The 68,575-nt window shown below is 33.2% G+C and overlaps 7 protein-coding genes across 7 annotated transcripts; 5 read left to right on the top strand and 2 right to left on the bottom strand.

Moving 5' to 3' along the window:
- The first annotated feature begins 354 nt into the window (after nt 1-354).
- On the top strand, nt 355-5,054 carry LOC25493628 (uncharacterized). Its single transcript, XM_013602194.3, has 2 exons — nt 355-507; nt 4,244-5,054. The coding sequence occupies exon 2, from the start codon at nt 4,274-4,276 to the stop codon at nt 4,778-4,780; it is 507 nt and encodes a 168-aa protein (XP_013457648.1). The 5' UTR covers nt 355-507; nt 4,244-4,273; the 3' UTR covers nt 4,781-5,054.
- Nucleotides 5,055-10,161: 5,107 nt separating this feature from the next.
- Nucleotides 10,162-12,243, top strand: LOC25493627 (flavonoid 3'-monooxygenase CYP75B137). Its single transcript, XM_013602193.3, has 2 exons — nt 10,162-11,088; nt 11,252-12,243. The coding sequence occupies exons 1-2, from the start codon at nt 10,177-10,179 to the stop codon at nt 11,870-11,872; spliced, it is 1,533 nt and encodes a 510-aa protein (XP_013457647.3). The 5' UTR covers nt 10,162-10,176; the 3' UTR covers nt 11,873-12,243.
- A 13,740-nt stretch (nt 12,244-25,983) lies between these two features.
- Nucleotides 25,984-28,902, top strand: LOC25493625 (flavonoid 3'-monooxygenase CYP75B137). The gene is made up of 2 exons (XM_013602191.3): nt 25,984-27,004; nt 27,802-28,902. The coding sequence occupies exons 1-2, from the start codon at nt 26,075-26,077 to the stop codon at nt 28,420-28,422; spliced, it is 1,551 nt and encodes a 516-aa protein (XP_013457645.1). The 5' UTR covers nt 25,984-26,074; the 3' UTR covers nt 28,423-28,902.
- Nucleotides 28,903-30,804: 1,902 nt separating this feature from the next.
- Nucleotides 30,805-32,563, top strand: LOC25493624 (UDP-glucuronate 4-epimerase 5). The gene has a single exon (XM_013602190.3). The coding sequence runs from the start codon at nt 30,947-30,949 to the stop codon at nt 32,255-32,257; it is 1,311 nt and encodes a 436-aa protein (XP_013457644.1). The 5' UTR covers nt 30,805-30,946; the 3' UTR covers nt 32,258-32,563.
- A 4,937-nt stretch (nt 32,564-37,500) lies between these two features.
- LOC25493623 (maspardin) lies at nt 37,501-43,945 on the top strand. The gene is made up of 8 exons (XM_013602189.3): nt 37,501-37,794; nt 37,986-38,111; nt 39,323-39,421; nt 41,564-41,706; nt 42,244-42,352; nt 42,586-42,693; nt 43,125-43,265; nt 43,353-43,945. The coding sequence occupies exons 1-8, from the start codon at nt 37,723-37,725 to the stop codon at nt 43,791-43,793; spliced, it is 1,239 nt and encodes a 412-aa protein (XP_013457643.1). The 5' UTR covers nt 37,501-37,722; the 3' UTR covers nt 43,794-43,945.
- Nucleotides 43,946-51,643: 7,698 nt separating this feature from the next.
- On the bottom strand, nt 51,644-53,921 carry LOC11409996 (40S ribosomal protein S13). The gene is made up of 5 exons (XM_003608759.4): nt 53,762-53,921; nt 53,602-53,674; nt 53,353-53,491; nt 52,636-52,822; nt 51,644-51,977 (listed from the first exon to the last, which is right to left on the bottom strand). The coding sequence occupies exons 1-5, from the start codon at nt 53,782-53,784 to the stop codon at nt 51,944-51,946; spliced, it is 456 nt and encodes a 151-aa protein (XP_003608807.1). The 5' UTR covers nt 53,785-53,921; the 3' UTR covers nt 51,644-51,943.
- Nucleotides 53,922-58,928: 5,007 nt separating this feature from the next.
- Nucleotides 58,929-67,544, bottom strand: LOC11408695 (uncharacterized). Its single transcript, XM_024780748.2, has 8 exons — nt 67,293-67,544; nt 65,795-66,042; nt 65,582-65,686; nt 65,386-65,469; nt 64,722-65,050; nt 64,366-64,494; nt 59,127-59,369; nt 58,929-58,985 (listed from the first exon to the last, which is right to left on the bottom strand). Exons 1-8 carry the CDS (start codon nt 67,301-67,303, stop codon nt 58,929-58,931), a joined length of 1,206 nt encoding a protein of 401 aa, XP_024636516.2. The 5' UTR covers nt 67,304-67,544.
- Nucleotides 67,545-68,575: the final 1,031 nt, after the last annotated feature.

Below are 68,575 nucleotides of genomic sequence, written 5' to 3'. Positions count from 1 at the left end.
ATCGATACAAAAGTATAATTATCATAACAATTAAATAGGCACAACAAAAAAAATATCTAATGATCCTATTCACGTTTGAATTAGGGAAATATATTATATTAATACCTTTTTAGTGATTAGAGCGTGCTGATAACGTGTTATGAATATAAGTAAATAGAGACAGTAATAGAGAGAAGGAGAAGAAGAGAGAAATATTCTTATTCACTAGTGTGTATCAATGTTACAAATGAGCTCTATTTATAGGGAAATAGAGTAGCTTATGAACTAAGCCCAAAACCTAGTAGTATGGCCCACTAACACATTTGCTATTTGGACATCCAATATTAATATTTATAACAAAATTAAAATTGAAAACCCTAAAATAACAACAAATCTCAGAAATCAAAAGAACAAAATGCTGTCGCTTTGCTCTTGTATGAGATAGAAGTTGTAGTCGCAGTGATCTGAACGCAGGCGGAGTTGGGCGCCGTAGGAAACAAGGCCGCCGTGAGAAAGCTATCCATCCAGGTTTTCCTTTCTTCTTCTTTTTTCCTTCCTTTCTCCATGTACGATCCTGTAGCGCGCGCGAGAATACGATTCCACCGCGTTTAATTCATATCTACTTTTACAGTATGTGCTTTTGAGAATGTATCGTATTGTTCAATGCTAGATTTTTCATATTCGTAACTGCTAACATGCATTGCACAACATTTCTCATGTCTGATTGGTTGATTAGGTTCAGCAACTATAGGGGTTAACATTATTCGTGAGGGTTAAGTGTGAATTACATTATGTTCTGGCAATTTCAAGATTTAGGGCTTGTTTGGATGAATAGCTTATTTGCACCTTATAGCACAAGCACTTATGTATAAGTTTGCATACGCTCTTTTTATAGCAAAAGATAAAATAATGTTAAATTGTTTTTGTACATGCTGTAAGCTGTTTTTATAAGCCATATTTGAGTGCTTATGAAAATTGTCATAAGCTGTTTTCAGAAATTCTCCCAAATAGCACACAAAACTTATGTCAGTTGATAAGCTCAAATAAGTCAATCCAAACAGGCCCTTAATCATATGATTATCCTATGTGTAAGCAAACTAAACTAGCATAAGGGATTTCAAACAAACCTGGCTTATTTAAGCTTATCTACTGGCATAAGTTCAAGGGATAAGTTAATATCTTATGATTCAGGGAAACAAATGTTAAAAACTATGTTTAGGGGATTTCAATCCAAACAGTCACACAAAACTTAGTTGAGCTTGTTACAGTTTAGTTTATCACTTCAAAAGAATCTATTCAGAAGTTAGTTTTAAGCTACCAATTTTTAATTGGATCTAAAGGCTCCTTTGCTTTGCTTTGCTTCAACCACTCCAAAGAATAAACAATCAATTTAGTCTCTAATCTAGCATTTTCTTTTCCAATTTAATCCTCAAACTAAATAAATATAATAAGTATTCCCTAAAGTAAATGAAATCTGTCAATTTAGTGCTTAAATTATATGAAAAACCGTCAATTTATTCCATAACATCTTAATAACAAAGACTAAATTGATAGATTTATATACTTTAGAGACTGCTACTTGTTGCATTTATATAATTCAGCGACTAAATTGGAGAGAGAGTGATAGTTTAGGGACTAAATTGTTGGTTTATTCTTAAAAGAAATGTTATTTGTTTTCATTTCCTATTCTGTTTTCGGTGTTTCCTATACAATCCCTGAAAACAGAAAACAGATTGAAAACAAGGTGGAAGTTTCGTAATTAAATGGACAGTACAGGAAAAGGAAAATGAAAACATTTTCTCAAAGTAAACGGAAGTTTCCGAGTTTATCACATATTGTCTCATTTTACTATTATAATAATGTCAAAATTAGAACGAGAAAATTAACAGATAAAAAACAACGGTTAGTGTTTTAAGTGATCTCAAACAAAATTGTAGGCAAAGTATACACATTTTAGAGCTAGTTCAAGGGATAACCTATTGAAAAGAGGTGTTATAGGCGGTGACACGGTTAGGTGCATTGGTGGTTGCCAAGTGGTAGAATCGGCGAGACATTTGTTCTTTGAATGTCCTATTTTTTTGGAGTGTGGAGAGGACTATTATGGTGATGGACAGGGATTTGTGCCGTTATGCACTCCGTTCAACAGGAACATTTCTATCAATTTGCTGGTTTTTTGTGAGGTAGGGTGGGACAGGGCACACCAACAAAGATTTGTGTTAATGTGGTATGCGTGTGTTTGGTCGATATGGAAAGCGAGGAGTAGGAGGGTATTTTAAAATAAAAATTGTAAGGTGGAAAACTTAGTGTAAGACGCCAAGATGCTGATGTGGAATTAGCTGAACTTTAAAACAGAAAGATTCCAATGTGCCTTCTCCCAGTGGGAGCCAAATCCAAGTGCATGTGTTGGTATGGCTTGATTTATATAGATTAGTGGAGTTTGTAAGGTTATTGAATGCCAGAAGGTTAATTCCATGGAGGATGTGTGTGCTGATTACAGCTAGACAGGTTTGAAGTATAATTGATGCAGCGAGTGTAAGTATTAGGTGCAGAACTGGGTTGTTTACTGTCTGCAGAAGGTGGGTTGTTGCTGGATATGTTACTTGAAAACCTGCAATGGGTCTGCAACTCCACTTCCAAATTAAGCTCTCCAAGCACATAAGGCGCCAATTGTTTGGGTGGGGGTGGGTTGTATTAAGCTGAACTGCTTTTAGTGAATACTTGTTTATACAATTGAACGAGGCCTTGCTTTTGATCATTCAGTGTGCTGTTTCTGATGTTATAATAATTGCAGACGTAGTATGCTGCTTTTGCTTTTGTCCATAGTTGAGGCTCTTGTTGTGTTGTGTTTGTGCTGGGTTAACTGGTTTTAATGAAGTCTTGGATTCCCAAAGATAATGATTGTTGTGAAGAGTGCTATCATAAATTAGAAAAATGGGAGATGTTAATGATTATGAGGGAGTATGCTCAGGCTTGGAAAGGCTGGAGCAGAAATTATAGTGAGAAATTGTGCTCTTTCATGTGAGGGTGAGTTGTCTTGCAAGTTGGTTGGGACAAGAATTTCATAAAGCATATGTTTGCGGTGTTATATAGGATGAAATACGGGTGGACCACTTACTGAATTAGTGGTGAATTGATGGTGTGATGAAGTAAGGGAGTAAGCATCATGGGTACTGGTGCTTCTTTTAATCTGCAGGAGAGGTGGTTTTGGCTATGATTGATTTTTTATGGTTTTCCTAGTCTTGCTAAATGTCTGGTTTTCTGCAATTTTAATTGTTTTGTAATATGTTACTTGGCTCTCTTTGGTTAAATGTACTGTTGCACTTCTTGTGCCTTGTTTTATTGATTTTGCTTTTCCAGAAATACAATTTTAGAGCTAGTTCAATTTTATGTTGATTTAAGTATTATGCTTCAACTCAGCCAGTAAGACCTAGTTTCTACTTTACCAAACACCTCTTTTAAGTACTTTGTGAGGAATGAAAGAAACTTATGGACCTGAAGTGGTTGGTCGCTCTGCAAAATGGCTTCCCCTTTCCAGGTGGCTCTGTTAAAATAGTGGCAAGATTTTGTTACTTTCCATTATAGATTCTTTCAGCATGTGAAATAGAAGTTAATGGCTATCCACTTTCCATTTTCTCCTCTTTACTCGGGAACTTAATGGGGGAATTAGTTACTAATTTACAGAATGTAACATAAATATGCACCTTTTATTTAAAACAGAGTCTAGAATCCAGATAAGGTTTGAAAGAAGAAAGAATCAAACACAGCCAATGGCTTGTTCCCGTATAAAAATGAGGAAAGAGGATGATTCTCTTGATGATTCTGGTTTCAATGGTCAAGTAAAGATCTGCCACACAAAGATTTAGTTTTAGCTTTTATTTCCATTGCAAGACCTTTCAACTTACATGACCTGTAGCATACGTGTCTGAGGAATACAAAATACTAAACTAAAATTATTAACTACAACATCTTTGACACTATTCACCTGAAATCTAATTGCAAGAAAACAACTCCCAAAATGTTTTGCCCGACTTTTGCTATTAGCCCTAGTCATCAAAGAGTACTTGGGCCTTACAGGCACTTGAACACTTAATTGTCATAAATCTGACATAAAATGCTATTCATAAATAAACAAAAAGCCACCAGAATTAATTGTAATATCTTGAAAATATAAATATAACAAACCCCTATTTAAATTATAATATTTTCTACTGTCTAGTACCAATCCTTTTCCAGCATTAGTACTTATTTCTGGTAAATTGTGCAGGAGCTAGCATATTGATATCTTTCTAGCATTATGGGTGAGTTTACAATTCAAATTAGCAATGACCTTGTTAATAAGCTTGTTGATGATCCTGTGGTGAAGAAGAAACCCAGAAGGGTTAAACGTAAGGTGGCAAGAGAGATTGAAAAGCCCCAACCTAATGTAGCTGAAGAAGCTGAGATTGCACCTGCTCCAGTGTGGCCAGTGCAGCCTGCTCTGTATGTACCTGCAACATTGCCTGCACACCCTTCCCAGTCCGAGTTAGAAGGCATTCGATCTGTGCTTCAGGAAAGTGAGAAGGTTTTGGAAAGATTGCAGAAGCAAGAGAAGCAAATGTTGCAAGAAGTAACCCAAAAGGCAAAGGACCTCCATGAGAAAGAGTATAAGGTTCCAGACCCAAAGCCTGAGCGTTGCACGGCTGAGAGGCTTGCTTCGTTAACATGTTACAAGGAACATATCAAGGACCCTTTGAAGTGTGCTGGTTTTGTTAACAATTTTGCAGATTGCTTGCGTAGGCTTGGTCCTTTAGGTGGCAAATAAGTTATACTGAGAAGTCGTTTATAAGGAAATTCATATGAACGAAATGCAAATAAACCTGTAAACTACATACTGACTAACATTTTGTTGTTGCCCTTTTTTGTGTAACATTTCGTTCTTTACATTAAACTGTTTTCTAAGTTTAGTGCAAGTGACATTGTCTGTTTGGGATTTGGTGTTGTCCACCCACTTGCTAGTTATTTTCTCCATGCCATGTTATGAAGGAAATTCATTTATGTTCCTCAAATAGAGATATTACAAAATACGTTCATTTGCAGATTTTTATCTTGTTTTATCTGTTTGAGGCGACAGAAGAATGTTAGGCTGGATTTGGAGAAGATTTTAGTGCTCCGGTTCACAAATAAATTTTATTTCCCGGTTCACTGACGCTATTTTTGTCTACATGGAAGAGAGTTTCCATCCTCCTCCTAATTCCTCCATTATCATCACTTCCTTTTCTCCAGAGCTTTTGCAATATCAAAATCATGCTGCCTCATGTGGTTAGGTCTCCATGGCTTGATGTTTCGATCAATTCTCTTTTTGCTGCGTTATCACAGTTATCCAACTATCTCACAGTTGTTTTTGACACACTCAATTTTGAAAACAAATTTGCTCATGCGTACATTTCTGGAAGGAAAAAAACCATACTTGTGATCGAAAGTACGCATCACAATGACAGTAATTTTGTCATTTGTTTAACATTGAGTAATTTTGGCCTCAATTTTTTGTGTTCGTATCACCCTTGCTATCTTGAAACCTATGAAGTCCGGATACGGTTACGTGGATACGCTAAATTTTTTTAATTTAGGATACGATACGACTAAGATACGTCAACAAAATTTTTAAACTAAAACTCAAGGCGTTCTTCCCTGTCGTTTGATTGTGTGTCAGTTGATTTTGGGATACGATACGATCTGATACTTAAATTTAGGGATACAATGCGATCCGGGCTTCAGAGCTTGAAACGAACTGGTATGCATACCTATTAGCTAACAAAAGGCGTTCTTCCCGATCGTTTGATTGTGTGTTAGTTGATTTTGTTTTCTCTACTTTGAACCTTTTATTAGTCGATTATCTAAAAGGTGTTAATTTGCCTCGTACTATTTCATAATTAAATCTCATTTTTACCAAAAATAAATAACAAATCACATAATTTTCAATGCCGATTGAATAATCTGCAACTTGAAGTCGTGTCTAAGCTCTTAGAGATGTTTTACTCCTTGGCTTTTTGAAACCCATTTTGAACTATAGATTTTTTAATGTCATCAAGTTTTTTAGAGACTTGATACTGATACATGATTTTATGTATCTCCATATTAATTCTTTGTCTAATGAAATATGTTGTCATTACTACTAGAGCCTAAAGTGTTCATTTCCCATGAACGGAAGTAGTATCAAAATGGGACATCCGCCACCCATCTCATGTAGCACTAGTACCCCTTGTATATTTATACTGTATATAAAGAAAATAGTTTATTTCGGCTCTTTTTGACTGCCTTTTTCTCCTTTCAAAATTACCCTTAATTTTTAATGCAAATAACACATAACAAATAGATAAGAGTGTATTTAAATATTAAAACAAAATGTAACAAATTTTGTATGTCTGATTTTTTTCTTATAATTTAAAAAAGATAATTAAAGAGAGTGGATTCAAATATCAAAAAAATGTAACAAACACACTTTTTTTTGCCACACAAAATATATCGTGTGACAAACACGATATGAGTATATGTTCAGATTTTTTTTCTTTATCCTTAAAAAAGTGTGACAAACTAGATCAAATATATGTCACTATAAATATAATAAAAAAAAATGATCGTTATTTTTTTTTATTTTATGTACAAACAAACCAAAATATGCCGAGTTGATAAATAATTTCATTATATGCTTTGACACTAATTTGTAGATAAATCGATCTACAAATCATTTCTATTAATATTTAAAAATTTAAGAATTGTAATCAAAATTATACAAACAAACATAATAAAATATACATGCACGTTAGCACGGTAAAAAGAGCGGACAAACAAGTAAGATAGTGTCTGTTTTCCGCTAATCTATATATAATGTTGATAAGATTCTTTAAAAAAAAAGAGTAAATTACACTCCCCTCCTCTGAGAAATACTTAAATTACAGTACCTTCCCCTCTTATGTAAAATATACACTCCTCTCCCCTCTTAAGTAAAACAAGTTAGAAAAAAATACACTCCCCTCCCTCGAGAGAAGCTTGAATTACATTCCCCACTCGTCTAATGTTTATAATCTACACTTCATTCCCTTAATATTTTTTATTTTTATTTTTAATAGTATAACAATGAAAATTTAACGCACACATGACGATGAAAAAGAGTGCGGATATATTTTATTATAATAAAAAATTCGAATCATATTTTTCTCTATATTTGATATACAATGTCATTAACATATAATTTCAAAAATTATTATAAAATATGATACAATCAAAATTAATTAATTTTTAAAATTACCAAACCAATAAGTTATGGCTAATAAAAAAAATATTTTATATTCTAAATCAGTAATTTAATAATAAAATAATCAATGTTTTTTTGATTGATAATGAAATTAGAAAGAAATGAATTATTTTTCTTGAATGATGGAACAAAATTTATATTATTTTTCTTGGAGACGTCGTTTATTTGCTTGGGAGGAGGAAGGTGTGAGGGAGTGTGTCAATCTGTTAAATAACATTGTTTTGCAGGATAATATTCAGGATCAGTGGCGGTGGTTACTCGATCCTATTCATGGCTATACGGTTAAGGGGTCTTACTGTTTCTTAACTAATATGGCGGTTCAGGTAACTAGTGGCGCAGGTCTTGATGTGTGGCATAAACTTGTTCCTTCCAAGGTGTCTTTGTTTGCTTGGCGCCTTCTTCAAGATAGAGTTGCTACTCGAGCAAATTTGGTGCGACGTCAAGTGTTACAAGCTGCTGACATTTTATGTGTTGGGGGGTGCGGCTCCCCTGAGACGGTGGATCATCTTTTCATTAAGTGTACTTCCTTTGGGAGGGTTTGGTATCTTGTGTGTCATTGGCTTGGTATCCCTTGTGTTTTTCAGGGTTCGGTAAAACAACATTTTCTTCAGTTTAGTAAGTTGGCAGGTATGCCGCGTGCTTCTCACGATTATATGAAGATTATTTCGTTGGCTTGTGTTTGGGCAATTTGGAAGGAGAGAAATAACTGTGTCTTCAAAAATTTGGTTAGCGATCCTCTTAGCTTTGTTGAAAGAGTGAAGCTCTTTTCTTTCCTTTGGCTTTCGTCCAATGTTGCTAGTTTTCCGTTTGGTTTTCATGACTGGTGGCGATATCCACTATTTTGTATGGGTATCATGTAATTTCTTTTTTTACAACTTTTTGGGTTCTCTTGAATTGGCATCGTTGTTAGGTGCTTGTTGTTTGTAACAGACATTGGGTGTTTCATCACTTTAGCATACCTTGTGCGGGGTAAATCACCTTTCTTTTGAGCAATATATTCCATTTTAATTTGTTAAAAAAAAAATTGTAGCTATCATAAAAATATTTATTTATAATGTTGATAAGAGTTCACAGCCGAAAAACTATTTTTTGAAGCAACCGAAGCACTTGATAATAGTACAAAAAATAGCCACATTATGATTATGAAGACTAGTAAGGCAAAGGGGATAAATCCACTGGTTTTTACGTGGCCAAAGATAAAAAAATTCTAAAAGAGCCATTTGGGCATTGAAAGCAAACAACATAAACAAAACCCTTCTTGAGTAACTCCGTATTTGTCTTGTTGCTGACAAGTTTAATTTATATATACGGTTGATTCCATTTAAAGATGTCGTAAGTTTAATTTATATATACGGTTGATTCCGTTTAAAGTTGTCGTTTCATTCTAGTGCCAATTCTTACTTGATCACAAATATAAAAGTTTTAGGCATACACATTAGTGAAAAAAATAAAAGAAAAAGGAATTAAACAAAGTATATTTTCTAAATAAGTAAACAATATATAATTTGATGTGTGTGCCTAAATCTTATTTAGGCTTGTGCCCAAGTAAGTGCTGCTCTCATTCTAGAGGAAGTCTCATAGGTCACGGCTTTTATTTGGTTACATTATTTAGAGAAATTATATTGACAACATTTGTTATAATTTTTTTTTTCTTCATATTTCCGTTATGTTTTTATTTTTTTCTCTCTCTATTGCTTTGATTTTTGTGCAAATACCTCATTTTTTTTGTAAAACTTTAATTATCTCAAAAATTATCATATAAGTAGATGTTCAAATAACACAATTCTATTATTTAAGCGCACATATACATATTTTAAAAGATACCTTACATACACTATCAAATGGAAATAAGATTTACATTATTAATTTAAAACTTTATATACCCTAAATGTAAACAAGTTTTTTTTGTTCATAAAATAATGTAAAAAGTTTACATATATATCAAATAATATATTGCTACTACATAAATTAATAAAAAAGTTTAATTACGATACACTGATCCTATAAATTTATTTTACATATGTATTTTTTTTGTCAGGTAGTCTGGTGGCTAGAATTCACTTTATAAGGTGAATAATTAAGTGGGGTGTCCGGGGTTCGAACCCCGGCCCTGCATACCAACTGACCTATGCTCATGGGACATTAATATTTACATATGTATTAATAAAGTAGTATCACATTTTATTGAAAAACACTAATTTTTTTATAAAAAGTTATATATTTAATATAAAAGACTCAAGTTCAATATTAACTTACCAATTTAATTTTCTTAACATGTGAAAATTTGTACGATAGATAAACCCATTAATGAATATACCAATTTATGTAGTATTCTTTTTTTGGTTACATTTTTTTTTTTTGTCAAGTAGTCTAGTGGCTAAAGCTCACACAATTTAATTGTGGAGAAGTGGGGTGTCCGGAGTTCGAACCCCGGCCCCTACATATAATATGCAATATCCCTACCAACTAAGCTAAGCTCACAGGGAATTTATGTAGTATTCTAGTAGTGGTAGTATTCTTACAACAAAATCATTTAAGTATTGATTAAATTGTTGACGAACAAACCAAACCCATTTGTACCAAACAAAAACAAAAAAAACCAAACCCGTTTACCATGGTCATTAATTTTTTCTAAGGAATACTCGTTAATGGATGTTGCAACAATTGTTGTGTCTGAAATTTTCTATAAATGGCTGTTACCGTATAATATATTCCCTCACTCTCGTCCGCCCTCCATGCAAAATATTCATATGTGTGTGCACATTTGTCGTTTTTGCATTATTCTCATTCCAATATTGCTGGCCGTTCCCTTAATATATATCTTCAACACGAATTCTCAAACACATAACACAAAATAAAGCAATAACGCCATCATGATTCCACTCACATTTTCTTTGTTCAAAAACATGAAAGATTGGTACAACTGTGACACCACAACACTACTCATACCACTCTTAACCATTTCCACAATCATTTGGTATATGTATCTCTACTTCTTCAAATCAAAACCCCAAAACAACTTACCACCAGGCCCGTCGGGCCTTCCTATTATCGGTAACCTTCTATCACTCGAGCCAGAGCTTCACACTTACTTCACCGGCCTAGCCCAAGCCCACGGCCCAATTTTCAAGCTCAGGCTTGGTAGCAAACTTGGCATCGTGTTAACTTCACCTTCCATGGCTCGTGAAGTTCTAAAAGACTACGACACCATTTTCGCCAACCGTGATCCCCCTGCCGCCGGAAAAGCAGCTACATATGGTGGCTCAGATATATCATGGAGCCCGTACGGACCACAGTGGCGGATGCTGAGGAAAGTTTGTGTGGTGAAGATGCTTAGCAATAAAAGTCTTGATTCAGTCTACGAACTCCGCCGTGGTGAGGTTCGGAAAATGGTAGAGTATATTCACAACTGTGCCGGATCAACGGTGAGTGTTGGGGAGCAAGTGTTTTTGACGGTGTTGAACGTGATTACTAATATGATGTGGGGTGCGGCGATGGAGGACGGTGAGAGGGAGAGCTTAGGAGCGGAATTTAGGAAGACAGCAGCAGAGATGGTGCAGCTCATAGGGAAGCCGAACTTGTCAGATTTTTTTCCTGCGCTGGCTCGGTTTGATTTGCAGGGTATTGTGAAAGATATGAATCTTTTGGTGCCTCGTTTTGATGGAATATTTGAAAAGATGATTGGTGAACGAATGGTGAAGGATGTAGAAGGAAAGGAGAGTGAAAGTAAGGATTTTTTGCAGTTTTTGTTGAATTTGAAGGAGGAAGGTGATTCCAAGACACCATTCACAAGCACCCACGTGAAGGCTCTTCTCCTGGTATGCTACCTTTGTTACACATTTATGTTTAGCGTCTTCTCACTTTTTTTTGCGGTATATGGTTTGTTTAACTCTGATTCAAATTAAAATTTATTTGAGAATGCTAACATGTGCCCTAAGGCGTGCGTTGAAGAACTTAATACCATTGAGTTTGTATGAACAGGACATGGTACTTGGTGGATCAGACACATCCTCCAATACCGTTGAATTTGCAATGGCAGAAATGATGAACAAACCAGGAGTAATGAGGAAGGTTCAAGAGGAATTGGAAGCAGTGGTTGGGAAAGATAACTTAGTAGAAGAGTCTCATATTCACAAGCTACCCTACTTGCAAGCAGTAATGAAAGAAACCCTTCGTTTGCACCCATCACTTCCACTTCTAATGCCTCATTGCCCAAGTGAAACCACCAACGTAGGAGGCTACACAATTCCAAAGGGGTCTTGTGTGTTTGTGAACGTTTGGGCTATTCATAGAGACCCTTCCATTTGGGAGAAACCGCTAGAATTTGATCCGACAAGGTTCTTGGATGGTAAATGGGATTATAAAGGGAATGACTTCAATTATTTCCCCTTTGGTTCTGGAAGAAGGATATGTGCTGGAATAGCAATGGCTGAGAGGAATGTTTTGTACTTTATAGCCACCCTTATGCACTCGTTTGATTGGACAATACCTCAAGGAGAAAAGTTGGATGTATTAGAGAAATATGGTATCATTCTCAAAAAGAAGACACCTTTGCTTGCCATACCTACACCACGACTGTCCAATCCAGATCTTTATAAATAGATTTGGATACTATATTCACTATTCATATTACCATATAGGGTAATTGATAGGGAGGGAAAGTGTCGTGTGTATTCTATGATTGTTGATGCTTGAAAATTGTTCAAAACTTCAATGTTGTTAAGAATAGCAATTCAACGAGCTTCTACTTACGGAGAGCACCATTGATCATTGCTAGAGTTTTTAACAATTTTCAAGTATTTGTCTAACATACACCATATGAGACACTTCTCTACCCTAGAAACCACCTATCATATGAATATTGATCAAGGGAATCTAGATTCAGCGCTCAATGCTAGTATAATCTCTTGCGCTTTATGTATCAAGTATTTGTCTGAGCATATTCATTCTCTTTCAAATGTTTTCAATAAAAATATGTACTCCAGTTGTGTATAATGCTTTGAATTTGAGATAATCTAAATAGCTTAAAGTCTGCAAAAACATTATTACATCAACATATAAAATCAAAATGAATACTTGTATTTAGATGTGGGCTACTTGAAGTTTAGTCTCAATAATTTATTTAGCTACACTAAATAAAAATGGAAGAGAAATTTGTTTTCATTTGTCTGAAAAGTTTGAAGATGAGCCAATTATAACTGGTACTTTTCATGTTGACATGCTTCTTTTCGATACATACAGTGTATTCTTCTGTCTTAAAATTTAAGCACATATTTACCTTTTAAAATTCATAAATATTACTCATTTGAAATGGCCATGTGTATTGTTAGCAGTGTTGCGGGAAAGAGGTTCATACCAAGGTGTTGAGTGACGTAATGGTTATACTTCTTGTTAAGTTGTTATAACTAGGAGTGTGCATGGTTCATAAATCAAACCAAACCATATTCAATTTATGGTTTGGTTTCTTAACCTGTTTCAGAAAAAACCAATTTTTTTTACGAAATAGTTCAAGTTTGTTTTGGGTCCGGTTCAGAACTGGTTTGCATTAAAAAAAAAAGCGGTTTATTCATTTTACCAGTTTCTCAAACAGTTTTCATGGCTTCCCTTCTTAGCTTCTTGAAGTTTATCTTGCCTTGTCTAAGGTAGTTTTAAGGATGTTAGTTCTAGGTCATTTTGATGATGTTTCATTAGTAATTTGAGTAAATGATCACTTTAGTCTCTGACTCCGCACCTCACTGTCACATAGGTCTCTGACTCATGATTAAATACAAATTAGTCCCTAATAATGTGCACTTCCTTTATCAGTTTAGTCCCAGACGTTAAAAACTTCTATTAACTGATGAGGTGGCATGCAGGAGGTGTCACATGGACTAAAGTGAAAGTAGAAAATGGTCACTTTAGTCCCTGAACTAAAAATTCATATCTTCAAATTGAGTCTCAAATCCCTAAATCCTGAATTAAATCCCCAAATCCCTAAATCTCAAATCCGTAAATCTCATATGATTCACTCTTTTGTTCAAAATCAACTTCTTTTTTTGAATTCTAATGTTCATAAGAAATGACTATATTTTACTCCTCAATTTCAAAAAGTATAATTTTTCCCACATTCTATAGTGTAACTGCAGTAAAGTTGATAAGTATGTTTCTGCATGCATGTTTGACAAATGTGTTTTAGTATAAAGTAAGTTATAGTTGAAGCTATTTTCGATTATGTTTAGTTAAACCAAAATTGGAGGCATTTGACATGAGAAATACTATTAATTATAATAGTCCAAGTCATATAAACTAAATTCTTTTAATTAGTATCGCACAAGATTTTGAGTTTACTATGTTCCATACCACAAGGTGAACTCCAAAAAGAATTTTTTTTTTATTAATTGATAATGAAAATATGACAACAACAATCTATCACATCCTCCCAAAAAAATCTATCACTATTGGTCCAAACAGATATAACGACACTTTATTACTGTAAATACAAACCCTTTATTAACGATTTGCTTCTTTTTTTCATAGCTAAAAAATATGTAATTAGTACATTTTATATGCGTTATAGTTATCATGAAGCTTTATTGTTTATTAGTTAAATTTACTATTCGCTTTTTAAAAAAAAAAATCTTTATATATGACTACCTCATAAAAATAATGATAGCTTCGCCGCCGATCACATTTGTGTGTAATGATACATGATGTGTGTATCAAATGTATCGACATTTGTGGTCATCTATTTGTGGGTTCTGCTGCATCCGTGCAACTGCTGCTGGCTTCCTTTTTCTGGACCAGTTGGTTTGTTCTTTGATTGGAGGTGGTTTTTAAGGGGTTTTTGTTTGAGCCGGTGTTTTAGCGGCAACCGATTGTTCCTTTTATTTGTTTTTTTCTCCACCCGAGCTTATTAGTACGTCTTGCACGGGCTTGTTGGAAAATAAAATTTAGCCGATTCAAAAAACAAAACAAAAAAGTGGTCAAATGTATCATTTTTTTTACAATAATGTTCTGACACCGATAAATTAATAGAAAATATAAACACATGTATTTTTGTATTCATGATGTATTTTTGTGTTCTGACATCAGAATAATTGTACACATTTTCCTTCATTCTCGTCCACCCTTCATGCAAAATATCCATACTGTTTTCCTTTTGTTTATTTCCATTCCATTGTTGGCCGCTCCTTAATATCTTCAACACTGTTTCCTATCTAACTTCCTAATCACAACACAAAATAGGCAAATAACACCATCATGATTCCACTCACAATTTCTTTGTTCGAAAACACGAACATGAAAGATTGGTACAAAGGTGACACCACAACACTCCTCATCACACTCTTAACAATTTCCACAATCCTTTGGTACTTATATATCTTCTTCTTCAAATCAAAGTCCCAGAACCTACCCCAAGGGCCGCCGGGCCTTCCTATCTTCGGTAACCTCCTATCTCTCGATCCCGAACTCCACACTTACTTCGCCTGGCTAGCCCAAGCCCACGGCCCAATTTTCAAGCTCAGGCTTGGTAGCAAATACAGGGGTGGGAAAATTACAAAGCCAAATGTGATTGGGCTTAACCTCAGCCCATTTTGCATAGGCATGAGCAGCCCAATTCCCATTTCTACTAACCCAACCTATAGAGACATGCTGGAGACTTTTTATCTTATCCACACGGAATCTACCAACGTTTCCCCAGTAACCTCGAGGGAGGGCTTGCTTGTTTATACCATCTACAACTTTCTTCGCGTCGGATTCAATCAACACGTTGGTCCATCCAAACTCTTCGATCAACTCTATAGCAAGCTTTATGCCCAAAACTTCCGCCATGCAAGGGTCAGAAGATGCCTCCACCGTATTTTAAGTAGTGATATTGATACAAGTTTTTAATCTAAAAAAACATACCTACAAAAACTTCATGTTGTGTGACATTTTTTTGTTACTATGATATTGGTATGAAGTTTTCATCGCCATTTAGCGGTCCTTTGAAAAAACTATGGATTATATAAGGTAGATTCTCCTCTTTCGATCGATTTTTTTAATACGTATGAGTCGGAAATCGAACCTTTAATCACATGTATATCGAGTATTTAAGCACTCTCACACAAATACAAAAAGGTAGAAAAAAAATAACCTTTTTTTCATTTTGCTAAAATATTTAAATGGCTAATATTTTTATGTGAATATGTCTAAGTAATTTATATTTGTGGTTCTGTCCAACTAAGCATTATCCTTAATTTGCACTATTAGAAGTTTAGGAACAAAAATGGCACGATTATGATATTTAAAGGACTTTGTTGTGCAATTAAAACATTATTGGCTATAATTGTACAATCATACTCCCTCTGTCCTTAAATGCATGTCTCTTGACAAAAATAGTGAATTCGGAAAATATGTTTTTGTATTAATTTTGTAAGCTTATCTTTTAGGCGGGAGAATTAGTTAACGTGTAAATGAATAATGATATATTGGTAAGAAATAATTAATTTATTTTAAAATTTTAAATATAGATAAAGAATAAACTCAAAAGAGTTTATATGTAAGGAAAGTTAATATTCACAATTAACTTTAAGACTAAAATTGAGTAATCACAACAAAGAAAAGAAGAAATAACACATATGTTTATATTTACAATTGAACTTATTTTATAGAGTAAATAGTCAATTACTTCCCTTGAAATCGTAACATTTGTAAGAAAACTCCCCCTCAAATTTTTTAAACTTCAAAAAATCCCTTGAAATTGTCAAACGTTTCAAATATCCCCCTTCGTTAGTTTTCTCTGTTTAATATGCTGACGTGGCTGTTAACTGCTAACGTGACATTGTCAAGTGATCAGAAAAGTGATGGCACGTCATAGGGGGTAATTGACTATTTTATTTTTATTTTTTTAAATCTGATTTTTTTTCAACGGTACTAAATACCCCCTTAAATTTTCGAAACTTCAAATACCCCTCTCAAATTTATTGCTTACGTGCAAATACCCCCGCAAGTTAAAAACTTATGCATAAACATCCCCCTTAAATTAAAATTTAAAATTTATGTGCAAATTGCACCTTGAATCATATTTATGTTTATGCACGTGAGTTTGAGGAAATCAAAGCTATGGCAAGGTCATATTTAAAGCCTTTAGTATTTGGTTTTTCTTCTTTTAGATTGGACATGTTAAGGAATCAAATGCAGTGGAACGAAACATGCTTGTGATAACTACACTTGTTTTAGATTGAATCGGTATGTTTCAATGTTTTGTGTGTATCATCATATTACAAAATGTTGATAATGTGATGTTGTTGCAGATAAATAGACACTTCTTAGTTAAAGCTAGGGACATATTTCTTTAGAGAGTTAAACTTGACATTTTTGTTTATACCAATTTTATGTACCGGTTCAATGATGTCACTTCAATTAACTGCTTTTGTTCTTCATATGCATGTTTCAGTGTATTCATTGTGGTCAAAACTAACTAGGATTAAGCTTTGCATGAACATTGTTGGCTCTAGATGGAAGATATTAGTATAACTGATAAAGTATTAGAAAGTAAGCTAGGGAATATCACGCTTTAGAGAATTTAACTTTGACATTTTTGTTTTCAAATGTCCTACTAATTTTCTGCACTAGTTCAATGATATCACTTCGATTCATCGATTTGGTTCTTCCTTATGCATTTATCGTTGTTCGCATTATGTACATACAGTTTATGCTTTGGGTTTTGATATTTAGTAGTAGTCACTAGTCATTAGAAGAGGATGCCTAATATTTCGTGTTTGTGATTTTTTTCGTGATGGACAAATGGGTTGTTATTTAGTAGTAGTCTTTGTGATTTAGGGTGTAATTTGCATAAGTTTTAAAGTTGAGAGGCATATTTGCTACATAAGTTTTAAATTTGAGGGGGAATTTGCACGTAAGTGTTAAATTTGAAGGGGGTATTTGAAGTTTCGAAAATTTCAAGGAGTATTCTGTACTGTTAAAAAAAATTCAGATTTTAAAAATATATATATATAGTCAATTACCCCCTATGACGTGTCATCACTTTTCTGACCACGTGTCAGTGCCACATTGACATTTAACAACCACGTTAGCATGTTAATCAAAGGAAACTAACAGAGGGGGTATTTGACAGACGTTTGAAAATTTCAGGGGAGTTTTTAACAAACGTTGCAATTTCAGATGTGTAATTGACTATTTACTCCATGTTTATATGAACAGGACATGGTAGTGGGTGGATCAGACACATCCTCCAACACAATTGAGTTTGTAATAGCATAAATGATGGACAACCAGAAGTAATGAGGAAGGTTCAAGAGGAACTGGAAATCGTGGTTGGGAAAGATAACTTAGTAGAAGAGTCTCATATTCAAAAGCTACCCTACTTGCAAGCAGTAATGAAAGAAACCCTTCGTTTGCACCCAACACTTCCACTTTTAGTCCCTCACTGCCCAAGTGAAACCACCAACATTGGAGGCTACACAATTCCAGAGGGATCTCGTGTCTTTATCAACGTTTGATCATATAAGGTTCTTGGATGGTAAATGGGATTATAGTGGGAATGACTTCAACTATTTCCCTTTTGGCTCTGGAAGAAGGATTTGTGCCGGAATAGCAATGTCTGAGAGGACGGTTTTGTACTTTGTAGCCACCCTTGTGCACTTGTTTGATTGGACAGTTCCTCAAGGAGAAAATATGGATGTATCAGAGAAATTTGGTATCGTTCTAAAAAAGAAGACGCCTTTGCTTGCCATACCCACAACACGACTGTCTAATCCAGATCTTTATAATTGATACACTGATCAAGGGAATAACAATTCACTCAATGCTAGTATGATCTCTCTTGCAATTTATGTACCAAGTATTTCTCTAAGCATATTCACTCTTTTCAATAAAAGTATGTATTACAGTTGTGTATGCATTGAATTTGAGATAATAAAAAACATTATTACATTAGCAAATAAAATCGGAATGAAAACTTACATTAAGATGTGGTTTACTTTAGGTTTAGTCTTAAATAATTTATTTAGCTACACTGTATAAAAAATAAGAAAAATGGAAGAGAATTTTGTTTTCATTTGTCGAAAAAATTTGAAGATGAACCAAATATAACCAAGAAAGTAGTCAAGTGGGAATACATTTGTCTTCTGTATAAGCAGTACTTGTGATGCTGAAATGTTTCTTCTCGATACATATAGTATATTCTTCTGTCTAAAATTTCCAGAGACGAAAATTAGGCACATTCTTTTCGATTTACCACTTAAAATCCATAATAAATATGAGTACTCAATCTAACTTATAAAACATTATATCCCCTTCACTTGCTATGAGGAAACCGGAAACATTGATTGCTTTCAAAGGATTGTACCTTTGTTTCCTCTTTAGTAATCACCTTAATCGTGTATCTTAACTTGATCCAACATTGATTCCTAGTATTTTCAAGCCAGATCAGCTTTTTATGTCTATTGGAATGACAATCCCAATGAGATAATTGTTTTTTGAAATGGCAGAGTGTATTGTTGGTATTCTGCTGGGAAAGAGGTTCAAACCATAACTTCTTTGTCACTCTTCTTAATTCTTTTGTTTAAGTCATCCTTGTATCCTTTATCTCAAAAAGATGAGAAAGGTAAAAAACCGAGTGTACTTAAGATTTTTGGTACTATGTGTTAATTAAGACCAGGTTAATATAGCTCATGTAATTTGGGTAAGGTTATAGCACCTATAAAATAAAAAACACATATTTCACTATTGTAATTTTGGATTCTTCATATTTTAATCTTTTAGATGAGTTATTTTTGGACAACACTCAAATTAAAGGGGTTATTTGAGAAATATTTTTTCAACAAGGTAATGTTCATGCTTTACAATGATCAACCAAACGTTATATACTTATATATGTTCTCACAAATAATCATTGTAAAACATTTATGTAAAGTTGTATGTATTCGATATTCTTGATGTGAGTGTACAATTCATGCAAAAGTTTATAAAGTATTTGAAGTTGTTCTTGAATATTGTAACTTTATTGACATCTATCTCTCTTCTGGGTTTCCCTCCTATCATTTCCTTTACACTTGTGGTATTCTTTCCTTTTTCTTTAATTTTTCCCTATGCTTCTTGCTTAGTTTATCATTTCTTTCTCAACGGTGATTATTTGTGAGATAGAATTTGATGAGAGGGGGTTGGGAAACCTCCCCCGAGTGCTTTTTTATATTACAAAATGTGTTATTCTCCAATTAAGAGTTTTGATGGTACAATAAAGTCGATCATAAGGATGTCTTTGGCTTTATGAGTGTCACTAGTGGTTCGGATTATAGTGATTCATCTAGTAGGGATGAGAGTGATATTGTCATTTCCTCTCTACTCTCTCATTTCTCCCTATGAAATGTGAAAGAGAGGATGCAAAGATCGATTTTAGAGCTTGTTAATAATTGAGAGAGTGTGATCATCCATGGTCCAATCTGAGTGATTGATGAAACCTTTTATATATACGACCTTTTTTATACCGAAAGGATCTCCATAAAAAAGAGTATAAGCTTCCAAACACAAAGCTTAAGTGTTGCATGACGAAGAGGCTTGCTTCATTAATAGGGTCGTATCTTGGAAGGTGCAAATAGCTCTACCGAGGTAAGCCTTCAAAATTTTGAGGCAAAAAAAAAATTATATATAGACACACGAATGTAAAAACGGAGTGTATAATAATATTGATGTTATCATTGCCAATATGTAGTAATGGCCTAGTGGTAGAACATAGTGCTATTAGCCTTATGGTTCTAGATTCAACTCCTAGACCTAGAATTTAATTTTTACATCTTTTATTAAAAAAAATTTCTTATATTTTTAGAGCACTTGTGATTTTTGAATCATACTTGTCGTATAAAATAGCAAAGTTCTAACAGCAAACAATATACAAATTTTTTTGCTCTTTAAAATATTTATTTATTTTATTAGAAATCTATCATTACTATGAGAGTCAGACTTTCAATTTCATAGAGACGTCTTAATGTCTCAAGTTCGATTCTCCTGATACCAATTTAGATGACTAATTTAACTTCTTAAAAAAATAAAAATAAAAACATAGAGACGGCTCTGTTCATTAGCAGTTACAAGAAACATATAGGATAAATAAGTTATAATGAGAAGTGGTTTATAACTAAATTCATATAAACCAAATGCAAATAACCTTGTAAACCACAAACTGACACACATTTTGTTGCTGGCAATTTTTGTGTAACATTTAGCTGTTTTCTAGTTCAGTGTAAGTGATGTCTGTTTGAAATTTGAACATTCGGTTATTTTGTGCTGTCCACTTGCCATTTTATAAATGAAATTCAATTATGTTCCAAAAATAGAGATATTTCAGATTACAGTTAAATTGTAGATTTTTTTCTTGTTTTATCTGTTTTAAGTAGAGGTGTCAAAAATGGGCCGGCCCATATTTTTGGGTCGGTCCAGGCCTAAGAAACTAACCACAAAATGCACTCGGGCTTTTTCGATCCAAGTCCATTTGGGCCATACAAAAGTTGTGGCGGACTGGGCTGGCCCACCGGGCTTTGGGTCGGCCCATTAGTCCATATTTTATTTTATTTTTGTTAAAAAACAACATTTTTTTTTTAAAAAAATTATCAACTAATTTAAAATTTATTAACAGAAAAATATTTAAATAAATAAAATTAATAAATATGGATGAATTTAGCTTATAATTTTAAAATTTTAAAACTTATAAATTATTAATTTGATTTAATTGAAAGAATAATCTAGAGTTTAATTATTATACAATGTTAATGCAAAAATTATTTATATTTTTATGTTCATCCAATCATATTTTAGCAAAAAAATAATTGTGAGTAACTAATATATAAGAAACCAAGTCTCTATTTATAGACAAAAAAAAATCATGAATTTTGATATAAAAAAAATTTAAAAATTCATTTGTCATGAAATAATTGAGTTTAAATAATTAAGATGAGATTAATCCAGCAAGCCAATCAACAAGCGCCACATGACAGCTCTTATCCACCACCACATTCTCTCTCTGCGTTTGGAGAAAGACCAGTCGCGTCTGTCAGGCATGTGTAGTGCACTCTCCCTACAAACCACTTGTTTTGCGCCACATCATCTTCAGCTTGGCCCACCATTCTCCCATTCAACATGTTGAATGCATTGAATGTTGAATGCATTCAACATCTCTCTCCTCCACATCATCATTCAACACACCAGAGCACTTCCACTTATTGAAGGTTGCTTTCAACATAGCAATTCAACACTATTGAAGGCTGAAGGGTGAAAAAACTTTAGTGCCACCAAAAACCAAACGACGCTATTTTTGTCTATCTGGAACATAGTAGTTTCCATCCTGCTCCTAATTCCTATCCATTATCATCACTTCCTTTTCTTTAGAGCTTTTGCAATATCAAAATCATGCTGCCTCGTGTGGTTCAGTCTCCATGGCTTGATGTTTCAATCAATTCCCCTTTTGCTTTATTATCATAGTGTCATCCAACTATCTCACAGTTGTTTCCATCACACTTAATTTTGAAAACAAATTTGCTCATCCCTACATTTTTTAAAAATCTATGGAAGTAAAAGTATTCATCAGACCAACATAAAAACTGCCTTTTTTAGATGTGTACATCGAAAATTATTTTTGGGGTGATAAAAGCTCCTCGGCTCAATTTCAATTTTGAATGGGCATCCTTGTTACCACCATCTCTATGTTTTAGACCATTTCTCATTTTCTCTTGTTCTAATTTACAACAGGTAAACAAATTGTTTGAAATCAATTTGTAAGAGGGATTCAATTCGTGTACATCATTGGTGAAATTATTTTTATGTTGTCCATCAATCGTAATCGTCAAATGAATTAAAAAAAATACATTTTAAAAAAAAAAATTATTGACTTTAATCATAACAACTTCTAAAATCACACACCTAATTCTGATTGGTCGTAATTTGTTGATGTATATCAAAATTAAACTTTTGATAGCATACATGGTGTGTGTTTGGTAGGGGTGAGCACAAAATCCGGACCCACCCACCAACCGATATATTCGAGTCACCCGTGGGTCCATCGAGCGGATTAAAACGGGTCTCGGGTGAAGAAAGACTAAAAAATAGGGTTTGTGCGGGTTTAGACAGTCGGGCCCAGTTTTTACAAATCCAAAACCGTGTAAACCGAACCCGACCGACCTATAACAAAATTTACTCCACATGTAAGCATCTTTTGTTGATTTACTATGTAGATTTACTTAAACATGCAAACTTTTCTTTAAATTTAGTCATGATTTACTCATAGATCCGTATATTTGCATGTCCAAGGTGCAATATTTTAATTATGAACACGTGATATTGGAAACAAGAAAAACAATGAAAACCGATCCCTGACATTTTTCTTGTTAAATATTTTATAACGTGATATTTTAATGATTGCTACGATACTTTGATCCATGGCCTTTTTCTTGTTAATTTATTGATGAAAGTCTTGTTAAAAAAAATAGCCAGATAAATTTGAGATGAATACAAAAATATTGGAGAACTAACCGAATCAACCCACCTGATCAAACCGAGATCCGTCCAAACCGAAACCTGCACAAACCGTATTAATTTGTGGGCGGAATTGGGTCTCTAAATTGGATGCTCGGTTTCATACATATTGTCGTGTTTGGTTCTACATTGGCTAGAATTGAATTTAAGATAGTTGAATTTGACATAATTGATTTATGTTTGGATAATAAATTCATATGAAAGTGATTCTTATCAATTCATGTTGTTTGGATGGTTAAAATCAAACTTGCTTTTGAATGTTTAATTATCAAAATGGGCTCAAATGTTCATGTATCTATGTATTTTTTTTTAGGACATTCACGTATGTATTCTTCTTTATCTAATTTATTTAAATTATCTTTTACTAGCGGAAAGATGGGCCTTATCGTGTCCGTTTGTCCTCTCTTTTTACTGCGGTAACGTATGTGTATTTTATTATGTTTGTTTGTATAATTTTGATTACAATTTTTAAATTTCTTCAAAAAAAAAAAAAATATTAATGGAAATTATTTGTACATTAATTTATCTACAAATTATTGTCAAAGCATATAACAAAATTATTTATCAACTCGGCGTACTTTGGTTTGCATATAAACCACAACTTCTCTCCATAAGTTTAACTCAATTGATAGGAATAATGCATAATTTATACAAGGTTTGTGGTTCGAATCTAGGACACCATCAAAAAAATACCACCATTTCTCACATCTTTCTTTGTTTTGGCAATGGGAATTTATGACCATAATTGTTTTCTTCAAAGGACTAAATTGAGAAATCACATGGTCCTTTCATATGAATCGATTTGGGTGGACGTAAAAATTTTGATGAAAATTTTACTTTGTTTTACATCAATTTTGCATGACTAAACCTTCCATGAAATTGCAGGGATTGAGCATTTACCCCTATAAATACGTCAATAGGCACACGTAAAAAATACTCGAAATTTGAATAATGTCGTACAACTTGGTTCATTGTTGTAAACCCTCTACTAGTACTAGTTAAATCAACTTTGATCTATCCCGTGAACTTAGCTCAGTTGGTAGGGATATTGCATGTTATATGTAGGGGTCGGGGTTCGAACCTCAGACACCCCACTTCTCCACAATTAAATTGTGTGAGCTTTAGCCACTAGGCTACTTGACAAAAAAAATAAATGAATTTTGATCTCACTTTTAAAACTAACTTAAAAGAGGATGTGTCCAAACGTCTTTATACATCTAACTGATTGAGAATCTTTGCAATATAAAATTACTCCTTATGTTCCAAATTATATGTAATTCTAACAAAATTTGTTTGTTTCAAATTCTATGTCACTTTACAATATCAAAGAATCATTAACCCACTTAGGTTAGTTCAGTAGTATTGACTTGAGACTTGAGAATGTGCTCCTCTTCAAAGTCTCCGGTTCGATTTCCAATCATTAATGTTTACTTTCCTATTATGCCCCTTACTTGGTACTTTATATCTTCCATTAACAAAAGATATTTTTGTAAAACAACTCATAGTTCATCTTTTCAATACAACATTAACTACATTTCTTAATTTATGTGAAACTATTATGCCCTTTACTTGTTACTTTATATTTTCTATTAACGAAATATATTTTTGTAAAACAACTCATAATTACTCTTTTCAATACAACATTAACTATATTTTTAAATCTATGCGAAATTGCTAGAATGACATTTAATTTAAAATAGAGGGAGTACAAAACAACTTCAATATTCATCGTCACGCTAAGTGTGAGTTGTCCCATGTGTCATGGGTTGAATCAAGACTAGCATGGCTCCTCTATGTCATTCCCACTTCGTCATTCTTGATCAAACTCTAATCTCGTGTTAAATTTTATATTAGGCTTAACTCATACTTACAAAATCGACGACTCCCTCCACTTACATGTGCATTATAAAATGTGGAGCTCTTAACTTATAAGATAAAACTACTTGTCACTTTGGCTTTTAAAAAAAAAAAAGAAAAAGAAGGATAAAACTACTTGTCTACCTCCACTTCCTCGTACCACTATTTATTAGCATGTGAATGTATCTAATCTAAGGAAAAAGATAGACATGCCACTCTTTTTTGTACACCCCTCTATACACCCCCCACGTGGCTTTTATTTAAAAAAAAAAAAAAAAACATGTCTTTCTCTTTCTCACTTCAGTGCTCTCTCTCTCTCAAAGACCTCACTCTTTCTTCTCCGATAACCGCCACCGCCCTTCTACCTCGTCGCCGTCGGCTGCCTCTCTCTAAGAGCTCTCTCTTTCTTCTCCGTTAAACCGCTGCCCCCTTCTGCCTCGTCGCTACCGGAGTTTTCCCCTCTTTCTACCCTTTCTTCTGTGACGAGGATGACAGTGGTCGTGTTTTGGCGTTGGGGGGTAGTAACGCAGATCTAAGTGTTAGGTGTCGGTGATAGGGTGGTTGTACAGATCTGAGCGTTTTGATGTCGGAGTTGGGGCGGCGGTGTAGATCTGATCGTTTTGACGCTAGAAACAGTGAGGAAAATGTTGGGATGGGTGGTCATCAGAACTCGTCGGAAGTGTGCCGGTGTGGTGGTCGGTGGCCAATGGCGTAGAGAGCAGTGATACAGATAACAGAGAGAAGAAGATGGAAAGGACTTGTATGTGTATGTTACAGAATCGTCTCTCAATTTTTGTGGTTATACAAAATTGCCCCCAATCTAATGAATAAAAAATAGAATGAGGGGTTGCCATGTGGGATTGTATACCTATCACCACTCCTAATCTAAATATATGTGATCACACACACTAAATGTGTCGCGTCATAATCACCGTACGAGGGATCTTATGATGGAAAAACCACTAAGAACTTTTATAATAATTTTTGGATAACTTTATCTCTCATACTTACATGAAGCTCTTTTCCTCTCTCTTCCTTTTTTTCTCTCCATTATTTTTGACCAATAAAAAGAGAAAAAAAACAAAGTTGTCATAAAAGTTGTTATCAAAATGGATGTACATATACCACTACTCAATTTAGATATTATCTACTTCGGGTTTTATACGTCAAAATAGCTTATGTAATAATGAATGAACACTTAGTATGTTATGTTGGGTTTGCCCTCACTACCTTGGGCACTAATTGCGTTGCATTTGGGTCATTATTTCTTGTAGATTCCATTTATATTGTCGTATCATTTTCATCCGCCGTCCTTAAAAATCCATATTTGTCGTTTTTGCATATTTTATTATTGGCTGTCTCGTTATCTCCTTAATATCTTGAACTAGTGTATTTCCTTTCCGAATTCTCAAACACAACACAAATAATAGCAATAGCACCATGGTTTCACTCACAAACCTCAAAGATTGGTACAAAGGTGACACAACAACACTCCTCATAGCACTCTTAACAATTTCCATAATCACTTGGTACTTATATCTCTACTTCTTCAAATCTAAAACCCAAAACCTACCACCAGGCCCACCGGGCTTTCCCATCTTCGGAAACCTTCTATCACTCGACCCAGAACTTCACACTTACTTCGCCGGACTAGCCCAAGCCCACGGCCCAATTTACAAGCTCTGGCTCGGAAGCAAACTCGGTATTGTTTTGACTTCACCTTCCACAGCACGCCAAGTTCTAAAAGACCACGACACAGTTTTCGCCAACCGTGACGTCCCTGCCGCCGGTAGAGCCGCCACTTACGGCGGCAACGATATAGTATGGACCCCCTACGGTCCACAGTGGCGTATGCTGAGAAAAATCTGTGTCGTGAAGATGCTTAGTAACACAACTCTTGACTCCGTTTACGAGCTCCGACGAGGTGAGGTTCGGAAAACGGTCGGGTATATTCATGATCGGGTAGGGTCAACGGTGAATGTTGGTGAGCAGGTTTTTTTAACGGTGTTGAATGTGATTACGAATATGATGTGGGGTGCGGGGGTGGAAGGAGAAGAGAGGGAGAGTTTAGGGGCGGAGTTTAGGGAGGCGGTGGCGGAGATGGTGCAGCTATTGGGGAAGCCGAATTTGTCGGATTTTTTTCCTGGGTTGGCCCGGTTTGATTTGCAGGGTGTTGTGAAAGATATGAATGCTTTGGTGCCTCGCTTTGATGGGATATTTGAGAAGATGATTGGTGAACGATTGAAGAAGGAAGAGGATGGGAAGGAGAATAATGGGAGTAGGGACTTTCTGCAGTTTTTGTTGAATTTGAAGGAGGAGGGTGATTCTAAGACACCGTTTACAAATACTCATGTTAAGGCTCTACTCATGGTATGCTACTTTTGTTCAACAACTTGTTTTAGTTTCTTCACACTTTTTTTGCAATATAGGATTAGTAATATAACATTCATAGGTTTGATGCATTGGATTTGAAGTAATCAAATATTTAATTGTTTTCTTAAAGCATAGTTGCACTATGGATTGTTTGGTGTTGGTCCCACAAATTCTAATGCCATGCATTGAGTCTTTTCTTAGCCTTTTCATGTTCTAATTGTACAAAATGGATTCTCTAAATATCATGATTGTGCAGTTTTAGTCATCTATTTATTTGAATGCTGGAATTATGTCATCTAGATATCAGAATTCTGTGATTTTGCTTCCTCAATTGGTTCAATTTCTTATTAAAATGTGATGTTTGTGAAATTTGTGAAGGTCATACCTATATATAATAGATATATTAGCATTTCGATCAGAAATTTAACAACAATGGGATGTAGGGATCAAAATCGCAATACCTAAAAGATTCAATTCACACCATTAGAACTTTGCAAACTTAAAATCGCATAATTAGGATACCTAGAGAATTCAATTCGCGCAATTAAAACATTGAGGACCGAAGTTGCATAATCACGAATATTTAGAGGACTCAATCGTACAATTCAAACTTGAACACTAAAATAGGACAATCGTGTTATACTAAGTATCAAAAGTACAATTAAGTTATTTTAAAATCATGTTTAATCAAACAAAATGTAGACAACAATTTGTACCAAGTTTTAAAATACCAAGATCTTGATTACTGACATTGAATTTTTTGTTTTACCAATATTGTGGATGAACATAAACAGGACATGGTAGTGGGTGGATCAGACACATCCTCCAACACAATTGAGTTTGTAATGGCAGAAATGATGAACAAACCAGAAGTGATGAGGAAGGTTCAAGAGGAGTTAGAAACTGTGGTTGGAAAAGATAACTTAGTAGAAGAGTCTCATATTCACAAGCTAACCTACTTACATGCAGTGATGAAAGAAACTCTTCGTTTACACCCTGCACTTCCACTTTTAGTCCCTCACTGCCCAAGTGAAACCACCAACATTGGAGGCTACACAATTCCAGAGGGATCTCGTGTCTTTATCAACGTTTGGGCTATTCATAGAGACCCTTATGTTTGGGAGAACCCACTAGAATTTGATCCTACAAGGTTCTTGGATGGTAAATGGGATTATAGTGGGAATGACTTCAACTATTTCCCTTTTGGCTCTGGAAGAAGGATTTGTGCCGGAATAGCAATGGCTGAGAGGACGGTTTTGTACTTTGTAGCCACCCTTGTGCACTTGTTTGATTGGACAGTTCCTCAAGGAGAAAATCTGGAGGTGTCGGAGAAATTTGGTATTGTTCTAAAAAAGAAGACACCTCTGCTTGCCATACCCACACCACGACTGTCAAATCCAGATCTTTATAAATAGAATCGAATATTATATTCACTATTCATATTATCATATAAGCAATTGGTAGGTTGGGAAAGTGTGTGTATTCTACGATTGTTGATGCTTGTAAAATTGTTCAAAACTTCAATGATGTTCGGCGTCACAGCTTTTAAGTAGAAGTTGTGGTTCTCCATGTCAGTATGGTTGAGATAGTACCATGATCGGTGTTGATTGCGAACAAAAATAAATTGGGTTTTGAGAAACTAATATTTGGTTGGTTTCCTGGTTTTTTTATTGAACAAACATTGATTGTGTCACTTTCTCAATTGTGAGGACCATAAATACATTGAGCTTATAACTACGGAGAGCTTCATCGATCATTGTTAGAGTTTTGAGCGATTTTCAGGAATCAATCCACCATAGACCATCTGAGGTATTTCACCACCCTAATCACCGCCTATAATATACTCTATATTGATCAAGGGAATACGAAATCACTGCTCAATGCTGATATAATCATTTGCTATTTATGTATCAAGTATATTAATGAGCAAATTCATTCTCTTTCAAATGTTTTCGATCAAAGTATTTATCTCAGTTGTCTATAATGTGTTGAATTTGAGATAATAAAAATAGTTTTAAGTCATAAAACTGGAATGAAAACTTTCATTTAGTTGTGGGTTACTTGAGGATGAGTCAACTGCAACAAGGAAGTAATAATGTAGGCCTAAGATTTGATACTGCATAATCTGAAAGGCACTACCTTCCACCAAGGAGTATTGTCAACCAATATCTTCTGTCTTCTGAATTTCCAGAGAAGAAAATTTGGTATTACTTCTGATCTACCCTTTAAAATCCCATGAACAAGAGTACTCATTCTAACTTAGAAAACAATATATCCCCTTTACTTGCTATGAGGAAATGCAAACATTCTTCCTTCCATGTATTGTACCTTTATCCAGGTTATCATCTCCATAATCACCTTAAAAAATAAAAATAAAATAAAAACTGAAACAGAGAGGTGTAGAGAATGTATCATGTATGGAAAATTAAAATTTGTGAAGAATCCATATCATACAAAGGATCCATATTATACAAAGGAAAGATAAACGGATGGTCAGATAAGGTGCAGAGAGTCCATCATCAAATATTGTAAATTTGTAAAATCAACGGTAGAGATGAGAAGACAAAAAATGGTGTATTGTGTACAGCACCACACTTATTGACAGCAAATATATATCATATATTCGCCGGGATAATAGTCATTTTGATTATTGAATGTGTAATGAGTAGCCACAATAATTCTTTAATGTATCGAAATTTCAAAGTAGTTTTTGATTCTGCACTTCGTTAGTTAAAATAGTCTCTGACATTAAAATAGTCTCTCAATGCTGATATTAACTCATTTCATACAATGATTGATATGACAATAAATAAGGGTAGCACTTGGGTGACATAGAGTTGGGTGACATTGGTGACATTGATCAATCACAATGTCACAATGCTTGTGAAAGAGAGAGAAACACAAGCATTGTGGCATTGTGATTGACCAATGTCACCCAACTCTATGTCACCCAAGTATTTTCCAATAAATAAATACATATAGAGACCGATAAGACAATTGGTAAATATATTGAAGGGTTAATATGACAATATTAAAAAAACGTTTTAATGTAAAAAACTATTTTGAATAACATAGTCTACAATGAAATGATTATTTTAAAATTCGCGAAATATTAATGAGTCTCCTAAAATGGTATGTAAATTATTTGATTGGAGACATGTTTAGAGCATACAAAATGCATACAAAATGTTCCTAAAAAAAATCATGCAAACTCTTATATTTATGTTAAAATACAAATATTTGTTAGGGTCGTGTTAACCAATATACTATGAATATCAGTCAATAAGCTAAATGTAAAAATTTTAAGTTCACACGAGGCTACAACAGCCTCTCAGTTTAAGGTGTATCAAAAAGACTACTAAAAATATAAACAGTTCACACAAAATATAAAAAATGGCTAGCTAACGCCTAAACACGACAATTTTTAGGATGGTTAAAATACAAAAAATGAATCCTTTAATTTTTAATTTTTAAGGATGGTTAAAATACAGATATTGACATATTGTTACAGATGCTCACAGCTCACCCACTGATTGATTAACACACACGAGAGAAAACTCACCCATCGTTACAGCTCAACAACTGTGTTGCACTGGCACAATATTTAAACGGAACGGATTTTAATGAAAAATCATTTAGGTCAGCCAGATCGAAATTTCCCTTGCACCCAATTAATTTCCTAAAAAAACACAAATCCATCCTTAATGACTGATTTGATGTATAAACCGTGTGAGTAGTTAATAAATTAGGCCCATTTTAATCATAGCTAATAAATGACTGAAATCTCCATTTAATTTGCTTACGAAATTTTCTACCATACATACATGCCATATTTATCCCACCGCCTAAACCTGGTCTATAAATAAATAAAAAAACGCGTCTAACCAGTTCAGTGGTGACAGTGTAAAAGAAAGGGTGAGGGTTTAGAGAGTTAATAATATGGCGCAGCAAGTGAATAACGAAACAACACCTTCAACACCGGGGAAATTAAAACCGGATAAACCTCATCACCGCTTTAGAATCCACCCTCCACATTCAAGATACACATTCATCTGCATTCTCTTATCCGCTTTTCTTGTTTTTCTTTTATTCTCCACCTTCAACCCTCCACCACCGTCAACCACCGCACCCCGCCGTGTCCTCGGTGACTCATGGGGTGGTTCTCACTGGGAACGTCTTGTGTCGAAATCAACTCGCCGGAATTCGGCATCCAACAAAATCGTTCTCGTCACCGGATCCGCTGGTTTCGTCGGAAGTCATGTCGCACTCGCTTTAAAACGCCGCGGCGACGGTGTTCTTGGGATTGATAATTTCAATCGGTACTATGATGTTAACCTAAAACACGCCCGTCAGAAGCTTCTAGAACGCGCCGGAATTTTCGTCGTGGAAGGTGATATCAACGACGGTACGCTTCTCAAGAAGCTTTTCGATGTGGTTCCGTTTACTCACGTGATGCATCTCGCGGCACAAGCTGGTGTTCGCTATGCTATGCAAAACCCTAACTCATACGTTCACAGCAACCTCGCTGGTTTCACCGTTCTTCTAGAAGCGTGTAAATCTGCAAATCCTCAACCAGCAATTGTTTGGGCTTCGTCCAGCTCCGTTTATGGATTGAATTCGAAGGTTCCTTTTTCGGAGAAAGATCGAACAGACCAACCGGCGAGTCTCTACGCGGCGACGAAGAAAGCCGGTGAAGGAATTGCACATACTTATAATCATATCTACGGGCTTTCAATCACCGCGTTGCGATTTTTCACGGTTTATGGGCCTTGGGGAAGGCCTGATATGGCGTATTTCTTCTTCACAAAGGATATTTTGAAGGGGAAACAGATAACAGTGTTTGAATCACCAGATGGTGGATCAGTGGCTAGGGATTTTACATACATTGATGATGTTGTTAAGGGTTGTTTAGGGGCTCTGGATACGGCAAAAAAGAGTACTGGGAGTGGTGGGAAGAAGAAGGGTTCGGCTCAATTTAGGGTTTTTAATTTGGGGAATACTTCACCTGTTCCTGTGAGTAAGCTTGTTGCTATTTTGGAGAAGCTTTTGAAGGTTAATGCAAAGAAGAGAGTGCTTCCTATGCCGAGAAACGGCGATGTTAAATTCACTCATGCTAATATTAGTCTGGCTCAGAGGGAATTTGGTTATAAACCTACCATTGATTTGGAAACAGGGTTGAGGAAGTTTGTGAAGTGGTATCTTGAGTTTTATTCTTCTGGGTCTATCAAGAAGGGATCTTCATCTTGGTGATTCTTTTGCTGCATTTGTCATTGCTTTCTTTTCTTTTACAATGGATATTTTAGTTTATTTTTCTCTTTTTGTAATTTGCTTTTTTTTTAGTCTTCCCCTTCTAGGTTAGTCCTTGTACATTCTTCATTTCTGATTTGAGAGATCAAATTGATATGACTCTACTAATTATGTTTCATGATATGCTCTCTTTTTTTATTTTATTTTTTATGTTTTGAATTCAGATTCAGGATTCTGATTATTGCCTGGTAATATGAAATTGTACTCTGAATTTGATTGTATGAACAATTTATTTAATTAATTATTCAATATGCTAGTATGCTAGTAGTATTTTTAGAGTAATCAATTAAGCACCAAGGTTTTGAATATTGGTTATAGTCATATTGCAATCTTTATGTAATTCTGCGAAGAGTCACAGTCAATTGTGCTCAGTGAAGCCTCTATTGCTGTTATCAAAAATCAATAAGTAGCCCTGATAAACACATATTTAGAAGTTTTTCCTGGAACTTGTTGAAATAGGTACAATTCAACTGATGAATATATGTCTTGAATGATTTTTGAGTGCACTAGCATTCAACTATTAGTTCAAGTGCTTAATGCTTATGCTCTGATCTGACATACTGTATAAACTCTTCCAAACACCTTATTAGTAATTTTTATGTACTTGTTTTGCATTGTTTTTTGGGTTTTAAGCTGGCTTGTCAGTTGGTGATGAATTAACTAGTTATTTTGCTTTGAGGGTATAATACTGGTATTGTTGCCCAGATGATTTTGTCGTTCTTTGATTCTGATGTAAATAAGATAGCTACTGCTTGCCGATGTACAGGTATAAGTCGTGCCTGTGATGACATTTGTTCGAAATAAGTTTCTGTCATAACAAGCATTGTTTAGTTTTAGAGTGACAGTTAGTAGAAGCATATAGCCTATTTGTTTTTCACATTTAAATGCCGTTTTATGGCAGCCAGTTTAGGATGATGATTGAGTACTTAACAGGTGATCATTGAAGTTGAATCTAGATAAATATTGATGATTGGTCATGTCACCCTGTAGTCATGTGGATTGTAATGATATTTATTTATTCAAGGAAGTTTGATGACAATTAACTTCAATCAAATACTTCCTAGAAATTTACATGTTTCTTTCACATTACATTGGCAGTTTGGCCCCATATCTTGATCTAAACTATCACATTACATTTAGATCATATACTTTGTCTCACCTCAACCTTTGTCATGAAAGGTTTTTATATGCATACATCAATTTTGAGTAGCATTTCCACTTTAAACTGCTCACAGATTTTCAAATTCTAATTCAAGGAAGCGCAAAGCTTTTGTCAAAGTAACTTGACAGGGAAACCGCTGCAGATTATATATAAAAGAGTTACTCTAATAAGCGGTGGAAATGCAGGATTTCTTTTGATTTTTGGAATGTCCATGTAGGTAAACACTAGACAGTAGTAATTCTGCAGGGGACATCATCCTTTTGTTTGGAAGGCAAAATTGTTGCTTTCAAACTCAGTGACTTAGGAAGCATTTGGTTATATATTAACTGCAATGCTAATTTAGAAAATGATTAAGTTGTTCAGTTAGTACCGCTTCATTTTTCTGGTACAGATTGATTGATGACATGCAATCTTGTTGCAATTCTTAGGTCGTTGTCAGATAGTGATTGAAGAAACTTTGTACCAAACTTACTAATGACTCAACTGGTTCTTATTCCTCATATGGTCAATGGGTTTATTGTTTGAAAGTGGTAATAAACCAAACATGTAAAATGTCAACTGTTAATGATCAAACTCCAAACATGTAAAATGTCAACTGTTAATGATCAAACTTCTGGGCCCTGAAATTTAATTCATTTAAGAGATGAGTTGAAATTTGTACCTCAAGCTTTGATTACTCATTAGATACCTCACTCACTCATTACATATTGGAAGGTCATCTACCACATATAATATTTCTTATAGCACACGTTTTCTTGCTCATAGCGTGACATTCAATTCAAGTACTCGAACTACTTTCTTTATAGTATTCATGATTATATTAACGGAAATGTTAACCGATGTCCAGGGTACTGGTTAAGGAAACAAATATTGTAGTATTGTATTGAAAGTTGTACAATCAACTTCTCAAAAACTTAAAAAGTGTTGTCTTCAACTTAAATTTTTTTTTTGTTTGGCTTCCTTAACCCGTGTTCGCATTAATACAAACAAACATATTTTGGTTATAACTTTTGGGTGCTTTGAATTTTGACAACGTATATTTTTTTTTTTTTGGTCTTGTTAACGAGTGTTTTTGGGGCACTCTTTAAGCATACCAAAACAAGCAATTATTCTTTAAAAAGTAAAATATTTTAATTTTCAATGCATTAATTACATGCATTTTTTATAAATACTTGCTATTTATAGCCTTAAAGAGTGCATCAGAGGCACTCGTTAATTTTTTTTTTTTTTATGAGACTTTTTACTATAGCCATACTTTGAAGTCCATAAGAAGTATGCATCATGAACTAGCTTGCTTCTTTTACGATGTATATGACTATGATATGATTGCCATAAAATACAGACTCCATGTTCTGGCCAAACCTACATTTTGTAAGGATGAGACTTAACTATAAAATCGAAGTGACACTTTTAAGGAGCGAAATAGATTCCCAGTTGTAGCCGCTTACATGGTTATGGTTTTCATCAATTTGATCCAAATCAACAGACAATATTATTTAAGTGTATGTTTGGTTGGTTGATGATAATTGATTTTGAATGAACACGGTAACATCTATTAAAATGCGACGTTTCTAGTCCATTATACAAAATGAAATATTTTAGTCCATTATATTGTTCTATTCTATGTTTTTTTAGTGGCATCATATTTTATAAAAAAAAAAATTGAAGAAATCAAAATCGAATTAAATAACCACAACACCGAGTAGTACCAAAGTACAAGATGTGCCTAAACAGCCACTACAAAGTTATAAAAATATCATAATACAATAGAGCAGAAAGACAGATCTTAGCCAATGTTCTAAAATTGAATTTCGATAAACAATGACACCAAAATATCGTATATTAATTATTAGAGGTGTTTTTTTTATAAATTTTAATCGATTATTTATGTATCTAATAACTTGAAAATATATACTTAAGGATAATTTTTTTTAGGCTTAAATGCTCTTTTGGTCCCTTAACTATTTAATTGGTATCGCTTTGGTCCCTTAACTAAAAAAAAGATTGTTTGAGGATTTTAAGTTTTTTTTTAGTCTCATTTTGGTCCCTTCTGTTAGGTTTCCGTTAGGGTTTTAAAAAAAAGTTAACTTCTGGACACATGTCACCTTGCCATTGGCTCTGAGTTTTTTTTTTTTTTTTTACAAAAAAATTATTATTTTTTAATTTTTTTTTGTAAAAAAAAAAATCTCAGAGCCAATGACAAGGTGACACGTGTCCACACTTAACGTTTTTTATTAAAACTAACGGAAACCTAACAGAAGGGACCAAAACGAGACTAAAAAAAAACTTAAAATCCTCAAACAATCTTTTTTTTAGTTAAGGGACCAAAGCGATACCAATTAAATAGTTAAAGGATCAAAAGAGCATTTAAGCTTTTTTTTAAATAAAAATAATTATTTAAAGACAGTAAACGACAGTTAGTGATGTACTGATGTTTCTAGTGAGACTTTTTTATGGTGCTTTTGTAATTGAAAGATCCCGATAAGATAGCTTGGGAATGTTAATCAAATTAAGAGTCAAGAGAGGGGATGGGTTTTATGCTGTGCAATGACAGCTAACAAACATTTGAAGAGAGAATATTCGGTGGATAACCTCTACAATAATAAATTATGAAAAAATGACATAAAAATATAAGCTCATATGAGTTTTTTCTTAAAGACAAAAATGTATGTACATATGATGCTCTTAGCAGAAGAATAAGTTAATAATTTAGGTCCTATAAATACAACTCAAATGATAAAATATACTATTGATATATTGGGTACAAACATTAACCTACTATTCTTAATTTTTCAAGTCTGAATTTTATCGTTATATTTTTTTTCGGTTACACTACTAGATTATTTGAAAGTAAGAAAAATCACCAATTTAGTTAATAAAACTATTACTCTTTATATTATTTAATCCATAAAATATATAAAATTAAAAATAGTCCTATATCTATGAAATCATTTATTTTAGGTCTTACAAGTATATGAAAAAAAAAAATTATATGAAACTTTTTATTCTAGTCCCTACGGTATATGTTTACACGTATCTTAGAGAAATCGTATTTTGACATCCAAATTTTCATATAAAAAATATAGTGTTCCATAATAATGTGTATATTTTCAAAATGTGTGTGGGTTGTAGAAGATAAAAATTAAAAAAACATTGAGAGAAACATATACAATGTCATATGTAGTGTATGTACTTTGATGTTTAAATAACACAACTTATATCTTATTACATGTAGATAAACATAATGCATACGTTGTAGACTACTTATTACATTTATATACTTTGTGAAGTAAATTTAAGAGAGTGATAATATCATCATTAAATTTATTATTAGTTCTTATTGTTGTTAGAGACATCGAAGACTACAATTTGGAGCCTCTTTATAGAAGACCTCGGATAAAGGATATTGTTTACATAGGTTGGAAGGAAGTCACCGCGTGAATGTTGGATTAAGTTTAACTGTGATGGTGGGAGATTGCAACTTGAAGAAGGTTGAATACATCAATGTGCGAGTTTGTATGGTACTACTCCCTCCGTCCCAGATTAACTGAGTCAAAAGTTCATTTCGTATTAAGAAAAATGTATAAATGAATGAGAGAGAAAAATAGTTTTAAGTGCACTTGTTAAGTATTAGTGAATTCTCTGTAAAATGAAATATATTGAATTGAATATGTGGGCTCCACTTTCATTGTGATGTGAGAGTCTCATTAGTTGATGATTAGTAAATACATTAAGCATTTTTTTAAGCATTAAAGTTTGTCCCAACCCTTTTATGTTCTGAAACCCTAACTCATCTAAAAATAATTTTATTAGAAAAAGAAAATATGTCAATTATTAATAGCATGAGATATATTATTTGATCCAATGAATTAAAAAGTGGGGCAAAAAAAATCCCCTTTACAAACCTAAAAAAATCGAGAAAAAGCGAAGGAAAAAACACGAAATGAAAAAATGATTGTTTGTAAGCGGCGTAATAATAACTGTAATGAAAAGAAGAAAATTTAATTAGTAAATTTGACAGGGGGTAATTACTAATTTCATTGGATCAGATCAAAAATCACGAAATGGTATATGCCTGCGTGCAAAAAACAATGATATTAATTAATAATGCATAGTACTATAGTACATCATCATCATCATCGTTGTGTTCTGAATCGCAAGTATTGGAAAAAGATCGGTGAAAGACTCAAACACCAAATCCCTGGGGTAAACGAATCAGAATCAAAATCAAAGCAGCAGGTTAGCGATGAAAGGCGCTTTTTCGGCGCCTGGTGATTACGTTCACTTCAAGTCTCAAGTTCCTCTTCACAAAATTCCCGTATGTTACTTTCTCGATAATTCCAATTCATTCTTCATTTTTCCATAACTTCCAAATTTACTACTTTTTCTGCATTCGTACATAATATCTAGATCCAGCTCAATTTGTTTACTTATTAATTCAATCATTTCACTAGTTTGGGGATTAAGGGTTTTTCATTACGCTAATTCTTATCTGATGATTCTTTGTAGATTGGAACAAAACAATGGCGATATTATGACTTCGGTCCAAAAGTTGTACCTCCACTTATATGTCTTCCTGGAACTGCTGGAACTGCTGATGTTTACTACAAACAGATTATGTCATTATCCATCAAGGTATTCTATTGCTTTTATTATATTCAATTCTATGAAGCACGGACACCAGACTGACATAATTACATGTCTTTGTGTCGGACACTGACATTGGACATGTCTTCGATTAGAACTACAAGTATCGGTACTATAGAGCTTTTAATTCAATTTCTATTTCATCAAGTGAGTGAGAGCAATACCTTATAGTGAAAGTTGAAAAGATGTAATGCTGAACATGCCATCTTACTTGGGTAGTTGATGTTAGAAGTTACTTGATGATTACTTGCTGCTTAAAAAAGTTGAATGACTGCTATATCATCTAAGTTTGACTATAAATGTATGATTCAATGGTTAAGATTTTTGTTCACTTTGTTCTCACTGTAACGGTTGTTTTGGTTTGACAATGCCTTTTTTGTTTTCATTTCTTCTATCACTATCAATTATAGAAGTGTCACCATGTTTTAGTTGTTCTTTGTTTGCAAAAGTTTGTAAAGAAAGAGTGGAAACAGTTTTTTATACAAATATTTGAAAACGATAAATAAAACGAAAATTAGGTGATACTTTGTCTACGTGTTAGCGGAAACAAGAATTGAAAACAAAACAAAAAAAATGTTTTCTCAAATTAAGCATGCTTTGTGGCACTCCTTCCAGGTTTCCAACACACGTGCAAACACATATGGGCGTATTGAGTGAAAGCATGCTGCCACGACAAAAATAATTATTGGCCATACAACATATAGGAGGTTAAGATTAGATTTGACAAAATGGTCAAGATTAAAACCAAGTATGTGATTTTTTCAAGTGGTCATGTGATCATTAAATAACTCTTGAGTTCTGGACTATCCATTTATGGTCAAGTTTTGCTCCCTTCATGCTTTTATAAAAATAGCTCCCTCACTTTATATGAAAGATATTTATTGTGATGTATTTAATAATGTGCACCTGTCTCTAGAACTGATGTATGCGACAAAATATCCTTTGTAATAAATAGCACCATGCAACAAAATATGTATAACTGTCTCTATAACCGATGATTGCGCATCATTAATACGTTATGTATAACGTCCTTTGTAATAAATAGCACTATGCGATAAAATATTCTTGTCGTATGTTGCCTGCTAACACTAGTTTACTGGAATTCACTTTATTTGATGATTGTATGCCCATGTATACTTTCAATAATCCTCATGTATTGCAATTCTTCAAGGAGTTACCTGTGTGTTCATATAATGCAGGGCTACCGTGTCATATCTGTAGATATACCTCGTGTATGGCATCACACCGAGTGGATTCAAGCATTTGAAAAGTTCTTGGATGCTATTGATGTGCACCATGTATGATCTCCTCAAACCTCCATTGTGCATTGTACTATCAATTTTTCTATCAAACTGTTACTTAGCATTCTCTATTGTCTTTCATCTGGAGAGTTTTACTAAATATTATCTCACTTTGATGCTGAATATATAAATTGTTAGTTTTTGGAGCGATTGTGCTTTATTTGGTATCAAACACTGGTACATGTACCCTTTGTTGAACAAATTGAGCATTTCAATTAATTGAAAACTCTTTTTTGATAGTTTGCAGCTAGTTTAAAGAGTTATTTTAACTTCTCTTGAGCTTCTAACAACTTTTCAATTTTGTGCATCCTCTGATGTTCATCTCTTAGGGGAAAGTTATTTTTGCGTACTTTTATGATTGTGTTAAGAGCTTTAACATGTTCTAACCTTGGATATTGTGTGGGATGTCTATATTAACTCCTTGATATTTCTAAGAATTCTACACATGCTATAGAATTTGGGTTGGCCAAACAACCCAAGTCTAACCTTAACTAAAAATCTTGGAGAGTTAGCCCAAGTATGGAATTGCAATCTTGGCGCATTAGCCCAAGGAGTTCAGTTTTAAGAGCTTCTTTGAAGATGCTCACTTAAAAATTTAAATTGCTATTACAAATGAATTTGTTTACAATAAATTAAATTGACGTGTTTTTCCTCTCCATATTTTTGAAGCCAAGTCCTTTTGTATTAGATTTTAAGATCCAGCATGTGAGCCTAAATAAATTGCTATTCTTCCGAAATTGCAGGCTAGCCTACTTTATTTTAAAGGTTTAATGATTATTTGAGATACTAGCCGGTTACAATTTATAGCATGATATTTAGTTAAGTCTTGGGTCTATTTTTATGTAAAGTTCAATTATTCCAACTTCCAACGGATAGCATTTCAGCAAGGATATAGTTTGTTTCTGTAAATATGATTTATTTGGTTAAGATTTGAGTTCCGGTCCTTTAATTTTATATTTCATTGCTAATCTCTGCATGGTTAAATCTCTTCTGCAAGTAAATTCTACGAATGATTGGAATAATTCCTTTTGTATTAGATTTTAAGATCCAGCATGTGAGCCTAAATAAATTGCTATTCTTCCGAAATTGCAAGCTAGCCTACTTTATTTTAAAGGTTTAATGATTATTTGAGATACTAGCGGTTACAATTTATAGCATGATATTTAGTTAAGTCTTGGGTCTATTTTTATCGAAAGTTCAATTATTCCAACTTCCAACGGATAGCATTTCAGCAAGGATATAGTTTGTTTCTGTAAATATGATTTATTTGGTTAAGATTTGAGTTCCGGTCCTTTAATTTTATATTTCATTGCTAATCTCTGCATGGTTAAATCTCTTCTGCAAGTAAATTCTATGAATGATTGGAATAATTCCTTACATAATGAAAGTTAGCTAACCGTACATCTGAATGTTTTGTTCATGTGACTGTTGAGGAGGAAATGTGCTTTACTTGATACATGCTCTTATTAGCTTTAACAACAAGCTTCCCTGCTAGCTGTGCATACTAGGTTTGAGTTCAACAACTTATGGATATATAGTAGTCAATAGCGACCAATAGCGCCGCTATAGCGGCTGCGCGGTGCCGGAGCGCTACACAACAATCCATAGCGTTGCGGTGTGAGATAGCGGCGCAACGCTTCCTAGCGGTTTAGAACCGCTATTTCATTTTAAGAGAAAATACAAAATTGTCCTTGGTTTTAAAAAAAAAACAAGGGTATTTCTGTAAATCTTCCTCTGCTTTTCTGCTGTTCTGTAAAACTTTTTCACCTCTGCTGTAAATCTTCCTCTACTTTGTCGTGTTTGCTCTGTTATCCTGTTATTTTTTTGTTTAACAATCTCAAAACTCTGTTGTCCTGTTACTTTTTTGTTCTAGCTTTCTTTGTTATTATTGATTCCAAATTCCATTTTGCTCTCTCTGTTTTGTTTGTAGTTTGTACAAACAATCCTCTGTTTTGTTCATATAAAACTCTATTCTGCTCTCTCTGTTTCCTTACTTTTGTTGTTTTTGTTTTTATGAAATAGCAGTCATAGCGCTATGCGCTATCCCGCTATAGCATTTTTGGGGTCGGCTGCTACGCGCCGCTATCCGCTATTAACTACTATATCATATATTTAGCAAACTGGTTTAATCTGTCACAGGTACATCTTTATGGAACATCACTTGGTGGCTTCCTAGCACAGCTCTTTGCTCAGCATCGTCCAAGACGAGTTCGGTCATTGGTTTTATCAAATTCATTTTTGGAGACACGAAGTTTCTCTGCTGCAATGCCTTGGGCACCAATGTACTTGTCTCAAATTCTGTTGTAGAGAGTAATTATAGATATATAGACTAGAAATGAGAAAATTGTCTGTGGTTTTGTGTCCTTTCCATTAATGAAAGATAAACTAAGATGTGTGCTGACCTAGTGTAATTTCTTGCGAACAAATGCTTCAATGATTACATTTCCTACACAAATATAAATCTATGCATTGTAAATAAATTGTTATAGGTACAGTCACATTAATCACAGAAATTAGAATGATATATTTAAATAATGGATTTATTTCTGTGGCAGTAGACACATCACTCTTAAATATTCCATTCACTCTGCAGTCTGCACATCTGTAATTACTATTGTGAACCCGTGGTGATATATATGTCCTGCATTACCTTGGAAGCAGGCAATACGCCATCCACTTAAACTTTTTTGTACAAAAAAAAAAAATCTTTACAATCCGTTTTGCTTGAGCATTTCTCGTTATTTATTCTGTTAGCTCTTCACTAGATCTATTATGTCTTCCAACCATTAATTGGTCCAGTTTTACTGTTGCATTTACAGTGTTAGTTGGACGCCTTCTTTTTTGTTGAAGCGGTATGTCTTAACAGGAATTCGTGATGGTCCCCATGAACCATTTATTGCGGATTCAGTTGACTTTGTTGTTTCTCAGGTACTATTTATCTTGCATAATCTCATGCTTATTAATAGTCTGCTACTGTTTCCTCTTTGTATGCTAGAAGTTTTCTTGTTTTTGGACAACAAATAGAGTTCATATGATAAACCTGTGCGTTTCTTTTAAAATGCATTTCGGTATCCTGTAATGATGAACTTGTATAATTTTGTATTACATGTCTTAGATAACTTGATTGTTTTATTTGATTCTGCAATGTGTGACATATTCAGGTGGAAACCCTTTCTAGAGAAGACTTGGCCTCCAGAATGTCGCTGACAACAGATGATGCTTCAGTGGAACCCCTTCTTCTTTCAGATTCATTTATCACTATAATGGATGTATGTCGTCTTAGTATAAATTTGCTCCTTTCTTTATCATGCAGATCACTCCCTTCTGAAATGAATTTCTTTTTTTCATGGTGCCATTTCAGTCTGTTATTTTCCTTCTAGATTAATTTGTTAACTTATTGCTTTTGTGGGCTTAGTACAAGCTTTGTGTTCTGTAATACCTTCCTCTAGCTGATATATTACATTCTACTGGCAATTGCTTTCAAAATTCACCATAAACATGTATCTTTTGCCTGTGACTTCTCACAATAAACATCTATCTTTTGCCTGTGACTTCGTGATGAAAATGTCTAATGTTGTAATTATTGTGTATGACCTATTTTCTAGTTTGCCATTGGATTATGACACTAGTATGCTGTGAGATGTTTTATAAATCAAGTTTCATCTTTTATAAATCTACTTGTCTTGCATGTTTCTTAAAGACTAATGACTACTGCGCAATTCCTCATCAACTAAAAGAACAATTGAGTGAAAGATATCCTGAGGCAAGGCGCGCATCTTTGAAAACGGGTGGAGATTTTCCTTTCCTTTCACGACCAGATGAAGTCAACCTACATCTTCAGGTATATATGCAAGTATCCCATTTTTCATATTTGGGGCATGTTGGGCTCATGGATTTATGTTTTAACCTTTGTCTGTTATCATGGTAGTTGCACCTTAGGCGAGTTGGTGTGGAAGCTCGGCCAGATTTGGTTCACGGTATTCCTAAAGGTGATATTGGAGGAAGTCCTAGCAAAGAGAATGACGACAATGACTCTGACAAATCACCTAAAGATGATACGAATAAGGATGATAGGGGAGGATCGGAAAACCCATCTACAGAAAGTGACATCAATCCTACCCCAGAAAGCTCAGAATCCCATAATTTAGACAACCAACCAGTTGAAAGTTCAGAATGTTGCAGCTTGGATCATGAAATCGCCTTGTATGTCTTTCCCAGTGAATTCACAAAGGAAATGCCCGTTGTGCCTCGAGAAACTTCTGTACATTTTGTTTGGGAATATATTGTTCTATTTCATGTTCTTCCCTACATCAGTTTATTGTACATTACAATCTTGAACTATTCTTTTGAATTTAGGCAAGTCGTGTAAGTTGGAAGTCTTTTGGATATATTGTGTATCATGAAAACTAGTGTGTGAAAAAAAGTTGCTAAGGTCGATCTTATAGTTGGATTTCCGAATTTCGTTGGCTAAATTAATTATTTGAAATTTGAAGGTTGGATGTGAATTATTAAACCATCAAATTTTATATTTCATGTTTTAAGCTTTTACTTGATGCTTGAGCAGTAGATGCTTGTAAAATTATATGCTTTCTATCTAGCTTGGACTTGGTATTTAGAAGTCCACTTTTACTCGAAATGAATGCAAACAATGATTCCAAGGGATGCCATGTGCTCAACTAACGTGTGATCAAATAGTTATACCACCAAATTGTATTGTATGATGCACTTCCTGCACTTGATTTTTTTTTTTTTTTTTTTTTTTTCCATTTCACATCTGCACTGTTTGTCTTTCCTCACTGACGCTGACGGTGTGGCTCTTCATATCCCTCATATTTCTTGCAAATTATTATCCGTCTCCAACTTATGCAAGACTAACCAAATTTCTATTGAATTCTTTCATGATTATTACTTGGTAAAGGACTTGAAGACAAGGGCTCCTCTTATAAAAGGAATGCATAAGGATGGGCTCTACTATCTCCCAAGATCTACCACCAACCATAAAGCCTTCCTTACAACAAAACATCAACCATGGCACCACATCCTAGGACACCCGAGTGATCGCATCATGAGACATTTATCTTCTTTGCATAAAATAAAACACGGTATCAACACTCCATGCATCTCTTGTAATACCTCAAAAAGTCATAAATTGTCCATTACTTCTTCTAGTATAGAGAGCACTAGACCTCTTAAGAATATTTATTCGGATGTATGGGGAGCTCCCATTAGGTCGTTAGATGGCTACTTGTACTATCTAATCTTTGTCGATCATTATTCAAAATACACATAGTAAATCTAAGTCTGATGTCTCATTACTTTTTCCTCAATTCAACAAGTGATTGACCCTAATTAAAGACCAGAAAATCACTATTATTATTACAAAAATGCTATTTATTCTAAATCTATTTTTTTTCAATAAAAATTATTGGTTTGGAATTAGCCTTGGCTTCGTGATCATATTACGCCATCAGCAGATTTGCACACCATGTGGGATCAACTTCCAGTAATGCATCTGCTAATTAGGTCAAATACCAAGCAATGGAATATGGTGTTCATAAACTATGTTTTTTATTTGAGTTGTGTTATTTGAACATTCATATATGTGACAACCAAAATTTTACAAAGGAAATGAGGTAGGTGGTATTTAGTATGCACAAACATAGTATTTGTGCACCATGCACAAGTTTTTTTATGACCATCAGATTAGATGAATAACACATTAATATTATGGTCTCTCACTATCAGATCTCTCTCACTTTCTCTCTCTCTACCTCCTCCTCCTCTCTCTTCCCAACACTTCCCTCCACACCGTCACCTGCTCGTCCTCCTCCCCCACCACCACCACCACCCAATCAGCCCCTCTATCATCATTGCCCTCGTCCCCCACCCTCCTCCCACATCACCACCGCCATGCAAAACTCGAAGCCACCACCCTCTGTCTCATAGAACCCGATGGAATCATCATCCGCTCCCTTCCTCTTTCCACCGTTACCATCTCTTGCGCCGCTGGTGGTGGCGATTTTGGATTGAAGCAGTTAATTTTCAATTACGTTTGCTTTCAAGGAAACAAAATGTGTTTTGCGGTCGAGAGGTTGTTCTGTTATGGCAGCTTTTTTGGATTTACAGTTTCTAGATCTTAAAGAACGGTGTTTCCTGCTGCGTAATGTCGTATGGAATGATTTGGTTGTGTGCTTGAATTGGAGGAAGCAACGTCAATTTGGACTTGTCATAGAGATTAATTCCAGTAAATGGGTCAATTCCAAAACAATAACTCATAAAATCATAATGATTGAAATGGTTCAATTATACCCAAAAATCTCAAAATATAGGTCAATTTCAGTAGTGAGAAAAAGGTTGAGAGTTTCACTATGGTTGAAAACGAGGTAAAGGAAAATGAAGAAAATGGAAATGGCCAGATCAGGCGAGAAGCATCTTTGATATTGTGAGGATTTGATTAATTTGATCAAGGATTAACATAGTTTTGGATTTTTTTTTGGCTAAAATATGTTTTTGGTCCCTGCAAATATAGCGAGTTTGGATTTTGGTCCCTGGTAAAAAAAAACTTTTGAAAAACGTCCCTGCAAAATTTTTTGTTTTTTAAAATAGTCCCCGGGCCCATTTTTTGGATGATTTGGCACATTTTTGTTGATGTGGCACTTGTTGAGTATGCAGAAGTGATACATGTGGCATTTAAGCTGATTAAAATATTTAAAAAATAAATTAAAATAAAACAATAAATCAGAAAAAAAAAATTATAAATAAATATTCAAGATTTTGGGGATGAGGACGAACTTCATCACCACTTCAGTCACATATCCTAGTTCTAACACAGTGCCCTTCCAATTGCTTTCTAGCTCCATTCCCACTTCAATGAATCTCATAAACACATCCAACAACAACAATACCAAAGCAGAACTTGATCTTCCATATCACCTCTCTCGGTTTCTCTTTCTTTTCTTTTCCTATTCACAAATTGTTGTGACGAAAATTGCATAAATGAAACCCACAATATAAACTTCTAAAATCCACAATCTCTGATTAAAATCTTTAAAAAACCCAAAAATGCAATGACATAAATTGATTCGAAATTTAGATCTGAAGATTGAAGAGGAAGCATTATTGGATTGAGGAAGAACGAAAAGTTCGAAACATAGAGAATATCTGAAGATGGATTGGAAAAATTTGAAACCCACGTTTATGATTCTTCCAGATCCGTTTCTTTGTTCTATACTTTATTTTTGTGTTTGGGCCAGAATATGGGGTTTTGAATGGTGATTGATTTTGTTGATGAATTTTGTTCATGTTGCCAGAATTTTGGAATTTGTTGTTGATGTTGAATTGCTAGAATGAGGGAGTGAGATGCAAGGTGAAAAGTCGAAGATGAAAGTGAAGAGAAGGGGAGGTCTGGGATTTTGAAGGTGAAGAACACATGGAGATTATGAATTTTGGTAGAAATAATGAAAACAATTGATTTGTTTTTATTTCCTGAAATTGAAGCTGTTGAGAGGCTTGGAGGAGACATTAGTGATGATGGAGGAAGAACTTGATTTTGATGATGAAAAATAGCTAAGCAAATAATTGAAATTAATATTAAAACAAATAAAAACTAATATAAAAATAAATAAAAACATTTTTTCATTTATTAATTTATTTTCTATTTATTTAAATAAGATTAAATGCCACGTGTACGGATTATATTAAGTCAGCAAGTGCCATCTAGGCAAAATAGTGCCAAATAAGTAAGAAAGTGGGTCCAAGGACTATTTTAAAAAACAAAAAATTTTGCAGGGATGGATTTCAAAAGTTTTTTTTACCAGGGATCAAAACTCAAACTTCCTATATTTGCAGGGACCAAAAACATATTTTAGCCTTTTTTTTAATTTCTTATTATTTTATTTTATGACCTTTTCATTTCTAATTTTTAGAATTTGTAATTAATTTGGTGGAGATGAAAACAACGATGAAGGAGATGAACAATCATAAGTTCTTAATTCATGTTGAATGTGAAAACTAGTACTGGTGTGAGAGACCATGATAAAAATGTGTTATTCATTTAATCTAATGGTCATAAAAAACTTGTGCATGGTGCACAAATACTATGTTTGTGCATCCTAAATGATTGTTCAAATATCATTTATTCTAACACAACTCAACAAACTTTCCAAATGCCACTATTGCCATTGGTCCATGACAATGTAGCTACCTGGAGGTTTGAAAGGGACGATCATTACACAGTCCGTAATGCTTATTGAGAAATCATCAACAATGATAGTGTTGTGACGCAACAAAGAGTAATAGATCATTGGAGTATCATCTGGAAGCTTAAAATGCCACCAAAGGCTAAAAACTTGTGTTATTTATGTGGTATGTGTCGAGCATGATGAAGATAGCAATCGTCTATTTTTTGTTTGTAGTAAGAGTATTGGATGTTAACGACGTGGATTCTCCAAAATCTAGATGTTCACCAAAGGCTTACTTTTGGAGTCACATCTGCCATTAAAAAAGATTTTGATCAATTTCAAGAACATTTGGAACATTGTAGTAAGTGACTTTTAATTGCAATTATTCCAATGTCTTCGAGTGCAATATGTGCTTAATTTCCAATTTCGATTTTTGGAAATTACGGTTTTGCTGAGTTTTTTTAAAAGATTTTGATCATTAAGATATGATTTATGCATATGACTGCTTCCTCTTCTTCAGAGCATATGTGAAAAGAAAGTGAATAAACACCAGCATAATCCATAAACGTATATTAGACACGCTTGGGGTTCCACAAGTTCTTGGAACTCGAAAGTATTTGAGATTCCCGTCCATGATTGGCATAAGCAAAAAAGCGACTTTCAAGTATTGTGGAATGAGTTTCAAAGATTTCAACATGGCCATGATTGGAATGCAAACATGGAAGTTGATAAATAGTCCGGACTCGCTTATCACTAAAAAAAATTAAGTTAAATATTTTCCAACACAATCGGGGCTATGTGTGGACAGGTACATGGAGTGTTAAAGAGGTGGTGACTCGAGGGTTTCAATGGAGCACTGGCACGAGAGAAACCATATTGGTTTGGAACTAGTCTTGGCTTCTTGATCATATGTGTATTACGCCATTAACATATTTGCACATCGTGTGGGATGAGTTTACGATAACGCATATGCTGAGGTCAAATACCAAGCAATGAAATATGAAGTTCATCTACTATGTTTTTGATTTTGGCACAACTCAACAAACTTCCCAAACGCCACTGCTGCCATCGGCCCATGACAATGTAGCTACCTAGAGGTTTGAAAGGGACGATCATTACACATATTGCAATGCTTATCGGGAAATCATCGACAATGATAGTGTTGTGACGCAACATAGAGTAACAGGTCATTGGAGTATCATTTGGAAGCTTAAACTCCCACCAAAGGTTAGAAACTTGTGTCGAGTATGATGAAGATAACAATCATCTATTTTTTGTTTGTGGTAAGAGTATTGGATATTAGCAGCATGTATGACTATGGCATATCATTCCACAGGTTCGGCAAACTATGTCATCTTGCTCTACATATATCTTTTCTATTCTCCAAAATATAAATGCTCGCCAAAGGCTGGTTTTTGGAGTCACCTTGTGGAGTTTATGAAAGCACAAAAATAACAAGGGGTGCAATAATGGTGTTGAAACAATTCAAGACATACGTGAACGGGTTGGATACCTGGATCAATATTAAACAATCGGTTGAATGCACAAGACGCGCGCAACATAAGACCAAGTACTACACAGTAATGCGACAATGATCAATGGATATCGACCAAAGTGTAGTTTGCTTCAAATGCAATGTGGATGTATCTTTTTCCCATTCACTTAATAAAGTGGGTATTGGAATATGTATTTGGGAATATATTGTTCTATTGTATGTTCTTCCCTACATCAGTTCATTCATTGTACATTTCAATCTTGAACTATTATTCTTTTAAATTTAGGCAAGTTGAGTAAGTTGGAAGTCTTTTGGGTATATTGTGTGCCATGAAAACCAGTGTGTGAAAGAAAGTTGCTAAGGTCGACTTTATAGTTGGATTTATAAATTTCCTTGGATAAGTTAATTATTTGAAATTTGAAGGTTGAATGTGAACTATTAAACCATTAAATTTTATATTTCATGTTTTACTACCAAGAACAGTTAAAAATTTATATTTCATGTTTTAAAGCTTTTTACATGACGCTTGAGCTGGAGGTGCTTGTAATATTACATGCTCTCTCTAGCTTGGACTTGGGATTTAATCGTCCACGTTTACTTAAAATGAATGCTAACCTGAAGTGATGCCATGTGCTCAACTAACACATTATAATTTTAGAGCAACCTTGAACAAATTTGTCAATTCACTCAATAACGTAAAACAAAACTTTGAATCGTATTATAATTAAATTGAGTAGAGGGTCTAACTTCAACCGTGTGGATCAACCTTGCTAAATTAAAAACGAGTAAATCATCAAATTAATCTTTCAAACTAAATCTGGTTGTGCTTTCAAATAAGTCTTGGTTTTATGAATATTTTAAAGTCTGACAGTCAAATTTTGTTCATATTAATCTCTCAAGAAAACCAGTGTGTGAAAGAAAGTTGCTAAGGTCGACTTTATAGTTGGATTTATAAATTTCCTTGGATAAGTTAATTATTTGAAATTTGAAGGTTGAATGTGAACTATTAAACCATTAAATTTTATATTTCATGTTTTACTACCAAGAACAGTTAAAAATTTATATTTCATGTTTTAAAGCTTTTTACATGACGCTTGAGCTGGAGGTGCTTGTAATATTACATGCTCTCTCTAGCTTGGACTTGGGATTTAATCGTCCACGTTTACTTAAAATGAATGCTAACCTGAAGTGATGCCATGTGCTCAACTAACACATTATAATTTTAGAGCAACCTTGAACAAATTTGTCAATTCACTCAATAACGTAAAACAAAACTTTGAATCGTATTATAATTAAATTGAGTAGAGGGTCTAACTTCAACCGTGTGGATCAACCTTGCTAAATTAAAAACGAGTAAATCATCAAATTAATCTTTCAAACTAAATCTGGTTGTGCTTTCAAATAAGTCTTGGTTTTATGAATATTTTAAAGTCTGACAGTCAAATTTTGTTCATATTAATCTCTCAAGAAATATGTTATGTACTAATTTGCTAGTAACGGATAAACTTATGGACCAAATGTATAATTTTTTGAAATACAAGAACTTAATTGATAGGAAGTAACTAAATATAGGGATCAATTTGCCGGTTCAAGAGAAGAACCTTTTTAAAATACTCATGATCATATAGACCTATTTGAGATAATCCGACAAAATCAAGGACTAACATGATGGTTTACTACAATCAAATAAGAACTTCATCAAGAAAAATGGCTTATATGTCATATATCAACCACAACTTGCCCTAGTTTTTGAGACATGACTCATAGCATGAACCCGCTTTAAGATAAATAAAAGGTTGATGCCAATTAACAAACACTAAAAACCAGCAAAAACAAATACCACCCCTTTCAACAAAAAATTCAATAAAAATTATTGTCTCCGTTAATTTCGGTCCTGGCACTAGGCGAAAGAAAGGAGCATAAACCACATTCTGGTTCTATATAAAGGGATATTACAATCTTGAACTGTTCTTTTGAATTTAGGCAAGTTGTGTAAGTTGGAAGTCTTTTGGATATATTGTGTATCATGAAAACCAGGTGTGTGAAAGAAAGTTGCTAAGGTCGACCTTATAGTTGGATTTCTGAATTTCATTTGAAATTTGAAGGTTGAATGTGAAATTGGATCCATTGTTTATGGTAGAGACAACTCAATTAAAAGTACAACATTCTAACAAGACCGTGACAGTCACATAGCAACTCAAAGTGTTGAAACATTGCACCCCTTCGTTTTCAAGATAAATAAATAAAATGTCTGTCAAGCAAAAATATTTAAGTTCTTGATACCAATTAACAAACTTAAAAACCGGCAAACAAATATTATCCCTTTCAATATATTTCTTAAATATAAATTATGGTCTCCTTTAATTTCGGTCCTGGCACTAGGCAAATGAACAAATTAACCATTTCTCTTAATATTAACATTTTCCCAAATTAACAATATAAAATTCTAAATCTTTCAAGAATATTTTTCAGATAGGTTGAACTGTTTTAATTTGGTTTCATTTATTGTCAAAATTCGAGTACAAGACCAACACAACATCAACATGTTTTTCCTTCAAAAACCAAACAATGTATCATTCAAATGCAGTAAAATGGGTTTTTCCAAGATTTCTAGCATGTATATAACTTAAAATTAAAACCAAAAACTGAAGTCAGCTCACATCTTCGAATGACAACAGCTAGTTCTACAACTGATAAAAAAGAAGGAATAAGACATTGATAAGTAAATTAACTAGTTCAAGTCTTCCAGGACTGATCATGACACCAAAAAAAACTAAATACGAGCAAATTTCTAGTCCAAATGCGACTGCAGAACAGAATAACAAGTCAAAATCAAGGACTTCTCTAAGCAACCAAAGTGCTGGCAGTTGTTGATTCACTGCAAGAGAGACAAGTCATTAATATCAGGATACATTAGAGTTTGCACCAAAAAATACAAGATATTGACATCCAACCATCAAAAGCAACAACATTATAGGATCAAATTAGAACATAACCTAAAATTCTAGCATCAGGCATGTGGCGCACAGAAAATAAAGCGCATCAAACAAGGGAACCATAATAGAATTTCAACATAACTAATAGCAAAGTATCAAATGTAACATTCATAATAATATGTCATAACCATTATATTACTAGATATATAGCTTTTGTTGAAAATGGTTCAAGTAACTATCCACGGATGCAAACACGAAGACATAACTTAATTGTTCTGCTCCTGGAACTTTGTTTTATACAACTATAAATGCATCCAATAAAAAGAGTAGAAAAATGGCTGCCAAGGTGCAAAATGTAAAATTTATAACTCAACAAATCCTTCAAACAGGTTGATGTTTAATACAATAGCATAGGTGGGGGGGGAAACAAATCCTTCAAATAGATCAAATCATCTTCACACATCAAAACATGGTTAAATTCTAATAAATTACTTACACATGAAAAGAAAAAACAATGGCTTCAACATCCTTTTTCTAGTAATACCTCAGGTAAACAAAGCAACACATTGACGATCGATACGAATAAAATAGGGTACTTACTACTTCCAGACTGGTGGGAGCTTCTTGGTCTTCTTGTAATAGCGAGCAAGACGGTGGATTCTGCTCTCCACAAGAATCAACCTGAACTTGGAGTCCTTATCCTTTCTGTTCCTCTCCAAATGCTTCCTAATTGAAACTGCCTTCTTGATCAAATGGTACAGATCCTCAGGAATTTCAGGTGCAAGTCCTAAAATCAACCCCAAAAGAAGTTTCATTTACTACATATGCTGTGTTAGTATTAACAGCTAAATTAAAACTATAGCATAAGCGCCTATCATAAGCGCTTATAAATAAACTATTTCAATAACAAAAGATGAGATAAATCAAAATGCTCCAATATCTATATAACCGCTTTCACAAGCCATGCCCGTTTTTCTAAATGCGCCTAAACTGTCATACAATATTTCTACTAGCTCTCCTAATCAATTTCACCAGTGCTTACGCTAATGTCATATACTGTTTCTATAAGTTCCCCTGATCAGTTTCACAAGTGCTTATGCTACTGACTCAGTAAAAATAAGACAATCCATGCATGCCCGTATGTAAATAAATTGAAAACAGCTTATACAAATATCATACAGCGTCACAATATGCTCTCTCAATCCGTCTCACAAGTGCTTATGCTACTTAATGTATTCAAAGAAGCCAATCCAAACATTACCCATATTCTAAAATAACAAAAATTCCAATAACAATTACAAACAGAACAGAACATACCATGAGCCTTGAGGATCCTAAGGATTTTGCTGCCAGTGATAAACTTAACCTGGGCAATTCCATGAGAATCCCTAAGAATAACACCGATCTGAGATGGAGTCAAACCCTTCTTTGCAAACTTGCAAATAGTCTCTTCCACCTATAATCCAAATACAAAAAAAAAACCCATTTTTAAGCTTAATAAATCAATTAATAACATAACAACAGAACATTGACAAAAAAAATGATAATGGGAATGTGAAAAATTACATCTTGTGTAGAGGTCTTGAGCCATCCTGGTGCAGACCTCTTGTATGGTAAAGCAGAAGATGAAATACCCTTACTGTAACCAAAAATTAAAACAATTCAAAACAAAAACATTGGTTATTGAAGGAAGAAATAGATGAAATTGAGAATAGAGGATACGAACCCGCCACTGTGCATACGCCCCATGATTGCTGAAGCTTTGAGCTGCGAGCTTTGTGATTAGGGTTTTGCTCTGCCGAAATGACGATTTTTGTGAAATCCAAACCCTAGTTGCGGTTCACTTGTGTAGTTTTTATACATAAAACAGACAACACCCTCATACTACGTCGTTTTGCACAATTGAACAAAAAAAAAGGTAAAATAAAATGTGTACTTTTTTTTATCATTTTTATTTTCAAATTTTATTTAAAAATAAGAAATTGTTTTCTTAAATAGTTTTGTAGAAAAAGATAGGTTACAAGGGTTTTTCTATCCTATGTAACATTGCATAGATTAAGCTCCAATAAATAATACATCACTAGACCATCAATTTGTGCTAACGTACAAGTCATATGGAAGGTAATATTTGACGGTAATAGATAACAAAATAGTTTAGATGAATGTCATAACTGTCATATAGTATTTCATAATATTAAGAAGCATAGACGTTGGTACTGTACTATAAAATAATTTTTCATGACATCGTCCTTGATACCGTAACGTAACATAATAGGTTAAGTATAGCAAGACGGGTTAACATTTATAAGTAAGAGATTAGGTTAAGTATAGCAAGACGGATTAACGGTTATTCCTTTCCAAAAAAAAGCATATAATTAGGAACATAATTTTATTTTTCTTTAGATAAACATTAAATGCAAAAGTGTATAGGGAAAATTTAGGTTAAAATTAGAGATGACATTTTGCATAAATTAAATCTATGGTTAATATAGTAAAGTCACGCAAAAAAAATAGGTTAAATCTACGGTTAATATTGCGTAACGGGTTAACAATTAGAAATAAGAGATGACATTTTGGGTAAATTAAATGTAGGGTTAATATAGTAAAGTCACCTGAAAAAATTAGGTTAAATCTAGCATAAATATTGCGTCACATGTTAACATTTAGAAATAAGAGATGACATTTTGCATAAATTAAATCTAGGGTTAATATAGTAAAGTCACGCGAAAAAATTATGTTAAATCTAGGGTTAATATTGCATCACGGGTCAACATTTAGAAATAAGAGAAGAGATGACATTTTGAATAAATTAAATTCAAGGTTAATATAGTAAAGTCACACAAAAATTAGGTTAAATCTATGGTTAATATTGCATCACGGGTCAACATTTAGAAATAAGAGAAGAGATGACATTTTGCATAAATTAAACTCAGGGTTAATATAGTAAAGTCGCGCGAAAAAACAAGGTTAAATCTAAGGTTAATATTGCGTCACGGGTCAATATTTAGAAATAAGATAACATTTAGAAATAAGAGATGACACTTTGCATAAATTAAATCTAGGGTTAATATAGTAAAGTCACGCAAAAAAATTAGGTTAAATCTAAGGTTAATATTGCGTCACGGGTTAACATTTAGAAATAAGAGATGACATTTTGCATAAATTAAATATAAGGTTGATATAATAAATTCACGCGAAAAAATTAGGTTAAATCTAGGGTTAATATTGCGTCACGGGTTAACATTTAGAAATAAGAGATGACATTTTGCATAAATTAAATATATGGTTAATGTAGTAAAGTCACGCGAAAAAATTAGGTTAAATCTAGGGTTAATATTGCGTCACGGGTTAACATTTAGAAATAAGAGATAAGAGATTATATTTTGTATAAATTAGATCTAGGGTTAATATAGTAAAGTCACGCGAAAAAATTATGTTAAATTTAAGGTTAATATTGCGTCACGGGTTAACATTTAAATAATAAGGGATGACATTTTGCATAAATTAAATTTAGGATCAATATAGTAAAGTCACGCGAAAAAATTAGGTTAACTTTAAGGAATAAGAGATAAGAGACTTGTTTATTTGTTAGTAAAACTAAGGAGAAAAATTATGAGTGATTTGTTCATTTTGATTTCCCTAACAATTAACATTAAGATTTTGATTAAATTAAATAGGGTTAATATAGTAAATTTAAGCAAAGAAGTTAGGTTAAATCTATGGCAAAATTTTGCGTTCGGGTTAACTTTAAGGAATAAGATATTAATTTATGAGTTTTTCTATTTACACCCCATATTTTTCTGGTTACACCCAAATTTTCTTAAAAAAAATTTATAATACCAAAATTGTCCTTTTATATAAATTTTCTTAAAACCCTAATTTTATTCATTGTCAGTGAGTTTCACCCTCTTTCACCCCACAAAGCGATCGATCAAACAATTTGATGTTCAATATCAATCTCCATGAAAATTAAAGAGTGAATCAAAATATTTTTCATCCATACTCAATTGGATATAAGTAAGTGAATTTCTTCTTCTATTTGCTAGTTTCAATTTTTTTCCTTCAACTGCAATGATGCACTGTACGATTACGGTTTTAATTTACATTGGCAAGGTTAACTTAAATTCAGTTTAAGTAGGTTCATGTAAACTAAGTTTACATGAACCTACTTAAACTGAGTTTACATGAATCTACTTAAATTGAGTTAACATGAACCTACTTAAACTGAGTTTACACGAACCTACTTAAACTGAGTTTACATGAACCTACTTAAACTGAGTTTACAAAATCGCAGAACTGTGAATCGCAGAACAAGGAAAACACAAAATCAGAAAACACAAAATCAGAACTGAGAACCCATAACAAGAAAAACACAATCGATTGAAGAACAACACTTGCTAACCTGATTTGCTTCGAATTTTCTTTGAAATCATGAATGGACGTGAGAAAGTATGGTTTTGAAAATCTTCGCAGAACACAATCGATCGATTGGAGAATTATGGTTTTGGAATAAGGGTTTTGGGGTGTAACCAAAAAAGAAGGAATAGGCTTTTTGAAAATCAAATTTTATGAAAGGATAATCTTGTCATTTTAGGGTGCAACCATGATTAACTAGGGTGCAAGTAGAAAAACTCTTAATTTATTTGTTTAGTAAAATTAAGGAGAAAAATTAGGAGCGATATTTGTTCATTTTGATTTCCCTAACAATTAACATTAACATTTTGATTAAATTAAATATGATTAATTAAATAGGGTTAATAGAGTAAATTTAAGCAAATAAGTTCGGTTAAATCTAAGGCAAAATTTTGCGATTAAATTAAATAGGGTTAATATAGTAAATTTAAGCAAAGAAGTTAGGTTAAATCTAGGACAAAATTTTGCGTTCAGGTTAACTTTAAGGAATAAGAGATAAGAGATTAATTAATTTGTTTAGTAAAATTAAGGAGAAAAATTAGGAGCTATTTGTTCATTTTGATTTCCCTAACACTTAACATTAACATTTTGATTAAATTAAATATGATTAATTAAATAGGGTTAATATAGTAAATTTAAGCAAAGAAGTTGGGTTAAATTAATCTAAGGCAAAATTTTGCGATTAAATTAAATAGGGTTAATATAGTAAATTTAAGTAAAGAAGTTAGGTTAAATCTAGGGCAAAATTTTGCGTTCGGATTAACTTTAAAGAATACTAGACCATTGACCCATGCTAACGCACGGGTCATTTTAAGAAGTAAATATTCACTGTAAAAATAAAACAATGTAGTTCGCTTGAATGTAAAAATTGTCGTGAATCAAAGCATAATGTCAATTACGATAGACTTTATTATTGTTCCATAATTCTAAGACGCAGTTTTTGTTACTTTAACATAACATATAATTTTAAAAGGGAAACTGAAGTTTGTTGACATGCAAATAGTTTCAATAAGTAAGAAAATGAATAGTACACAAAAAAGTCCTACACATTACGGAAAACTTCTTTGTAGACCACATTTGATGCAACATCGGTATAATCGTCGTCCTCGTCATTAATCAATATCTTTAAACCACCCCTCGAACAATACGTGTGAGTAAGATATGATGGTTGAGCAATAAAGAGTATTACTTATCACGATAAGCACAAAATAGTGGAACAAAATTAGGAAATGCCCAACATTTTAGGATAAAGATTAATATGAATAAAATGAAATTAATATTTTTGATGAGACTTTTTTTTTTTACTTAAGAATTTGGCATGTAAATAGGGAGGGCAGAGAACAAATGGATGCACTTGAAGTGGAATAAATTTAGAAAATGCCCAACATTTTAGGATAAAGATAAATACAAATAATATGAAATTGATATTCTTGATGGGGCAGTGTGTTTGACTTAAGAATTGACTTGTAAATTAGGTTTAGGGACGCATAACAAATGATTAGAATAGTTGACTCGGGTGAAATGTAGCAGTTACTTGAATGAGAAGAATTAGGATTTTTAGTATGTTTCCACCCAAAATATATTTTAGAGATGTGGATGAAATCTCTTACTTATTTGAATGAGAGAAATAAGGATTTTAGTTTGTTTCCACCAAAAAGTTACTTTAGAGATGTGGATGAAATCTCTTGGTTAGTTGAATGAGAGAAATTAGGATTAGGATTTTAGTTTGTTTCCACCTAAAAAATATTTTAGAGATGTGGATGAAATCTTTAGTAGTTACTTGAATGAGAGGAATTAGGATTTTTAGTTTGTTTCCACCCAAAACATATTTTAGAGATGTGGATGAAATCCCGTAATTATTTGAATGAGATAAATAAGGATTTTAGTTTGTTTCCACCAAAAAGTTACTTTAGAGATGTGGATGAAATTTCTTATTACTTGAATGAGAGAAATTAGGATTAGGATTTTAGTTTGATTCCACCCAAAACATATTTTAGAGATTAGGATTAGTAATTGTTAGTAATAATGTTACTAAAAGTGTCACCAAAAGGTAGTAATTGTTACTAATAATGTTACTAAAAGTTATGCTACTAAATATAGTTTGAGGAGCACAAACACAAATATATAAATCAAAAACCAAAGCAAGCAAGGCTAAATTATTTATAAAATTCAAGGGACATTTGCTAAATTCAAAGACAAAAAAATAGATGCTTCCAAAACTCTAAGAAACTAAAACTTAAAATTCAAACTGGAAAGGTGTTGCACAATTTATCTAAACATGGACTAATTGTAAATAACATCAAGGTAGATGGTATCATATGACCCAACCATCGGAGCACCCCCTCTGATCTTCACACCTTCACGGAGCCTGCGAGCTTCCACAAACTTATTCCAACGCCGTCCTATCTTGAAGTGTTCATAAGGAAAAGTTTCAAAAGTTAGCTCACACACCCATAAGTTACCGCAATCGTCGATAATATTCACAGTTGTCTTGAGGTATCAAGCATCTGCGGAACATTGCCGGTGTAAAGTAGAATCTGCAAAATTAGAAATCCATGTAACTTATATCAACTAAACGGAAAAGGAATAAAAGAAGTTAAGGTGGACACGAAAAGTGTATCATACCATGCAACCTTTAGTAACATCATACTCAGTTAATTTTTTTCGAAATCAAGAACCATGTCAGTGATATTGTGACGATAAGCGAGAAGAGATGTTATTGGGGGGAGATATTCATCGAAAGTTGCTTGCAAATTCATCTTGTCAAGAAGGAAATGCATAAGGGGATCAAAAACCGGGTAGGGGATACTCTTGTGAAACCTATCAGTCAACTGTATATCAAACTGTCCGTCACCAACAAAAACCAAGGTAATCCAGGCACCAAGATCGATTCCGTAAAAGTCACGAATCGCTTTCCATCCCTTTGTGAGAAAAAATGCTCCGTTTACTCTGTCGACTAATACTTCAAAATTGTTGGACTTAGGATCAGTTAATATTGCATAGCGCCCAATTTGATCTCCAAAATCACCGCCAAACATGTTTGGCAAGCATACTGCACCCTAAAAAAATAACAAACAAAAACATCACAAAGGTTGATAAAATAGAATGCAAATAATTAAGAATAGGTATATTTCGCAAAAAACACATACAACATCAATGTCATATTCAAGGATATATGATCTGTATTTCAGTCTCAGCTTGTTGATTGCTTTGTCAAGATCGAAAAGAGGGTTTTCACCAACGGACCTACAAAAGATTAAAAGGGATTGAAAGAATGATTTAAACTTTACAACAGCGAGGAATAAGAGCAAAAGTCTATATATTTAGTATAAACCAGAGTGGAATGAAGATATGGTTACCAGTGAGGCACTGGTATGAAAGCAAAGACTGAATGTTTCTGGAAACCATGTTGATTAAGAAATTTCGGTTTAAGAGAAAGGTATGGTTTTAGAAATAGATTTCGGTTTAGGAGAAAAGATTAAAATATATTGGTGAGGGTTTGGAGGAGGGGAGTTAGGAGATATGGTTTATGGAAATCAATTAGATAGGTTTTAGGAGGAGTGAAGTTAGGAAATCATGGTTAGGGTTTGGAGGAGGGGAATTAGGAAATATGGTTAGGTTTTGAAGGAGGGAAAAGTTGCTAAAATATTAGGTTAAAATATTAGATAGGTTTTAGGAGGAGTGAAGTTAGGAAATCATGGTTAGGGTTTGGAGGAGGGGAATTAGGAAATATGGTTAGGTTTTGAAGGAGGGAAAAGTTGCTAAAATATTAGGTTAAAATTAGGGCAACAAAGCTTTGTTTAGGAATAAAAAGATAAGAGATATGTTGTAAACATATTTGTCCTATTAATTATTCTATTCGTGAAAATTGGATTTTTTTACTCTCTTGTTAATCATTCTACATTTTTAATAGAATATTTTCTTACTCCTTCAAAAAATTAGAATATTTTCTTACTGCCTTTTTTCGTCGGCTACCAAAAATAACAAAATTTAGTTTTATATTTTGTATCCAATTATTTTTTGTTACGAGTTTAAGGGTGTTTAAATACTTTTGAGACTCATCTTTCAAAAAACAAATATTTTTGAGACCCATAAAAAATTATCTTTATTTTTCTTTTGAAGGATTGAGAAATACTTTTACAAGAATTTAGTTTTTGGCCCGCTATATAGTTAATTTATTCATAATCAGTTTTTTGTCCTCGTGACCTTAACTCAATTGGTAGGAACAATGTATAATATATGCAAGGTCCGAGGTTCAAACATCGACCACCACAAAAAAAAATCATAATCAGTTTTAGTCTTTGTAAAAAAAAAATAGCAATCAGTCTTAATCTATCCAAATAAAATGACACCACATATGACGATCTTTTTTTTTTTAAGACAGGAAAATGTAACAACCGTCAGTAAAACATAACAAAGTATTTAAATAATTTGTCAAAAAAAAAGTAATGAAAGAAAAGATTTTTTTTAAAAAATAAAAAATTATTAATAGGAGAGAGGTAGAGAAAAAAAAAAATCATTTTTCAAGAAAAGAATAATAAATAGGACAACATATGTTGATAAATATGGTGCATTTATTGGAGCTTAAACTATGCAATGTTGCATACATTAGAACAATCTAAAAAATAATCTGGTATACTTTTTTCATCTAAAACTTTTTTTTTAAGAAAAGTAATTAAGCTTTTATGCTCGATCTAAAATACTTTTAGACTTGTGTCTAATCACATCACACTGTAATGTTCTTTCCATTTAGATTTAATAAATCATAGTTTACGCAAATTACATCTCACATAGAATAAAGGTTACGCAAAAATATGGATAACATTAGCGCACATTAAAACAATTGTTTAAGTTAGATATTTATAACAAGTTAGTTATTTTAAGTTTCTTTGTTACAAATTGCTCCTTTATGTTTTTTTGTTATAAATTGATCTTTTAAGTCATAAAATATTTACACTATTATCCTTTTTTTAGTCAAATTGTGCTTATGAATCATTTAACATTGAGATTGTAGGTTTAAAAATGATTTTGACAACAAATATGATTACCTATGCACGTTTTTTTTCTTCTAGTTAAGTATCATAATTTTATGAATAAATATTTTATTATATATAAAGTAATCGATCAATTTTTTTTTAATATTGACTAATACACAATCATGGACAACACATTCATAACACTAGAACCAAATGATGAATTGTTTTGATACACAATCAAACTAATTCATCTAATCTCACAACTAACCTAATTCTTCTATTGTAATTAATTTTATTTACATGTGACTAGCTATGATTAGTTAGTCACATATAAATAAAAACTAATTACAACTAACGTAAGTCTTAGTATCCAAATATTTCATAAATAAACTTATCTTAATAGTTATTAACATGATTTATATATTATATACGGTGAAGGAAAGACATGAGGCAAAGAAGAAAACAAGGGAAAAGAATGAGCTAAAATGTTACATTATTACCCTCTTAAAATAGTTTCATCTTCAAAACTAAGCAGTATAAAAGATTAAGGTAGAGTTCATTCACTTAAATAAAATCATATGATAATAGAATCATTTTATCAAAAAGAATGGAGATAAAATATTCTTAAAACATAAATAGAATAAAATAATTATGAATACACAAAATAAATTATTAGGGCTTTACACTAAGCTTTATCAAACAATAAAAGCAACAAAACATGTGCTCTATAGGTTTTGAAATGCAAATCAATTTCACATGCAATAAGATGAAAAATTAAACTATAAGACTATTATAAAATTAAGTATAAATTTTTATTTCGTCGTAATTATAAAGGTGCCTGTAAATTCTTCTTTCTTCAAAACTATATGTTCCAAATCCTTGAATCTTAGTCAGCCAGAGTATCGTGCTTGTAACATGTTTTAAAATAAGATATAAAAAACAACATTAAAGATGGAGTAGATGAGAATTTATGTATTGTTGTCTTCGTAAATGTGTCTTTACATTAAATCATGACTCGTATTTATGTGATACAAATAAGTAAGTAAATGATAAAATATACTTAAAGACAACTAACAATTTATTCACTAATTAAAGTTATAAGAATGTGAAAAATCAAAGGTAGACATCCACCAACTTTATCATTCATAGTATGGTAACAATTATACATACAATTTTTTTTTTGATGATTTTTTCTAGAAATTTTTTAAGAGTAAATAGTCAATTTCTCCCCTAAAATTGTAAGTTTCGTCAATTACTCCCCTGAAATTAACAAAACTTCAATTACCCCCTGAAATTGCATAACGTTAATCAATTTACCCCTCCGTCAAATTTTTCTGTTAACTGTTTACGATTATGATCAAATATCCCCCTGAAATTTTGAACTTATGTGCAAAATGTCCCATAAACTTAAAAATTTAAATTTTTTTTCTTACCAAAAATCATACATTTAGTTCTTCAAGTAGTATATTGTACCTATTGTCATAAAAATTCTATTCACAAGAAAACGAATGAATATATGCCAAAGAAATCATGGTTTTGTCATGTGCAGCTTTTTCATTCATATTTCATATTTATCAAAAAGGAGCAAGATAAATTTTTTACAAATCTATTTAACATGCATTATAAAAATTAAACATGCTGCAGCTAATAGATATGACATTTCTTGCATTATAAAAATTATATCATTAATTAAGTTGCAAATTCACAAACCTAAGTCTTGTTTCTTCTTCCTTCTGCAGATATTAACCTATGAATTTTCTTTATGGACACACAATTATCAAAGACTTGTGTACTTTATGACTGCATACTCTAACATAATTACCAACTTGTGTAAAAAAAGTCTTCTATATATTTATATATTTAAAACACATGAGTAACATACCTTCCATAAAGATTTATATGACCAATAGCTGCATAAACATACATTCCATAAATATTTATATGATTAATAATTGTTAATTGTTTGCCTTTAATATCTTTTGAGTCAAGGATAAAAAAAATATAAATTTTCAAGTTTAGGGGGTATTTTGCACATAAGTGTAAAATTTCAGGGGGATATTTGATCATAACCGTAAACATGCAGTTAACAGAAAAATTTGACGGAGGAGTAAATTGATTAACGTTATGCAATTTCAGGGGGTAATTGAAGTTTTGTTAATTTCAGAGGGGTAATTCACGAAACCTACAATTTCAGGGGGGAAATTGACTATTTAAAACCACATAGTTTAATAAAATTTCTTACAAAATAAATATTTCACCATATTTTTACAACCACATAAAACAATTAATAAATAATAATGATATACATATATTTGTACATTATTGTCCAAAACAATTTATTTTGCTATCAGGGAAAGCTTTCTTGTGTGTTTGCACCTTTGCGGGTTCCAACCTTCAATTTCTCATTTCTTTAATATTCATTAATTTCAAAATAAAATAGTGATATTCAAATTTCTAATCCGTACTTGACATTAGTATCATACTAGTTTGTAAAAATGTAAATATTTGACCATCATGCCTTCAACTAAGGTGATATATACAAGGTTTGTAAAATTTCAATTACTCATTTTTTTTTGGTATTTTTTATTAGCAAAGTTTCTATATGAGTTGAAAATTTCAACTTTAATTATTTTATTGTTAAAGGTTTAAAACTCAAATCGTGAAGATTTAAACCACAGATAACGATATAAGAGTTTAATAAATTAATGAAGTAATTCAAAACATGAAACAAAGTAGTTATAACACCCTTAAGAGTTTAATGTAAATAAATTATTTATTCAAAAGAGTTTAAGATGTTAGAATGAGGTCAAATCAACGCTCAATTAAACCTAACATGCATGGCTACAACTTTTATGTTTACTCCTAAAGCCAATTCCGCACCAAAAAGTCTCAGGTTTTATTTTAATTTCGGGTACAAAAGTGAAAAACTCTTAAAACAAACTTCACGGCCCATCCAATCAGTGTTGAATAAAGAAAATAGGAACCATGCAACCCAACTGATCCCCGTTATCAACATTAGCATCCACATGGATTGTGGTAGGCCATTGAATTCACCAAGTAACTGAGCAAACTAGAAATTTGTGGCTCTGGTTGTGCTTCCGTGAGTGGAACATCTTCTACGTAGAGTATGAAGACAATAGAAAGTACGATGAGGAGCTTTATTGAGATGAACATAGATTCTATAAGGTCCAAACAAAACTCTTCGCAAACTTTTGTTCTCAACGTCCAATAAAAATCATTAAGCAGAAATCCAAAAAATCTAGAGCTCATTAAATATCAGAGGATATTACCAACAACCTTGAAAAAAGAAACCAACCAGTTGCCTATTATCACTTGGTTGTAATCGTCAGAGGCGAGGTCACCAATGAAGGCTCGACAAGGTGTTTGGACTACATTATTTGCAACTTCGAACATGGATAAGCTCAAGACAGTAATGACAATATTATGTGGCTTTGTTTCTGACTCCAGGGTGTCACCAAACAAATGGCCTAGATCAGATGCAAACGCAATGAGCAAGGCAGCAATAACGACTGCAATGACACCTCCTAAAATGAACGGGCGATGGCGGTCGAAACTCGATTGGCAGTGGTCGATGTAATAGCCAATGAATGGCTGGACCACTAAGCCTAATATTTGTCCGAGAACACATACGTTGGCAACAAGGGATTAAAGTTGCTGAAATGTTAGAGAGTCTGATGGTTGATTATACATAAGTATTGTCCGAATTTTAGAATCGGAATTCACTTCGGGTGTTTTTGGATTTTATAATCCGAAAACCCAGGGGTATTTTTGGAAATTTTATAGGGTGCGTGAGAATTAGATATGGTTAATGTTTCCAATTAATAAAATTCTGCAAATTTCTTTTCTTATCCTGTTGTGAACATAACAGAAAATTTCAACATCAAAAAACAAAATGTATCTTCCCTTTTAGGAAGGTTATTGAGTCCTCCACGACTAGCACCCATTCCTCGACCACCAAATCCACGGAGCCTTCCACCTCCTTCAAATCCACCACCACCACTCCTTCCACCTCCACCACCAGAACCTTGACAAACCGACAAACAAAAGAAAATTGTCAAAAGAAAATTTCAACATAAAAAAACAAATAGGATGCTATCAGCAAAACAGTAGTACGACAGAAAAAGAGGAAAATATACCATCGCTTCCTATAAGGCTATTGAATCGACCTCTATCACTGCTTCTTCTTCCACCGCTCCATCCACCACCACCACTCTTTCCACCTCCACCTCTACCACTAGAACCTTGACAAACCTACAAACAAAAGAAAGTTTCAACATAAAAAGACAAATAGGATGTTATCAGCAAAACAGTAGTACGACAACAAAAAGAGGAAAGACTGTTGAATCGACCTCTACCACCACTTCCTCTTCCACTGCTCGTTCTACCACCATCAAAGCATTTCAAATTAGATTGAGCCATAAGTAACGTCTCTTGTTGGTCTTCCAAGCATTTCTTTTCTATTAGGACCTCACGTTGGTAGTAGGTTATACGACTGTTGTACATTGCAATTGTCCTATCGATGTTCTCTATTTCTTCTTTGATTTCCAGTATTTCTTCTTCTATGATTTTTTTTGCCATATTTATCGCACCACCGCACCTAGGTCATCATAATAAACTTTATAAGGGGACTAAATATCTTCATTCCCAAATTTCTGTCATTAAAACATTAAACTACAAGCAAAAGCTTAAATGGTAAGTACTATGAGTAATATGAGTTGAGCAGTCACATTGCAACCAATCAGGGGTGAACTGTATTGCCCATCCAAGGGACATAAGCATCTTGGATACAAGGGATTAAAGTTGCAAACTGTATTGCCCATCCAATTTGGATACCAGCCGCGATCGAAGCTACTACGGTCATCAGGTTACATTAAGGGTGGCGTACCAAAGATTTAATGTGGTAAGGACAGTAGCAAAAGAGTGGTTGAGAGTAGCAAAACAATGGTTGAGTGTTGCAAAGAGAGTAGAAAAACTGTGATTGAGTTTTGTAAAGAGAGTAGAAAAACAATGATTTATCAAGAGAATAAGGGTTGTAAAAAAGGCAGCCATATTCTGTGATATGTGGAGGGTGACATATTGTGTCTGAGGTGAGGGTAGCCTTCTTTCCGTCTACTCCAAATCTTAGTTTTTGAATATCCAAGTTTTTTTGTCTACCAAGCTTCTTTTGTCCATCCAACAACTTCTGGCATAAATTTATTATTGTATCCATTCAAAAGAAAATAACTTCTCCCACACCATTGCTAGCTGCTAGAACATGAACTATTTGCCATTATAAGGGAGAGTTGATGTTTTCCATGTAGAGCTTTATTTTCCTTTTACATACTTTATCCGTCCTAAAATATAAGTCGTTTTGAAAGAAAAAAATATTACACAATATAAACCGCTTTAGAGTACCAATGAAACATTCAATGCTATTTTTTGTATTATATCCTTAACTATTTAATATTTTTTTTCTCCTTTTTCCTTTTTAATTTATCTTTCATGAATGAATGATAATTTAATAAAATAATCCATAATTTACCTTTTCCAGATAAAAATACTTTTTTATTTTAATTTATATCTACCACTACCACCCATCATCGGCTGCAACCCTCCCTTTCCACTACCATCGGCCATAGCTCACCCACCACCACAACCATCGATCATGGATTGTATGTGTCCTTAAAAGTTAGCACCGCTACCACCCATCATATGTCGAGTTATGTTCAAAGATTAAAGATTAACACCACATATCTATCAGGACCAATGTCATTTTTAGGTAAATCAAAATTAAAATTAGGGTTATCATTTGAATTTTTTTGCGACTTGTTCTTATTGTTGTTGTATGGTTTTTGTGGACTCCGTAGCTCAGCGTGCATCTTTGATTTTTCTGGCCTTTTGATCAAAACACTCGGGTCAACATTTCGTGAAACCGTTACCTTAACTTGTTCATCATCTATCCTTGTTTTATATACTCTTGTCAATCATTAATCAACACCCATAATCAATGTTTACTCTCAAAATCATCTATCCTTGTTGTATAGATAATAATAACAGTAATTAAATAAATCAGAATATTAAGTGTGATTACCTTCAATATTCATAAAAAAAAAATCTTAATTTTATTTTTAGATTCATCACAGTCTATGTTCACTTTTAGAACACATTTATGCATATGCAAAAAAAGAAGGATCAGACATATTCACTCCGTGGTTTAAAAACATAAAATAAAGAGAAATATGATAATAAAACTTAGAAATGTTCAAAACAAAAAACAAAAAACAAAAAAGAAAAAGAAAACAGATAAACATAAAAAGAACACATTTTTGCATGGTCAGATTCATTCCATGGTTTTAAAAAATAAAATAAAAAGAAATGTGATAAAATAAAACTTAGAAATGTTCAAACACAAAAAAAAAAACAAAAAACAGAGAAACATAAAAAGAACGCATTTCCGAATGGTTAAATTCTTTCCATGGTTTTAAAACGTGATAAATAAAACTTAGAAATTTTCAAAACACGACAGCAAAAAAGAAAAAGAAATCAAAATAAAACAGAGAAGCATAAAGAATGTGATGAGATTACCTTTATTTTCCAAATTTCTTCGTTGTACTCATGTTTTAAAGTTTGTAACTTGTGATAAGTGAAGATTCGAGCTATAGAAAAAAAATTGTGATTGTAGATTTGAGAAAAAAGAGAAAAAATATTAGGAAAAGAAAGTAAAATGGAGGCAAATGAGACAGTGGAGAGTCTTTGAGGGGAGAGAGACGGGACACTTAACAAGGAAGTTGAGATAATGAACTAATATTGTTCCAAGAGTTTTCTCTATTCATTTATCAACAATGATGTGTGGCGCGAGACGAGACGAATTATTTACATTTGTTAATCATGCACAACCGCTCTGTGTATTTTGGCCATGTGTTGGCTTTGTATGCTTTTCCAGCTTTTTTGTTGGACAACTTATTTCTCTGTACGCTTCCGACAAAAATTATATCGTGCCAAATAGCACTGCATATAAGAATTATATTTGGCCCTCTCCAAAAAAACGAATTATAATTGGATGTATGTGTTTCATGAGGTGCAATTCCGTGAGGTCCAAGTTTCTTGAGGTATAAGTTGTATCCAATGTGATCGATTTTCTTAATGGTAAT

Source organism: Medicago truncatula, chromosome 4 (assembly GCF_003473485.1).
Source record: "Medicago truncatula cultivar Jemalong A17 chromosome 4, MtrunA17r5.0-ANR, whole genome shotgun sequence".
Taxonomy (NCBI): Eukaryota; Viridiplantae; Streptophyta; class Magnoliopsida; order Fabales; family Fabaceae; genus Medicago; species Medicago truncatula.
Note: the sequence above shows the minus strand (reverse complement) of the source record. Positions and strands in the feature narration are given on the sequence as shown.

Bases quoted from the DNA above. Each gene is read 5' to 3' on its own strand.
- LOC25493623 (XM_013602189.3), top strand. From the start codon at position 37,723: ATGAAAGGCGCTTTTTCGGCGCCTGGTGATTACGTTCACTTCAAGTCT. The intron at 38,112-39,322 runs GTATTCTATTGC...CATATAATGCAG, and splicing joins TTATGTCATTATCCATCAAG to GGCTACCGTGTCATATCTGT. The intron at 42,694-43,124 runs GTATGTCGTCTT...TGTTTCTTAAAG, and splicing joins CATTTATCACTATAATGGAT to ACTAATGACTACTGCGCAAT.
- LOC25493624 (XM_013602190.3), top strand. From the start codon at position 30,947: ATGGCGCAGCAAGTGAATAACGAAACAACACCTTCAACACCGGGGAAA.
- LOC11408695 (XM_024780748.2), bottom strand. The intron at 65,470-65,581 runs GTATATTTTCCT...CGGTTTGTCAAG, and splicing joins TAGCCTTATAGGAAGCGATG to GTTCTGGTGGTGGAGGTGGA. The intron at 58,986-59,126 runs GTTCTTGATTTC...CTAATTTTGCAG, and splicing joins GTCACAATATCACTGACATG to ATTCTACTTTACACCGGCAA.
- LOC25493628 (XM_013602194.3), top strand. From the start codon at position 4,274: ATGGGTGAGTTTACAATTCAAATTAGCAATGACCTTGTTAATAAGCTT.
- LOC11409996 (XM_003608759.4), bottom strand. From the start codon at position 53,784: ATGGGGCGTATGCACAGTGGCGG. The intron at 53,492-53,601 runs GTAATTTTTCAC...TTTGGATTATAG, and splicing joins TCAAGACCTCTACACAAGAT to GTGGAAGAGACTATTTGCAA. The intron at 52,823-53,352 runs GTATGTTCTGTT...GGTTGATTTTAG, and splicing joins TAGGATCCTCAAGGCTCATG to GACTTGCACCTGAAATTCCT.
- LOC25493627 (XM_013602193.3), top strand. From the start codon at position 10,177: ATGAAAGATTGGTACAACTGTGACACCACAACACTACTCATACCACTC. The intron at 11,089-11,251 runs GTATGCTACCTT...TTGTATGAACAG, and splicing joins ACGTGAAGGCTCTTCTCCTG to GACATGGTACTTGGTGGATC.
- LOC25493625 (XM_013602191.3), top strand. From the start codon at position 26,075: ATGGTTTCACTCACAAACCTCAAAGATTGGTACAAAGGTGACACAACA. The intron at 27,005-27,801 runs GTATGCTACTTT...GAACATAAACAG, and splicing joins ATGTTAAGGCTCTACTCATG to GACATGGTAGTGGGTGGATC.